At 47.9% G+C, this 69,924-nt stretch overlaps 3 protein-coding genes and 1 long non-coding RNA gene across 5 annotated transcripts in view; 1 reads left to right on the top strand and 3 right to left on the bottom strand.

Moving 5' to 3' along the window:
* Nucleotides 1-3,398: 3,398 nt before the first annotated feature.
* LOC120323392 lies at nt 3,399-14,464 on the bottom strand. 2 transcript variants are annotated; one of them, XR_005563780.1, is made up of 5 exons: nt 13,815-14,464; nt 12,549-12,649; nt 10,952-11,160; nt 5,957-6,077; nt 3,399-3,994 (listed from the first exon to the last, which is right to left on the bottom strand). It is a non-coding gene; the product is annotated as an uncharacterized LOC120323392 (long non-coding RNA). The 2 variants fall into 2 exon arrangements; XR_005563781.1 differs by lacking the exon at nt 10,952-11,160.
* Nucleotides 14,465-16,770: 2,306 nt separating this feature from the next.
* Nucleotides 16,771-38,542, bottom strand: MTMR9 (myotubularin related protein 9). The gene is made up of 10 exons (XM_027742021.2): nt 37,993-38,542; nt 35,465-35,573; nt 34,601-34,726; nt 29,161-29,334; nt 27,266-27,483; nt 26,182-26,343; nt 23,971-24,112; nt 22,557-22,777; nt 20,937-21,088; nt 16,771-20,535 (listed from the first exon to the last, which is right to left on the bottom strand). Exons 1-10 carry the CDS (start codon nt 38,175-38,177, stop codon nt 20,372-20,374), a joined length of 1,653 nt encoding a protein of 550 aa, XP_027597822.1. The 5' UTR covers nt 38,178-38,542; the 3' UTR covers nt 16,771-20,371.
* Nucleotides 38,543-64,731: 26,189 nt separating this feature from the next.
* Nucleotides 64,732-65,368, bottom strand: LOC113998884 (small basic protein 1-like). Its single transcript, XM_027741970.1, has 2 exons — nt 65,311-65,368; nt 64,732-64,862 (listed from the first exon to the last, which is right to left on the bottom strand). Exons 1-2 carry the CDS (start codon nt 65,366-65,368, stop codon nt 64,732-64,734), a joined length of 189 nt encoding a protein of 62 aa, XP_027597771.1.
* Nucleotides 65,369-69,686: 4,318 nt separating this feature from the next.
* LOC113999065 (cygnin-like) overlaps nt 69,687-69,924 on the top strand; it is a 1,544-nt gene continuing 1,306 nt past the window's right edge. Inside the window, exon 1 of the mRNA XM_027742245.2 lies at nt 69,687-69,744. Within this exon, the coding sequence (XP_027598046.1) occupies nt 69,687-69,744 (58 nt within the window). The remainder of the gene's footprint in view (nt 69,745-69,924) is intronic.

Here is a 69,924-nt window from a genome sequence, read left to right on the forward strand (position 1 = left end):
GCACCTGGTGTTTCTTCTTTCCACTTAATTGAGAGATGCACAGGTAGCTGGAGCAAAGAGCTCCCTTGGGTGTAAAATGAGCTCCTGGCACCCCCCTGGGTTACACAAAGGAGGTGAGTTACCCGAGGCACCAGGATCCCTGCTGGTGCAGCTCTGGTAGCCTAACAGGAAAGCTGTGGAGAGAAGCCCGTGGTGAACTCTCCTGGAAAAGCTGCCAAGTCTCCAGGGAGAAGTGACTGCACACGGCAGCTCATGGAGTCATCTGGGACCTCTGCACACCAGTTCTTCCTGAGTTCTCCAATACTGTCCTTCATTCAGTCTCTCTGTAGCTTCCCTGCAGCCCTTTTCTTGCCTTGGAGTCATGAATCTCCTTGTCTTCTGCTTCTCAGCCCATCACGTGCTATTCTTACCTGTGAGGGTGGGGAGGCCCTGGAACAGGTTGCCCAGAGAAGTTGTGGATTTCCCATTCCTGAAAGTGTTCCAGGCCAGGTTGAATGGGGCTTGGAGCAACCTGGGACCGTGGAAGGTGTCTCTGATCATTGCAGGGGGTTGGAATGAGATGAACTTTAAGGTCCCTCCCAATCCCACACTTTATGAAGGCAGCGAGGACCACATCGCATGTTTCTTGTGGGGTCCTGGCCAAGGATCCTTCTAGAGAGGAGCAAAACTGCAGAAACCCAGAAACACGACATGGTTTGGTGCAGTCCAGGCACTGCCTGATTTCTTAGACATCCAGCAAAGCTGTAGAGAGCAGGAAGTTCTTAAGGGAGCTCTTAATGAGCGACCAGGAGGGATTAGAGAGCCTGGAGCAGTTTGTGCAAAGTATTTGGACTTAGATCTTATCCCGTGTCACACTTCCTAAATCTCCAAGCAGCCTCCTGCTGTGATAGGGTGTTGCAGCCTAGGAAGCAGGGCCTGATATGGGAATCCCAATCCTAAATCATGGTTATAATCATAGAATGGTTAGGGTTGGAAGGGACCTTGAAGGCCATTTAGGTTCTTCTGCTGTTTCTGGCTGAGGGAGGTGACTTCTGACAACGTAAGGTGCTACCAGAAGGGGTAGTTTGTGTGTTGTTCCCCTTCTCAGGGGAGCAGAGTTAGGGATCAGTAGGATGTCCTCTGAAGGACAAAGGGGACAAGATGAGGGCAAACAGAACTCTGTGTTTGATGGATCAGTGATTTGATGGACCACAGCAAGTCTTCAGACAGAAGTTGATCAAATCTTCCTTTCCCTGAGTTGATCCTCATTGTCAACAGCATTTGTGCAAAGACCTTCCTTCTGCTGAGCTGTACTTCCAGCAAACAATGTTACTACATGTTTTTTCCCCTTATTCCAAACACATCTATCTTTCACAACCCCAAACATTAACTCCCAAGGAACAAAGGCTTTGAGATAAGATTAGCTTTGCCACAGAGGTGTTTATAAGCTCTTTTTTTTCCGTTCCCTCCTGCTTATGAATTCCACCCCTTGGCAGGGAGGTTGAGATTGTTATGTAACAGCTTAGCTACTGTAATTAGAGGGCACAAAATTACATAGGAAGGAGGGACATTATCCAGTGTGGATGCTACACACTCACCTGAGTTTCAAAAGCACATGGGTTGAGTTTGTGGAGGAGAAAAACCTTAATGAGGAGTGACTGTGAATATACTGAGTGTGCAGGTGTCTGGTTCAGAAAGTCCTTCAGCTGAAGATCACAGAGGTCTGTGAGAGTTTTGTAGGGAAAGAGCTGCTGGTAGAGACAAAGAAACTGGACTGGGATGATCTTTGCTTGGTTTGCTGTGGTTGCTTTTATGCTCTTAGTTGGGTTCCCTGATGATGAGCAAAACCTGCCTCAGCACAGCAAGGAGCAGAGCAGGAGCCCACAGAGCTTTGCAAACAAACCACTCTCTATAAAAATGCTGTTTTTCAAAGCCATTTATTATAAGCATAACACTGAGGCACAAGGAAGCCCAGTGCAGTAATTATATTTGTGAAGTTCAGGTCATGTCCGTTTGCTGGACCCAACTGATTATTATTCACACAATAGAGCCTTTTTTGTGTGGTGCTGAGCTTATCAGTCCCTAATTTAAAAATTATTTGTGCTTGAGTCACGTTTACCCTCCCTCTCTACAGTACTTTGAATCTGAAGGTGCTCCTGGAAGGCAAACCAACCTCCTCTTTTGACGTGGAGTTCCCATTTAACCATATTTTTTGAAACGTTGCCTGTGTTTTCTGAAGTCTGTTGAATTTCACAGTGTTCTGTAGATAATACTCTTTCCATCTCGCTTAGTTCCTGCCCATAAACAGGTCTTAAATTGTTCACAGTGGGGAAGAGAGGAGATAAAACACCTTCCAGCTTTTGCTTTTTCATCTTCCTCCTTGTAGGAAGGCAAATGTCTAATTCTTTATTTATTCCTGAAGTTTTGCCATCATTAATTATCACAGTAGATTCTGGTCTTAGAGGACTTTCTCCTTCTATCATCATGATGGGGCTCTGGATCTTCTGGTTTTTTGAATACTCAAACCCCTTTCTGCCATTATAACTCTCAGAAGTGTGCTCTTGGACCCCTTTAAGAATTCTTTCTTGGAGGTAGAAGAATTTTCCATCTGCCTGGGGACCAACCTGCTCTGAGAAGGACCTGGAGGTCCTGGTGGACAACAAGATGTCCATGAGCCAGCAGTGTCACCGACCATTAGGAAGAGCATTGCCAGCAGGTCAGGGAGGGGATCCTGCCTCTCTGCTCAGCCCTGGTGAGGCACATCTGGAGTTCTGTGTCCAATTCTGGGCTCCTCAGTGCAAGAAAGACATGGAGCTATTGGAGCAGGTCCAGTGAAGGGTGACAAAGATGATGAGGAGACTGGAGCATCTCCCTTACAAAGAAAGGCTGAGGGAGCTGGGGCTGTTCAGCCTCGAGGAGAGACACTGAGAGGGGACCTCATCCATGTCAGTGTCTGCAGGGAGGGGGCAGAGGATGGACCAGGCTCTGCTCAGGGGGGCCCAGCAATGAGGAACAAGAGGCACAGGCAGGAATTGATGCCCAGGAAGTTCCACCTGAACACGAGGAAGAACTTCTTTGCTGTGCAGTGACTGAGCACTGAGCAGATTGTCACTGAGCACTGAGCAGAGAGGGGGTGGAGTCCCCTCACTGGAGATATTCGAGAACTGTGAGGACACAATCCTGTGCCGTGTGCTCTGGGATGGCCCTGTTTGAGCAAGGAGGTGGGACCAGGTGACCCACTGTGGTCCTTTCCAACCTGACCCATTCTGTGAATCCGTGATGAGTTGCAGTCATGACACATTCCCTATCCCAGGTTGCTCCAAGCTCCATCCAACCTGGCCTTGAACACTTCCAGGGATGGGGCAGCCACAGCTTCTCTGGGCAACTTTTGCCAGGGCCTCACCACCCTCACAGGGAAGAATTTCTTTCATATATCCAACCTAAATGTCCCCTCTTTCAGTTTGAACCCATTACTCCTTGTCCTGTCACCACAGTTCCTGACAAAGGCTCCTTCTCCAAATTCCTTGTAGGCCCACTACAAGGGAGGCCCACAAAGGTATACCAGGCTGTATTCCTGTGTTTTCCACAAGCTTTTGCCACTGCCCAGAGACAGATTAATAAGGAAGTGGAGTTTTGCCTGGATTTTATACGCCCTTATGTCCCTCAGCCCTGATGAGCAACATGTCCAAGCTCCTGTTGTGTCCACATGTGCCACAACATCCACAAAGAGTCACCAGGGAGGGAGACTGAACTTGGCCTTGATGTGACAGCTCAGCCACACAGGATGTGAAAAGAAGAAACATCTTCTCCCTGTGGTGCTGAACTGGTTTGATGCTGATGCTCATCATCCCCAGCAGATGTGACACGGGCTGTGCCCAGGCACAGGGAGGTGTCACATCGAGTTGGCAGCACAGGAGAACCTCACACTGATCACAGCCAGGTCTCATCTTCCCTCTGTGAGTGACTGGCGTCGCTTCTGCACCCAAACATGTGTGTCACACTGGGTTGCTGCTTCCTTGGAGAAGAAAAAAGGGGAAGATTTTAGTTAGAAGTAATTATTTTTTTAATTAAAAGAATTAGCTTGATGATCTTTGGTTCAATTAGATTTGTCTTGTCTATTTATTTTTTTTTATTCTAATGAGGGGTGAAGCACTGTGTGAACCACAGATGGTTTGTTTTTAAATACATTCCCCTGGCATCACTCCCCTCTCCGTGAGCTCCAGCAAAGTGAAAACACAGGTGTTGGCCCTCCAGGTAGGCTGTGGAGGAGGAATGCCTCTGCTGGGGGCATCTCCCACCTGGAGATCACACTACGTGTGAGATCCCTGCCTGAAAGGCCTCTCAGAGGAGGCAGAGCCTCTGCAGGAGGTTTAACTCCAGCACTGGGTGCTCACACCTTGGGGACTGCAATCACAGTAAAGAGAAATTCTTGCGCTGCAATGGACCAGATTAAAGCCTCCAGTGCTCCCCAGGTGCTTCTGTGTTGCTGTTTTCTTATAATCAACATCTTTCTGTGATCAGGGAATAACAATCCTGCAAGGGCAGCTCCCCTCAGGACACATGGGAATTCTGCTCATGCACTGATGGCAGATAAACAATCTGCTCTCTTTTATATCCAAAGTTCTAATTTCCACCCTCGTGGTGATTGGTTCTACAATCACAGAATCATTAAGGTTGGAAAAGACCTCCAAGATCATCGAGTCCAACTTTTGACCCATCACCACCTTGTCAACCAGACCAGAGCACTGAGTGCCATGTCCAGGTATTAAAGAGGGATGAGACACAATTAAGGACAGTCCACAGCAACAAGAATTATCAAAAAAATGGGAAAAAGGGAAGGAAACAGCCCTGTGAAGAGCAGAAGTGGCTAGAGGTGAAAAGGGGACAATCTTACAGTGTGAAGCACCACCACCACCACAACAAAAAACCTCAAATATATTGATTTTGAAGGCACGTGCTCAAACAGTGACAAGATTAGTCATTAGCACCAACTTCTGGCTGTAAGGAAGTCCTGGGAAGGTCACCTAGAGAGGGAGCAGAGTTATGTTGCTATGAGATTTAAGAGCAGGTCAGGTCAGATCCATCAGCAGAGATGTGTTGAGTGGATCCTGTCTCACCCACCTGCTCTCTTCAGTTTTAGCACCTGGATCTCTCACCATTCCTTGCTGCTTCTCCAATAAACACGTAAAATAATGAGTGTTTATCCTGAGAATGTACCCAAAAAAGCCACTGATTGGAGTTCTGAAGTACACAGCCCTCTAGAAGTCCCGACCTGCACTGCAACCAGCCAGCAGGGATTCCTGGATCTCCAAGGGATACATTTGTTATTTTGGGGAAGAAAACAGCTTCGTTTGTTCCCTGAACACTCTCCTATACTTCCCCATTTATGCACTGCCTTGCACCTTCACATCTAAGCAAACAAAATGGATGAAGGAAGCATCCCAAACATAACAATGATTTAACTGAGGGGAATGAGGGACTTCTGAGGGAAAAATCAGGCCCTGAGTCACACCCTCCATGGACATCTGCCTGTGCAGAGGCCATAATGTTGCTAAGAAATCCACAGCAAGTTGTCACCTGCCCTCAAGCAGGGATTTCACACCTCAGAGTGGATACAGGGAGCTCACAGGGGGCAGTGCTGTAATTTAAAGTGACTTTCACTTCTTTTGGTGACAAGGCCAGGTTGGACATGGCCCTGGGCAACCTGGTCTAGTGGAAGGTGTCCCTGCCCCTGGCAGGGGGCTGGAACTAAATAAGCTTTAAGGTCCCTTCCGACCCAAACCATTCTATGATGACTTTTCCAGTTTTCCAGCAGTGCTAAAAACACCACATGGAAGACTAAGGACAGAAACAGTAAGTTTCAGCCAAACTCTCTGCCCTTCACACCTTCTATAAAGGCAAAATATTCGTCCTTGTAACAAAAATGAATAACCACAGCTAGAAACAAAGGCAGAAGGGAAAGGTTATAAACCCTCACCAGTCGGTTTTGCAGAACTGGATTCACCAACGTGTCTGGGGTGCACAGAACATCCATTTTCCTTCCTTCCTCACTGGCCTTCACAGAGCAGGTTTCCACACGGGGATTCACTTCAAGTAGGCTATGGAAACAAGATGCATAATTAGTGCAGCTAATGACAAGGATGAGTTTCCAATCTAAGCATGAGCAGATCAAACACTCCCAGGTCAGCAGGAGAGAGTTTGTTCACAGTAAATCATGGCCTGCTTTCCCAAAGGTCTGTGTCCTCTAAACAACACAAAAGCTGGTATGAAAACAAGCTCCCCCAGGTCTCTGAGGTGAGCAGATGTTGCAGGAGAAAAGGGTTTTGATGGGAAGGATTTTTCAACCCCAACAGTGCAGCATCTGCTGCACCACCCTGAGGCAACCCCACAGTTGTTGGGATGCTCGGCCAAGAGCAAAGAGACCACCCTAACAGCCTTTGTGTATGGATGGAGCCCCTGATGCTGGGGAGGAGAAGGTTTGGAAAGCACAGAATGCAGGTCAGGTTTTGAAAAAACATCTTTGTGCCGTGGTTTTTGTAACTTTGCCTCACTGTCAACGCAATGATGCAACTTCCTAAAAAGCCGAGAAACCAAGAAAACGGGAAATGACCATCTGATCCAGAAGGAATGGTCTGCTGTGGGGTTTTTTTTGTGGTGGTTTACACTCGTTGAAGATGGATTAGAGTTTCTGGGCTAAAGCGTCAGCATATGCAATCTTTTCACCTGGTGAGCACACAGCTCTCAGATTAAAAGGGCAATTCTTCCCCTTTTTTATAATTGCATTTATTGTGCAGGAAAGGTTCTGCATTACCCCCGTCCCTTCCTCACAGGCAGGAGTGACAAGGCACCTCAGTGCAAGGTTGACATCACAAGCTCCCTGTAGATGTGGTCTCTCAGGACCATTTCACTAGTTTGTGTTCCTGCTAATTACAGAGGGTGTTTGGCACCGAGTATTGACCCAAACCCCACAGCTCTGCATTTGGAAAGCACAGAATGCAAGTCAGGTTTTGGAAAAACATCTTTGTGCTGTGGTTTTTCTAACTTTGCTTCACTGTCAATGCAATGATGCAGCTTCCTAAAAAGCTGAGAAACAAAGCAGAGAAGGAAAATCCTGTAATGAGTGAAAGGTCACTTTCCCAACTCTATTTACTGAGCACAATTTTGTTAAATAGACTTTGGAGTACAAAGAGTGAGTTTATGAAAAGGACTCAGGTTTCACCCGATAACATAACAAAAAGCTTTCCTGTCAGGGGTCAAACCCTGTAAAATGTGTGACTTGCCAGATCTGGGAGTTGATTCACAACTGCTCAGTGTGGAATCGAAATCACTGAGTGGTTTGGGTTTGAAGGGACCTTAAATATCATCCAGTTCCAACCCCCTGCCATGGGCAGGGACACCTTCCACTACCCCAGGTTGCTCCAAGCCCTGTCCAACCTGGCCTTGGACACTTCCAGGGATCTGGGGGCAGCTACAGCTTCTCTGGGCAACCTGTGCCAGGGCCTCCCCATCCTCACAGAATTTTTTTCTAATATCTAATCTAAACCTACCTTCATTTTGAATCCATTCCCCCTTGTCCTGTAATTCCACACCCTCATGAAAGTCCCTCTCCAGCCTTCTTGGAAGCCCCCTTTAGGTACTGGAAGTCTGTAGCTCAAAATGGTCCAGGGAAACACTGGGTTTCATTGCTCTTGAACAGGGCAACCTCCATGAACCACCCTGAGAAAAGCCTGCTAAAAACACATCCAGGCATTCCATGAAATCTGCCAGGTCTCAGGGACTTAAATCCCTCATCCCTCAAGTGTCCTGATCAATTAACCTCAAAACTCACACTCTAAAATAAAGCTGGTTCTGACGGGAGATTCCAGAGGGGAATGTCAGGACAGAAAAGTCGAAATGCATTTAAAATTAAATCCAAACCGGCCATCTCTGCAAACCAGAGCCCTTTCCACAGCTGCAAAACCATTTTTCAGGAGCTGGGAGTGTGCTGGATGCTCCAGGAACAGGCAGGCAGCCTCTCCAGCCTCTCCCAGCTGTCCAGCCCATGGAGCAGCCAGCAGGAGCTTTTGCAGGGTGCCAGGGAAAAATCTGCCTAAGAATTCCTTGCCTTTGCTGGAGGGTAATAAGGCATCATGTTACGAGCCAGGGAGAGGCAAAAGCATTTAGGAATTCCATTTTCCAGCCAGTGCTAGTGGATAATCACTATAATGTAGCATGATGAGGCTGCAAACTTTGTTCTTGGAATTTAATAGTCCTTTTATTGAAATAAAAGCAGGTTATTCCTTCTTCTTATGTGACATCTCTGAGGCAAGAGGTGCTGCAGGTCAGATTTTCTGGATCTTTTTGCATTTCATAGAATCACTTAGGATGGAAAAGACCTTCTAGATCTTCAAGTCTAACCTGTGACTGATCCCCACCTTGTCACCCAGCCCAGAGCACTGAGTGCCACGTCCAGTCTTTCCTTGGACATTTCCAGGGATGGAGACTCCATCACCTCCCTGGGCAGCCTCTTCCAATGTTTGACAACCCTTTCCATGAAGAAATTCTTCCTGAATTTACAGTATTATCTGTAGGACAGACAATAAAGCTGGAATTATATTTTATTTCATTAGTATAGTTTTGCTGTCATTTTCCTGCAGACTGAACTGTAATTGCCATTTTTCCACCCTCCCACTGGCAAGATGAGGATTGTTGGGATGGGGAAGGGAACTGCCTGCTGCCTTCAGCTCTTGATTTATCCACAGCTTTTTGTTGCAGCAAGATATAAACATACATCAGCATATGCTTTAGCTGAAAACCAGAGCTTGCCAACTCAAGCAGGTTGGGAATTTTCCATCCAGGGAAAGAGCAATCTCAGCAAAAAAAAAAAAAAATTTAAAAAAAATCCTCCTTGGGGACAAAAAGGCGGTTTTGCCTAAATAATTCAATTTTCATTCTCCTTAAATAAAAGTCTGGAGTCTGGGAAATATCCCTAGAATGGTTTGGGTTGGAAGGGACCTTAAAGATCATCTTGTTCCAACCCCCTGCCATGGGCAGGGACACCTTCTACTAGACCAGGTTGCTCTGGTCCCATTGCCTATAATCTCTCCTTAAATATCCATAGATTATGGTTGCTGGAGGTGCTGGTACCTTTGCTCTGACCAGCCTGGTCCTTGTTACACACTTCCTGAAGCCAGCTCAGCTCTGTGTGTCATGGAAGCTCCTGGGCAGGAGCCCAGAGCATGAAAATATGACACATGAACTATCCCAGGCCCCTCTGAAGGTACAGCTCACTGAGCTGGAATCTTCAGCTCAGCAGCCCAAAAAAAGGAATCCTGAAATATTAAAAATGTTTTTGTTAAAGGTACCTCCAGGAAATACTCTGTGGAGCTCGACTAAATCAAGGGAAAAGGGTGTAATACAAAAAAAAAAAAAATATATTTAGGTCTTAATTTTCATTCAGGACAAAGATGAACATTAAAGTATCAGGGGAAAACCTTTCAGAGAGCTCTGCTAAGCAAAATAAAACCCTCCAGTGCACACACAGAGATCTCCCCAGCCCGGAGATCAGAGGTAGAGCCAACTGCGTCTGACAGGGATTAATCACATCCCTTCCCGCCTGGCTGGGCAGGACCCGGGCACAGCTCCGGGGCAGGAGGAGACCCTACACAAACACTGGGCCCTGATATGCACTGAGACAAAAGGATAAAGCACTCAGGCTTCACTGTTTAAACGCAGGGATGGTTTGTTGTCAAGCCCGCCAACAAAAAAATCCCTGGAATTTGCTGTGAATATAAGACATGAATCAGTTCAGGGTTGGGGCAGAGCCTGCTTATTTTATAATTTTATTTTTTAATTTTATTTTTAATTCTAGTTTTTAATTTTATTATTTTATTTTTAATTTTACTTTTTTTCACCTCTTACAAAATGCTGAATGAAATCGTTCAAAGTTCAGAGAGCAAACAAAGCAGGGCTGGCCACTATTTCCAAAGCTTCCAGACACGAACAAATGGCCAGTAACTAAAAACTCAGCTCACAGAGTGTAGAAATCTTGGAAAATCGTGCTATAACAGAGGGGAAAATCCTTTGCTGGCTATGGAAGCCGAGTGCTCACAACTCCTGGCTCTCAAGTGCCTAACTGAGTTTGAAAGGACTGTTAAGCACCATTCACCAAAACAGCTGTCCCTCTTGAAAAGAGGGAAAGCTTCAGGAGGAAAATAAACACAAAGCAGTCTCTTGTTCCACTGCAGAGCCTTGAAAAAGTGCAGTTAATGCCCTTGGAGAGGCAAAGCCGCGGAGTGTCAGCAGTGTCGCTCTGTCTGCTACAGATTGAACAGAATCTGCCAAAAAAAGTCAAATTAAAGGGTCATCTGACACTCTGTGCCGTCTCACAGGCCACCAGCAGCCGGGTTGGACTCCACAGAGTCATGCATTCCATGGGTTGGAAGGGACTTTAAAGATCATCTCATTCCACCCCCCTGCCATGGGCAGGGACACCTTCCAATAGACCAGGTTGCTCCAAGTCCCATCCTACCTGACCTTGGACACTTGCTGTTAAGGGAGTAAAATGTAGCCAGACTGAAATGTTATTTTAAAAATTAAATTAAACTCAAATGTTTTTAGCAATCCTCGAAGTTACTTTAATCAAACAGGGAACTTCCAGCTGAAGCTTCCAGTACTATCAGAAAATCCATGAACACACCTTTTCTCATTCATGCTTAAAACAAACCTTGTGAGTAAACGTTCCCTTTATTATCATAGAATGGTTTGGGTTGGAAGGGACTTAAAAACCCCACCTTGTTCCATCCCCCTGTCATGAGCAGGGACACCTTCCACTAGCCCAGGTTGCTCCAAGTCCCATCCAACCTGGCCTTGGACACTTCCAGGGATGGGGCAGCCACAGCTTCTCTGGGCAACCTGTGCCAGGCCCAAACCACCCTCACAGGGAAGAATTGCTTCCAGTGAAATGACTTCCAGTGGTCCTTTTCAACCTTACCTATCCTGTCATTCCATGATTTTCCAGGCTAATAGATCTCAGACTTCCATCATATCATCACCTCAGCAATCCCTTTTCCAGGCTGAGTCGTCTGCCACCAAACGGAAGGGAAGTAAGAACCTCTACCATGACCCCGTGGCTGCTCCAAGGAAGGGCACTGTGCATCCAGCCCAGCCCTGCAGTCAGGGCAGACACAGTCACCTGGGATACTGCAGAGGGAAAAAAGAAAAGATTCTGTTGTCCCCATGACCCTGAGAGTGCAGAGAGTGGAAGAAAAGGGTGTTTTCAGCTCAGGAAGGATGTGCTTGGAGCACCCAGGGCTTTGCTGTATCTGCTCAGCTGAGTCAATGTAAATCCAAGAATGATTTAGGTTGGAAGAGACCTCCAAGATCAAGTCCAACTTGTGACTGATCCCCACCTTGTCACCCAGCCCAGAGCACTGAGTGCCACGTCCAGTCATTCCTTGGACACCTCCAGGGATGAGGACTCCACCACCTCCCTGGGCAGCCCCTTCCAATGTTTAAAAGTCCTTTCCATGAAGAAATTCCTTCCAATATCCAATCTGAACCTCCCCTGGTGCAACTTGGGGCCGTTTCCCCTTGTCCTGTCCCTTGTTCCCTGGGAGCAGAGCCCGATCCCCCCCGGTTCCCCCCTCCTGCCAGGTTGTTGCAGAGAGCCAGAAGGTCCCCTCTGAGCATCCTTTTCTCCAGGCTGAGCCCCCCCCAGCTCCTTCAGCCACTCCTGGTGCTCCAGACCCTTCCCCAGCTCTGTTCCCTTCCCCAGACACACAGTAAAGTTCTCTTCCAGACCAGGATCACACCAGGATGGCAGATCCCCCAAGGGATCAGAAGTGGTCCCATAAACCATTCCCTTCCTCCAGCACCGAGCCAGCACTTGGAGCATTACACTGGCATAGAATCAGCAGGATGGAGTGAGCAGAAAGCTGGCCCTGAACCACCCCATCCTCTGGGTCCAGCTGGAATCCAAGGCCTCCCTGATACAGCCCAGCTGGAAAACTCTCCTCCCAGAGCTCAGGAGGTTGCCTGCTCGTGGGAAAGAGCACAAAGCCCTGCAAGATAAGAAAGGTAAAACCAAGGACAGAGGTAGGAACGTCAATGTGATGGCAGCAGCTCCAAGGGGCAAGAGTAAAACCATCAATATGGGAAGGCAGAAAATCCTAAAGGGAAGAAAACTCAAGCCCAGATGGGTGGATGGCATCTCAGCAGCGTGGATGTTCCATTCCAACAACCAGCTGAGGGTGATCCTCCCACCCAGTGAGCACCAATGTGGGCAGCAAAGACACCTTGGGTGTCTTCCTCTGGTCAGCACAGCCTTGGAGCTCACTAAGCCAGGTTGGACAGGGCTTGGAGCAACCTAGGATAGTGGAAGGTCTCCTTGCCCACGGCATGAGGTTGGAACAAGATGATCTTTAAGGTCCCTTCCAACACAAACCATTCTGTGATTCTATGACAGTCCTCACCTGTGTGTATCCTAGAATTAGGTTGGAAAAGACCTCCAAGATCACTGAGTGCAACTGTTCTCCCAGCACTGACAAGGCCCTGACTAAACCATGTCTCCAAGTACCACATCCACATACCTTTTGAACACTTCCAGGGCAATTCCAGTGCTTCCCTGGGCAGCTTGTTCCAGTCCTGCTCAGAGAATCTCTGTGCATGTCAAGATATGTCCCCAAAAATGCTCCATGGAGAGAGAGAGAGAGAGAGTTACAGGCAACTGAGAAGTTTGTATGGTTTGTATTTTTCATGTTATCTGGATTTTAAGGTTTTGTGGGTTTGTCTGTTGTCTGGATTTTTTTTTTTTTTTTTTTTAAATAATATAAATCCATGTCCGAAAGACTTCAAACATAAAAAACCAACCTGAAGTTCATTAACAGACTAACAAGGGAATATTGGGAATGCAAATCAAAGGGAAGAGAGCAGGACATGTTCCAACAAGCTGCTCTGCCTCTCAAGGCCATAATGAGAGGGATCTGGGCTGGGTGTTGAGGTTTCTCAGCAGAAAGAAATCCAGGGAGCTGAAAACAGGGAGAGAGGGCAGCAAAAGGCTGATTTTGACTCAGAAGAGGAACAGCTTGATCCTCACAGCACATTATCCACCTCCCTCACTCAGACCCCCTGGAACAGCAGCTGGGTTACAGATTTAGGGATGCTCCTGATTTGGAGAGCAACATATGCAGCCAGTCCCTGAGGGATCTGATTCCTCAGCAGTTGATCCCATTTCTTCCTGCCTCAAACAGTTCCAAAACTGCAACAAATTTAACATGGTGTCACCCAGGACCAAGAAAAGCCCCAGACCATTCCCACCCTCCAGGAGGGGCAGTTTATTAACACACAGTAAACTGGAAATTCCTAAGCATCCTTTGCATAGCCTGTGGTGAGGGACTTCTCCATGCTGGGACTCTGAGCACTGCCAGGATGGTGACCAGGGTTGTTGGGAATGACTTCTGCTGCTGGGAATCTCCATCAGCAGACAAGCACTGTCCATCCTCTCCTAGGCAGCCATGGTGGCTCTAAGACTGTTCCTGTCACTCTCCCCACTCTACACCACTGCCTTTTTCCTCCCCTTTCCCATGAAGCATCCAGAAGTGCTGCTTGTTCAAAGCTTTCAGAAACAGCCTCTCCCAGAACCTCAGGCTTGATCTCCCTCCCATCCCCTCCTACACATTCTGTGGGGTTTTGTGGTCTCATCCTGCTCCCCTCTGCCCTTGCTGAACTTGCACCCACTGTGCTTGGATAGCTGAAGGAAAGAAGCTCTTCCCAGCCTTTCAGGACACCTGGAGACACAGCAAAGCTCCTGCCATAGGGATGTGCCATCCCTGTGGTTCCTTGGTGAAGAGACTCACTTGAGATGACACCAGCAATCCTGTGGCAGCGGCAGGACCAGGACTTCACTCTCCCAAATCCCAGTCTGGTGCCTAAAACAATAAAAATAAAAAAAGGAATTGTTCTTCCAGTCTACATGAGGATCCAGCTGCAGTGACAGTCTATGATGACAGCTCATTAAGCCATAAAATCATGGAATGGTTTGGGATGGAAGGGACCTTAAAGCTATTTCATTCCAATTCCCTGCCATAGGTAGGGACATCTTCCACTATCCCAGGTTGCTCCAAGCCTCCAAGGAGTTCTCTGTTTAAAACAAAAAGCCCAAACTCTAAAACAACCCTTATTCCTGCCAGGAAGTTTTTATTCCATACCATCAAGGATCTACAAGCCAAAAGGAAATGTTGCACTTACTTTGCTGGCACATCAGTGTTTTTCATGCCAGGAAAGAGACCATCCTGGATGGTACCACCACCGACTGGGATGTGCAGTCCTGGAAACTGGGCGTGTACCTCCCTAAGCTGTAACAAACCTGAGTTTAGTAGCTAAACCAGTGTTTTTAAGACTGGTGTAACACACATCTTACCACAGTGAGTCTGTGTGTCACGGAATCACAGAATGGGATGGGTTGGAAGGGACCTTAAGCTCATCCAGTTCCAACCCCCTGCCATGGGCAGGGACATCTTCCACTAGCCCAGGTTGCTCCAAGTCCCATCCAACCTGGCCTTGGACACTTCCATGGATCCAGGGGCAGCCACAGCTTCTCTGAGCAACCTGTGCCAGGGCCTCACCACCCTCACAGCCAACAATTCCTCCCCAGTGTCCCATCTATTCCTGCCCTCTGGCAGTGGGAAGCTGTTCCCTGCGTCCTGTCCCTCCAGGCCCTTGTCCCAAGTCCCTCTCCAGATCTCCTGGAGCCCCTTTAGGCACTGGAAGGGGCTCCAAGGTCTCCCTGGAGCCTTCTCTGCTCCAGGTGAACACCCCCAGCTCTCCCAGCCTGGCTCCAGAGCAGAGGGGTTCCAGCCCTTGGAGCATCTCCGTGGCCTCCTCTGGACTCGCTCCAGCAGCTCCACGTCCTTGTGCTGTTGTTCCCCAGGGCTGGAGGCAGCTCTGCAGGTGGGGTCTCACCTGAGGGGGCAGAGGGGCAGAATCCTCCCCTCCCCTGCTGCCCACGCTGTGGGATGAGCCCAGGACATGGGGGGTTTCTGGGCTGGGAGTGCCCATGGCCGGGGCATGTCCAGCCTCTCACCCACCAGCACCCAAAGTTCTCCCCAGGGCTGCTCCATCTGTTCATCCTCAGCCTGGACTGATTCCAGGAGTTGCCCCAACTTAGTGCAGTGGTTGGGTTGTTTGCCAGCACTTTCACATACTGAGGGAGCAGATTTGGAGCTTTCAGAGCAAACCCTCCATTAGCTGAGCTGCAGCATCAGATAAAGTATCTGAATCCATCAGCAACACCCTCACAGCAGAACATCAAAGGATCATCAGCTGAGCTCTGAAAGACAAATGCCAGGGGCTTGTCATGACATTCCCACAGCAGGGGAAGCTGTGAGCAGCCAACACAGCCCAGCATCACCGAGTTTCAGCCCATGTGCAATGGTAAATCCTCCTCATTGTCTTCTCTCACTGCTTGGAGGAAAAATAGGCAGCATGGAAGAGAGTCCTGCAGTGGCACTAAATAATAACACTTGGGTTTTCAAAACAGAAATGCCAACAGTCTCAAAAAAAAAAAAAAAAAAAGAGAAGTTGAATAAAACCAAATTTCAACACTTGGTCAGATGGACTCCTGATACATGAAGTGTCCAAGGCCAGGTTAGGTGGGGCTTGGAGTAACCTGGGATAGAGGAAGGTGTTCCTGCCCATGGAGCTGGATGGTCTTTAAGGTCCCTTCCAATCCAAACCATTCTATGATTCTCTAGTTATTTTCTCCCTCCCCTCCTAAAATCAAGCTTAACCCAGATCAGGCTGCCTGATCACAGCTGAAAGTATTTTAAATAGACCTACTCTGTTTCACCTGGGACTTTTGGAAACGTTTTGCAAATAGAGGGACTGAAAATCAACCTTTTCACATCAAAACCTTCAGCAACTTTCCCTGTGTTATCACACAGGGCTGCACACCCCACCCCAGTCTCCATCTGCTCCAACACCAAAAGCCACAAAAACTCACCACCTTCCCAACGAGTTGCAGAGACCACAGATGACACTGCAGGGAAACAGAAAGCCCAGTGGTTCCCAGACTCCTGACTCACTAGCAGGGAGAGATCCAGGAGCTTCCACAGTTCCCAGCCTCCATTTCCCAAGAGCTGTTTAGTCTTTTTTTGTTCCTTCCCCTGGCACGTGCACCGGGGTACCCCCACCTCCCTCAAAAACAACAGGTAACTGTGACCCCAGGTCTATGGATGGACTTCATAGTCACAGAACAGTTTGGGTTGCAAGGAACCTTAAAAACCATCTCATTTCAACCCCCTGCCTTGGGTAGGGACACCTCCCACTACCCCAGGTTGCTCCAAGCCCCGTCCAACCTGGCCTTGGACACTGCCAGGGATGGGGCAGCCACAGCTTCTCTGGGCAACCTGTGCCAGGGCCTCACCACTCTCACCCTCTTTTAGTTTAAAACCATTCCCCCTTCTGTCACCATCTCCCTTCTGCAGGGCTTTGCTTCAGCCCAAACCCCTTTCCCTCTGAATACCCCTGCCTCTCTGCCTTTGGAGAGTTCAATACCAGCAAAAAACCTTGGCCAAGCTAATTATTTATCCATCATGTGCAGAGCTGGTGTCCAAGGACCAAAACCTTGATATCAGAGCTCTGCCAGCCACTCACAGCCTCAGGGTCTCAACCTTTTCCTTCCATCCCTCTTCTACAATCACAGAACCTGTTCAGCTGTAAAATAAACACACATGAGCTGAAAAGAGCTAAAATTTCAGGCAAGAACTCACACCCAGGCCACACACACACAGTGGGAAGCAGACGCCACACCAATAAAGATTCAGCACTATAATTAAAGAACTTTTTAGTCTTCAAGATTTTAATTCAAACAGACACATCTACTATATTCTCACATATCTACAGCAAAGTTTACAGCCACTTTGTATCTGTTTTTCTCCCCCCAAATGGCTGAACATTGAGCCATGATCTTTTTTCCTCAGATTTGTTACCTTTTTTTTGCAATATATTCCATACCACAGCAGTTGGGGTTCTGTACACACACAGCATACACCTAAAACAGCACAACTCCCAGCCCTGCTATTGCAATTTGTACAAGAAAAATCAAGACTGATGCAGCAGCCAAGTCCAAATAGCAATTCCAGATGTTGGGACAGCAGTGCACTCATCACTTGAATTGGCAGCAGTGAACAGATACACACCACACAGTGCTGCTATCACAAAATACAGGGAGTGCTGGGATACACCTTCCCTCCTCCCACAGGAGCCTGGACACACAAGAGCACTTCCCAAGGCTGGAGCAAAGCACACATGAGACACCAAAATGCTGTACAGTGCAATTTGAAGTTCTATCCTATGCAACAGGAGTGCACTTCAACCAGTGCCACATTCAAGAGTTAGATCAATACAATCAAAATATTGAAGGTAAATAATTCCCTTATGAAAACTGTGCAAGTTAGTTCCTTTTCCCTTCTTCTTTTTTTCTTTTGGTAAGTGGCAGTGTCCTCATTGACTGACCCCAAAATTTGGAGGTGGGGCCCTCAGTGTCCAGCTTGTTCCACAATTAGTGTGTGCAAAAGAGCAGAAGCAGGGGGTCAGCAGGGGTGTAAGGCAGTGGCACAGGGAAGAGCCAGAGCTGGGCACTGCCACAGCACCTGGAGCTTGGGAAGACACTGGGAATCTGCAATGGGGGTGTCAGGGACTTCAGGGGGCAGGTGTCCCCCTCTGAGAGGGGGCAAATCCAACATCGATATTAAATATGTGATTAAATATGGGAGACAAGCAGGAAAGCAAAGAATCGGAGTGTTCCGCTGTGTTTCACACCAGTAGCCACCAGACTGGTGCCTGGGAAGCACTGGGAATGAATGGAAAGGTTAAAGGAGAACATGGAAGCAGCCTGACACAAGAGCTCTGTGAACTGTCCTCTCCCAGGAGGAGTTAAAACACCACATCGTGTCCCAACTCCATCACCTGCAACACCTCACAGGGCTGCTGCAGGTAACCTGTTTGCAGGGACAGGAATTATGGAATGAACTGCTGGAGCTGCTCAGGGTGACCCCAGCACTTCCACACAAAGGCTGGGATCCACCAAGCCAAGGCACACACAGCACTTGGGTGTGGATTCAGACACAAGGGGAGGATGGATTAAATGCCAGCTCAGGGGGAATGCGCTGCCTTTTGTTGGCTGTCACAGCTGGTTTCCCAATTTCCTGGGATGCCTGCAGTTTGCAGGAGAGGCTGGAGGAGCCAGGCAATTAGATCCCAAAAAACCCCATCTCTGCTTCTCTATTATTTAGCTCAATCTATAATTACTGTGTTAGGAAATTGCATAACCTTCAAGGGTGTTTTATGTATAGCCTATTACAAGGAAAACAGTGTCTTCTGAATCCTTCCCATCTGGCTGGGGATAATGGATTTCAGATGTACAAATCCTGAACTGGGCAGGGAAACACCACCCAGGGAGGTGCAGATCCCACAGAAATGATTTTAAAGGGTGAACAGTCATTTTAGAGGGCTTATATTAACAACATAGCCAGAGGTATCTCCAGCAGCCAGATTTGGAGGTGGGAAGAGGGAACAGCCAAATTGTGCCTCCCCTGTGATGCAGGACAGATCACCCTGAGCAGCATTCCCTGTGTCAGACTTGATTTAGTGAACAAAACCATCACTCTCCAAACCTAAAAAGAAATCAGTGTTACAAGCAGGGAGAATTACTTTTCTGCCTTCAGTGGCTTAAAAGGGATCTTGGTATTTTTTCATGACTTTAGGGCTAAGTTTAGGTTAGTCAAGAAGAAAAGAATTAAGGAAATAAAGAGTGAACAAGAGGCATTAAGGTAGCACTTAATCACTATAACATAATTTTATATTGCTTCCTTGGTTATAGGATTTCCTTAGAATATATTTAGTGGCCACATGATTTTTGCAGATCACTCTCCAGCTGCTTCTACAACAACTAAAGATCCTGCAGTTTTACATTTATCTGTGTGAAAGTGGCTTTTAAATAAAGGCAGTTTCATTCCACAAACTGGAAGCTCAACAGTTTCCAAAGAGAACACCACTGACCTCTTGCAGCTCCATTTCAGTAACAGCAAGATTTCTGGATAATCCCAGCCACATGTGCTGCTGTTAATTCAACTCTTCTCAGTCCTGTCCATCCATGGAATTGAGCTGAGAAAATGAGTATTTCAGACCTACTCTTACCTGTCTTTTGAAAGGAGAAAAAAAATCGCTAAAGAAAACTCTGATTTCATAAAAGCAGATTGAAGTCGCAGAAACAGGAAGAGCAGCTACAAAATACAAAGTTAAATGGAAAAAAAAAGCTTATCCCTAAAGTCTTTAAGTAATTTTAGCAGCTACCAATCATCTAAACTCTGAGCATTTCTGTAGTGTGATGGCCTCTTAATCTGCAGCAGATCTGTGAGGTCACCTGAACTTCCAGCTCCTGCTTTTTTGAGGTTTCACAACATGGATATAAGAGCACAAGAGGGAAAAGCACATCAGCTGGAGCAAAAGTGCTTTGCTGAGCTGTAGATGCAATGCTGTGAACCTGGCCAGGTGTCCAAACCCAGCCAGGGGACTTGGAAATTCCAAGAAGGCAGCTTGGATCTGGGTAAAAGGACAGCTCTGAGCCCCTGTTCTGCAAGTGAACGCCTCCAGCAGCTACCAAACCTTTTTTGTTTTCCAGGCAGAATAAAATTTGTTATTTCTTAGGAGATATTTATCCATGAGGGACAATTCCACCTGGAAGTCATGGCTTAAACATTAGCAGCAGAATCCCTACTTCAGTTCTGTATTGCACTGAAAAGTCTTGCTCTGGTTTGGTATTTAAATTTCTGCTCCCAAGCCAATGCTGAACACAAAAACCCAAGTGTCAGATGTGAAGGCTACTGAGAGAATTGTGTAGACTGGCAGAAACTGTAGTTAGATTTTAACAATTTCTAGTTTTTCTAGGAAACTAAAGAACTAAGCTGCCTTACCTACTCTTGGGGAGAAAAGGTGCTTTCAGACAAAATGCCTTTACCTATCTATGTAGAAGTCTGTATTTTAATCCTGTGAGTGTTTAGACAGTTCAACAAACCCAGAAAAAATCCAAAATAAATTGGAGACATCCTGTCTCTTGGCCCATCCTGGTCATCCACACAGTTGGAGGTAAAGAGTTCCAGCTCCTGCTGACACTGTACACAATGTTGAGACAGAGAAGCGGCCAAGAGAGGACACTGTGCCCAGCTGTGTCTTCTGTAAACAAAACAAAAATCCCTCCCAGGAGAGCAGGGAGGTTCATAGTGTGAAGGTTTCAGCAGTGGGAGGGCTGAGGGCAGCTGGGCCCAAGGGCTCAGCAACACATGCACTTTTCCATGTTCAGTCTTTAGTGTAGAGGGGGCTGGAAAGGAAGGACCTGAGGCAAAGCCCGGGCAGCTCACGGGTTGTGCTGCACCCTTGCAGCCGCCTCCAGCTCTGCCAGCTGCCTCCTCAACACCTTCACCTTGTCCTGGAGTTCCTTGTTGTATTTTATAATCTTCACCATTTCTTCTTGGGCTTCCTCCAGGTACTGGGAAGGCCTGTTCCACCGGAGGAAGACACCTGAAAGCCCAGGGCAGACAGGTTACAAGGGTTTCTTGTTACAAGGAGTTCATATTCCATCAGTTTACAAATTCCTCCCTTGCCCTCCCCCCTAAACAGCCATTAAAAATACTGACCCTCCTCTCCAAGTTCGCCATTCTATTAAACAGGGTTAATAAAAAGGAAAAATGAGGGGGTTCCATTCTTTTCCTCATATCCTGATCAGACACATCCATGTCTCCCCGCTTCCACGACAGCCCACTTTGCTTCACTGTTACCAACTCTTCAGCACCCATGGGATGGAGAAAGTTCCTGCAGCAGGGAACCCACTGCACATGGATTATCCAAAAAGGTCAGGAGAAGCTTTACAAGCAGTCCCAAAGTAGATATTGTCTGTAACAGGAAGAGCAAGCCTGGCTTACCTGCCCAGAGCTGTAGGCTCTGTGGGGCCACGGCAGGCCAGATGACCAAGCTGTTGGCCTCGTAAATGGGATTCTGGAATTTGCTCAGCTCTTCATTCCTGTTCACCCAGGACCACAGGGACATGGTCTTTTGAGGCAGCTTCAGTTTAGCCCTAAGAAACCCACAGGAGCAAGTTAGTTGTGTACACTTTGATCCGTAAAGACTGTTTTAGTCAGAACCACACAGACTAGAAGGCCACAAGTTTCTCAAAATGCCACTAGCCCAGATAATTCAGGACAATCCCTTCAGTACCTCTCACCATCGTGGCACAGGATGCAAACCTAAAGCAATTTACTCAACCTGGCTGATTACCACTACTTTTGAATAAAAGATGGGGAAATAAAATTTATAAGTTGTGTGGAAGTTGGCTGCCTCCTGTCCAGGTGAAGGATCAGTCACCTCCCCACAGTGGTTCGAGTGCCAGGTTTTGAAAGGGATTGAATTCCTGTGTTAAGGCAGAGCTGGGAAGTGGGATGGGTCTGCACCAGGGAAGGATGGAAATGGAATTCTTGAGTACATAAAAGCAGTGTTACTGCTGGAATTGTGCAATGGGCACACCTGACAGGTCCCTCTGGTGGCAGGAAGGATCTAAGCACACAGGGCAAGCAGTGCTGTTTTCCTGGGGCAACCCCACCACAAGGAGTTACACAGGGATCTGTATTCCTTAGATTGCAGCAAACATCCTGCCTGCACTAGCAAATTGAACTGCCAGCCAGGAGGAGATTCACCATCCCTGTGAATGCTTCAGACAGCACAAGCTTCACATCAGACTTCAAACCCTGTCTGTGCTCTCAGGCTGACGGGCTCGAATGTGACAGGCAGGTTATTACATGTAACATCCAATACTCTTCCAAATTCCATCTTATTGGTTTCAAGTCTAACTTGGTTTTGCAGATGACTAGTTCAGCAGCCCTGCAGAAGGCAGCAGAGTCTCTTCTAAGCCAAGATGAAGGGCAGAGAGGTTTATAGGAAGCTTTAAATTGCCTTCCTTATCTGTAATATCAGTTCGGTTTTTCCCTTCATGTTAAGTTAAGCAGGAGACCATCAGACATGGTCTTACTGGAGTCAGGAGTCCTGAGGGCTGAACTGTTAACCTCAAAACAGGAATCCAACCTCAAAACAGGAATCCAAACCTCTCTGACAGCTGTGGGAGGCTCCAGCCCTGCCCCCGTTTGCTACTCCCAGCAGCCCTACTCAGGGCTGGACCTGGGGGCGTCAGGACCACCAGGCTACAGAGTCATGTTCCTCCCTGACAGGTAAGGACCAGACTTGCCAGCTTTGGCTTCTGATGCCTTGACCTTCTCCTCCAGGCCTGCACGGACAAGTTTGCTTCCCACAGCCATGACTCACGTCAAACTCCAGCTGTTTATTCTTTTATGGAAGAGTTTTTGTGTAAGAGACTATATAAACTGGGAATGGGTGGGGATTTTTGGCCAGGTTGGAGCAACCTGGTCTAGTAGAAGGTCCCTGCCCAGGGCAGGGAGTTGGAACGAGATGATCTTCAATGTCCCTTCCAACCCAAACCATTCCATGATTTTTTGTTAGATACACAAGGGTTCAAATCAAGCATCCTTACCAACCTTTCACTTTCATTGTTTCCCAGGAAAGTCCCAAACTGGGAAGCATAAGCATGTTCAAAGAGCATGATGAGGAACTGTTCATTGAACTCGAAGGAGCAAGGGAACTGCCGAAGGATCTGCCACACACAGTCCAGGAAAAGCAGGAACACCGGGGCCTCCCACTTCTGTTTGCTGTTGGAATAGGCTGACTGGGCACAGCGCTGCTGGAAAGGGTGACCAGCCTGTGGGAATCAGAGGAAGCATCACACACAAAGCAGTGGGATGTGGGTACATGTAGCAAAAAAGACCTTAGAGACAGTTCTGTCCATGTGACCGTGCTGTTATTGCTCAGGCATCCAGTAACAAGCTGCTGGTAACCATTATACCCCTGTGCTGGCACTGCTGAGGCCTCACCTCAAAACCCTGGGGTCAGTTTTGGGTCCCTCATGACAAGAAAGACATTGAGGGGCTGGAGCGTGTCCAGGGAAGGAAACGAATTTGGGGAAGGGGCTGGAGCACCAGGAGCAGCTGAGGAAGCTGGGGGGGCTCAGCCTGAAAAAAGGAGGCTCAGGGGGGACCTTCTGGCTCTTTGCAACTCCCTGACAGGAGGGGGGAACCAGGGCGGGGTTGGGCTCTGCTCCCAGGGAACAAGGGACAGGATAAGAGGAAATGGCCTCAAACTGTGCCAGGGGAGGGTTAGATTGGGTATTAGGCAAAATTTCTTCATGAAGATGGTTGGCCAGCCCTGGCATAGCTGCCCAGGGTAGCGGTGGAGTCCCCATCTCTGGAGGGATTTAAAAGCCATATGGATGTGGCACTTGGGGACAGGGGTTAGTGGTGGCCTTGGCAGTGCTGGGGAATGGTTGGACTCAATGATCTTAGAGGGCTTTTCCACCCCTAACAATTCTGTGATTCTGTGACTAATTTGCCTGCCTTTCCCAGGCTGTGTGATCAGTCCTGTATTTGATCAGGGAATGTGACCAAGAACAAACTGATGTGGGTGCACTGAGGGGCCAGACTGCAAAGGTACAAAGAGCAGAACTAAGGTTTTGTGGTTTAGTCTGAACAAGGCTCTGAAGAGATGGAAGAGATGGAACCTGGTCTGGGGGAAGGTGTCCCTGCCCATGGCAGGGGGGGTGGAACAAGATGATCTTTAAGGTCTGTTCCACCCCAAACCATTCTGTGGTAAGAGATGTCCATCCTGAGCACACAAAACAGGCAGTTTCCCAAACCCAAAAAACTGCCAGGAGAGGCAGAGGCCCCACAAAGTGCCAGAGGTACAAATGACTCAGGGAATGATGCTGCTCTGAGGACAAAGGCTGTTCACACCAAGCAGGGCTGCAACAAGGCCCAACCTGTTTGCTGCCTCTCAGGCTATTTCCCAATCCAACTGTCACTGGAACAGATTGCCCTTTTGTCCAGAGGTGTTTCTTACCTGCAGCCACTCCCTCACAACAAGAGACTCAAAGCCACGGATGGTCCTGCACCTTGGATCCAGGATAATCTGTGCCAGAGAAGTGACCTGGAGCGTGGAATCAGTTCCTTCAGTCCCATGGACTAACACTGATGCACCTTCCCTGGGAAAGAAAGAGGTGGGAAGGGACAAGAGTATGAATGAGCAGAATACATACCAAGGGCATACACATCCCAGTGGATGCCATTATATCCCATGGACACCAGTGCTGACAATGCTGAGGTTTTGCTGTCTCTTTACCACCACATCCCCTAAGGAAGCATCCCACCTTCTCACCTGAGTCCTCACCAACACTAACCAGAGCTCTGCATCATGAAAGGCTCAGTTTCTTGCTAAGCAGTCTGGAAATCCAGGCTCTTTGTCTTGATCTCACAGGCAGATCTCCTTTGTGGTTCTCACTCTTTTGGATTGGTACCCCTGTGAGTTATAGCTGGGAAATGCAGCTCAAAATGAGCTTGTGTCATTCACCGTTTTGCTCATTACTCTCAAATCTTCCCATAAGCACTGAAATGAAGATGTATCACCACCCAGATGCTCTGCAAATCAGTATTACGAGGTTCTTGCTCAAACCTGGGTTTAATTTGGGCCTCAACTGAGGTTCTCTACTACTTCCTGAAAAGAGGTCAGAGCCAGGTGGGGGTCGGTCTTTTCTCCCAGGTAACAAGTGACGGGATAAGAGGAAACAGCCTTAAGTTGCAACAGTGGAGGTTTAGATTGGCTATTAGGGAAAGTATCTTCACTGAAAGAGTGGTAAGGCTTTGGATCAGGCTGTTCCAACCCCCATCTAAGCTGGCCTTGAACACTTCCAGGGATGGGGCAGCCACAGCTTCTCTGGGCAACCTGTGCCAGGGCCTCACCACTGCAATTGCACAGAAATTCTCCCTAATATCTAATCTAAACCTTCCTTTCCTACCTAATCTTAACCTTTATCTCTTCCTCTCACAGCAGTGACAGATAAAGCACAATTCCAAAGGCTGCCAACCTATGCCCTCCTCAAAGTGGGGCACAGCAGGATAACAGTATTTTCCCCTTTCACCTTTCAGGCCCCAGACCTTCAAGATGCTGCAGGATCTGTCCCAGCCATTCCTGCCCATGGTAAATAATGGAATCATCCCTGTCAGCTCACCTCTGACCTCCAGGCCCTGAGTGAGGCAGGTCAGGCACCTGACACAGCTCCAGGTAAACAGAAAAAGCAAAGCTGAACTTAAAAATGATGAAATCAGCCACTGTCCCAACAAGCCAGAATGGTTTCATCACTGATCTTTCTCATCATACGCATGTAGGAAAGAATTCCAGACAAAAGTATTGATCCAGAGCAATCCTTTTCTGGCACAGTCAGTAATGAAACCAGCACTGTCAGTGCTTTCAAAAAGCACAGAGCTCACGTTTTAAATGCTCTGATGCTGTTTTACCACTAAGACAGCATTCCAGCCTGCCTGTGTGCCTGCAGAACACATTCTCCAGCTGGTATGAAAAGCCAGGTTTTCTCTGAATTTTTGGATAGGCTTTTCCTGCTCAGAGCCACAAATAAAACACATATTTAACTCCTTCATCTGGCCTTACAAACCCTGGCACCTGACAGGGAGGTTTGGCTCTCCAGGCTGAGGTCTGAACACAAGTCAGCTGAGTCAGCAGGATTTGTGACAGAAATGTCAGGTTAAGAGAGGTCATGAGCACTTAGAAGGGATGAGCAGGATTACTTAGGGATGAAAATGTAAGAGGGGAAAAGCACTGGGCCAATTCCTGGGGAAAACAAGGAAATGCCATTGGTTTAACCTCTGTAAGTGAGGTGGGGTATTGGAAACTTGCAGCTGAAAAGAAAAAAATAAAAAGGACTTTTTGAAAAAAAAAAAATCAACCCTGTGTCCTCTCTTTACTCTCAAACAGCATTTCAGATGGGCACATTTTAACCTAAACCTTCAATAAAGCAATCTAAATCAGACTGGTTTCATCAGACATAGGAATACACCTCAATTACATAATTTAAACCCTATTCTTAGTCGAGGTTGCCTCCCTCAGCATGATTTACTGGAGGAACATTCCTTCACCAGGATGATGAAACAGCATCTTGCATGAGGATGAGCCAGATCGTGGAGGGCAGTGATTAATACTTCCAGAGGTATCTAATGACAAAATGAATGAGAAACTCAAGCCTTTCTGCAAGAGATTTACCTGTCAATGCACTGAGCAGCCAGACAAGCCGTGGTCAGGATCTCCTTGACATGAGTCAGCCAGTTGGAAGCTTCCAGTTTACTGAGCCAGCGGTCCATGTTGTGGGACTGGTCATTACAAGCTTCCACCAGTTTGATGAGGCTTTCCTGCAGGATATTAAACCTTTGGGAAAAGGAAAATGTTATTGAACATTACATAAGAAGTAACACAGGAACCAGGATATGGATTATTTAGTGTTCATATACTGTGGTTTATTCATTCTTCTGTTTGATGCTTGCAGAGCTGTAAAATAATAACAAAAATTCAAGTTTGAGTAAAAACTTTTGAAGCAAAACCAAATACTTCAAAGTAACAGCCAGGAAATTCCTAAATTAACTCCTCAGGAGCTGGTCTACACAGCGAGGAGGGGAGTGACTGCTTTCCAATATCTCCAGTTAACATTACTGCACATCTGTGTAGGAGGATTTTCCAAAATTAGGCTTAAGAGAAATTGAACAAGGCCAAGCTAAAAGTCTATTTAATTTAGTAACTTGTCCCTAAATGATCAAACAATATTAGACGTCCAGTGAAAAGTACTGGCTCATAGAATCACAGACTGGTTTGGGATGGAAGGGATCTTAAAGCTCATCTCATTCCCACGGGCAGGGACTCCTTCCACTATCCCAGGTTGCTCCAAGCCCTGTCCAACCTGGCATTGAATGCTTCCAGGGATGGGGCAGCCACAGCTTCTCTGAGAAAATCCTCTGGATAAAACTGTGACTGTCACTGCCACAGAACAAATCCTCACCTGCAGAAGTTTTCTGGCTCCTTCCAGTGTGAAGGGAACACAGGAAGGCTGGAGTGTGGCTATGGCTGGCACAGGGAGATGCCTGATGCCTGAAACCTGCAGCAGGTTGTTCAGAACAAGGAACCGAAACCCAAATAACCTTTATCATCCACACATCCTGATTTGGCCATAAAAAGAACATGACCCTGCTGACAGGAACCAGCATACACAACTCTTCTTACAGAGCAAATACTTCATGGAGCAACCACAGCCCTGACAAAGCCAAGCCCAGGGCAGGGCCTGTGTGATTCCACTCACCTCTCAATACCCTTGTGAATCCTCCTCCACTGGGGATAGTGGACTTCTTGCTCAAAGCCCCCTCCTTTGGCCCTGGCCTGCTGGGCCACATTCAAGGACCTGGTGTCAATGATGTAGCCACGTTTGCCAGGCCGGAGCGAGGCGTTGATCAGCTTCTCGTCCTCCTTGCAGCGTCTCCCGTTCGTACCTGTAAGGGGTTGGCTGCTTCTCATCATGATCTGGGGAGACACAAAACCAGGAATTAGGCACTGGAAATGGAGGGAGTTCAGACTGAAAGGCACCAATCACTTGAGCTCCAAGCCTTGCCCTGAATCCTTCAGGTTTTTTTAAGTCCAATCTTTTGCAGGAACTGAACGTATTTAAAAACCAAACTACATATCCTCGAATTGAGGATATCTGGCAGGTAAAGTTCTAAATTACAGATATCATCTTAGGGGCTTTATCCCTTTAATTATGCCTGAAATACCATCTTTGTGAAACTCTGAACTGGATTCCTGCTGATGGCTCCTTTATAAGCCTTGGAAGTGTTATAAATCCCTGGAGGTGTTCAAGGCCAGATTGAATGGGGCTTGGAGCAACCTGGTCTAGTGGAAGGTGTCCCTGACCATGGCAGGGGGTTGGAACTGGATGGTCTTTGAGGTCCCTTCCAACTCAAACCATTCTGTAATCCTATGAAGCAAACATTTTTGGGATTGTCATTTTTAAGGTCTCTTCCCAACTCTGTTCTTAAAACACTCAAATCATTCCCATGTTAAAAGATGCCTCTTAGGGACAGTTTTCCCTCGTGGATTAACTAATAAACCTTGAGTCCACAGACTGATGAGCTGAGATTTCTCTTTAGTAAATGCTTTTCAATTCAGGAGCTCCCCAGCAGCTCAAATGATCACTAAAATGTGAGGGCAGCCAGTCAGCAATCCCAAGGACATTTGGGAACTCAGAGGCAAGAGGAGAACATGAGGGACAAAGTTACTGTCACAAGTTCAAGTGCTCTGAGCCACACACCATTATATCCCTCACACCTGAAACATGCACAATTTGGAGAGATAACTGAGCAAATCTTCCTCTGATGGTTTTCAGCTGAGCTGAGAAAAAGCAGAAAACACAACTGATATGGAGCTGGTGGGTGGCTGATTTTAAAGCAAGGCAAAAAAGCCCCAAGTTATTACTGAGTCAGACTAGACATCCTCAAATTCAAGGCTTACAGATCTTGGCACCAGGAGGTGAGAAGGCATTAGAGCATTTGAAGAGCCTGTATCAAGTTTAAAAGTTGCAGGTTGGACATCCCAACATCCTCAGAACTGGTTACATCAGCAAGAGACACAAATACTCAACAGTTTGATAGAGTGCATTTCTTAATTACAGTGTATCAGTCACTCCATTAGACTCTGGCTTGTCCAAAAGCCTGTGCAACACCAAGAATTTGCTGCTCCTGAATCATGTTGCACTGCCAGGCTCAGAGAACAGCTTGTTCTGATCCTCCTACCACAGGCACAGAGCAGAAGCAGTGCTGGCTCTGCTGTCACCATGATGTGATGAGGGCCCACCACTCAGGCGGGACAATGTGGCTCCTGCCATCCTTCCCTTGAAGCCTCTTGGCAGACAAAGCAAGTCAGGGTGCCAGCAGTGCTTTTACAAACCTCATCTTGTTCTTAACTGCTGTAAGCAAGCTCATGCCATGCACATTCCCAAACAAGCACATTAATGGCTATTTCTAGGACGGAGATGACTCATTCCATCCCCCAGAACCACTTTCACTGCAGCCACTGAGAAAGTCGGAAAATAAACCAGGCGAACATCACAAACTGTGTTAATTCCAGAGCACAAGTTGCTTTTCCATGAAACAAACATATCCACACACTTCCTTCAGGAACAACCAACACCCAAACCCAGCTCACCATCCCATTCTTCCTGTGGTAGTAGCTGAGCACTGGGAAGCGACTGCCGTGGCGGAACATGGCGACCTTCCGGAGCTCGTCGTCGGTGATGCATTTGGGGACAATGACAACTGGAGGGTAGGAGGGACACACAGAGAATTCCTTATTGATGCAGCTGAGCCGCCACTCATCTGTCTGAAAAACACCAGAACACACAGGCTTTGGGTCAGAAAACACATTATTAGTGGTAGAGCATTAAAACCTGGGAAGAAGAACTTCCATGTGCAGGATAAGGCACACGCAGAGGAATATTGGTGATCTGCTCCATCTGCACCACAGGAGAAAGCTCAGTTGTCCTTTTACCAACCATTTATAGGTCTGTTGACCCATTAATTTTCCCCCAAATCCTTGATGCTCCCTGAAAACATCTCGTGGCAGCAGCTCCCAGACACTCATTACCCAACATGCAGATAAAGAAGTGGAGGAAATGATCAGGTGATTCTGGTTCTTGAGGTGCAGGACTTGAACAACAGTTCCCTCTCTGGTTTATCCACATCCTCAAACAGCACCAAATAAGCCCAAGTGGTCAGAAATGGGTGATTGTGGCTTTCAATTATTTCACAGGCACAGACAATGTGAGACATCCCAGAGCAGGAATGTGTTCCTACATCAGCAAATTTAGGGGGCAGAAAGGTTCATTTAGATCCAGTAACATGGGCTCAACCCTCCATCTGTGCTGAAAGAAGAGTTCACAAGACAAAGGGGGCTGAGAAAGGCAGGAATTTCCACCAACTCCAGATGTTGGAGCTGCCTTGAGGTTAAAACTGCAATTTAATACCTCCAGCTCGGTTCTTTTCCACGTGCTTAACGACAGCTCTTGCTCCCAAAGCATCTTCTGGAAGCAGCAGAGCATCCAAGGCCCAAGGTCTCATCCTCAGCTCCTGTTATGTAACTTCTGAGCTTCCAAGAGCCAAATCCTTGGGAAAGAAGTGCTGAGTGTTGGCACCTTGCACCTCACAGGCACCTGGCATGAGAACTCAGGCACCTGATACCCAGGGTCAGACACAGGGCTGGGCTCCAGCTCAAGGAAGAAGGTCAACAAGGAGCTCTGCAGGAGGCAGAGACCTCACAGAAATGCCATAAAACCTCTGCTCATGTGTTCACAGGAAGTTTCAGCCAGACTAAAAGGCAGAAGGGTAAAGCAGGCAGCACAGAAAGGAAGGGAAGAGCATAAATGAACCTGTAACAGGATACACAAAACCCCCCCTCGATTCAGGTCTGCTAGTTTAACATGTATTAATTGCACATTTCTGATCAGAATTAGGTCTTTCTCCCTCTTTCCTTTCTTCCAGAGGCTTGCTACCTCTTGCCATGCCCCTCCTGGCTGCTACCTGCTCATATAAATCATCCTGACCAGCTCACTGCAAAAATGGAAAACTGGGATCAATTCACAAAGGTTTTCTGGCAATGAAGTCTTTCCATCAGATCAACAAGCTGATCTGACTCACAACACTTTCAGCAGCAGGAGCTCTGAGGCCTGGGATATGTGGCACTGGAGACAGTAAAATTGTGCTTTTTAGTGGCAATCTAAGAAAAAGATGCTGAAAAAACACACACTATGTGCATCAGGATCAGCAGCAGCAGCAAGAGCAGAAATTGCTGCCTGTGTGCAGTGGCCCAGCTGGACAGTATTGCACCACAACCTTATTTCATTATTAATTAGCCTCAAAACAGCTTCTCTGAACAGCTCCAGTTTACAGAAAGCAGAGCTTCTCCCAGATGCAAAGTCAAACTGCCTCTGGCCATCAGGTTATAAGCAGAGATGAAAAGTTCTGGATCACAAAAGGGATGTGGCTGGTCACAGCTCCAGCTTTTAATGCATCAACAATGACAATTTTTATAAAATAATGCTATTTTTATAGCTTTTTTGGGGTGTCTGTGTTAATTTACACATAAAGGTGTACAATCTGATCACAATGAAAAAAATCTGTGTGGATCTGGAATATAAAACTGATAAATACATTACAGGAATATAAAACTGATAAACCCCCCTTCCCAGGATGTGGGGAAGGTGAAGCCAGAGCTCTGTGGTGTGTTTGAGCCTGGCTGTCACTGGTATCACCAGCATGAAAAGGAGTGGAAGAGCATCCCCTGATTTATCTCCCACTCTGGTATTTTAACCCTGCCCAGAACCTCCTCCCCTCCCCACTTATAACACAAGACAGATGATCCTGTTATGTCATCCAGTTGTAATTTACTGTTCCATGGGAAGGAGGAGGGGCCTGGCAGCAGTTGGCACCATTTGTCTTCCCTGGCACAGCTCCTCGTGCAGAGATCCCGTGAACCTGTGCAGTGCCAGCTTCACATTGCTGGAGTAAACTCCATTCTTAGCTTTTTTTTTGGGTAGAGCTGTAATTTGGGAGAAAAAATGGCCATTAGAACTGGAAGAGGGAGGCAGCAGCAATTTAGGTATGTGCAGCAGAGGGCCTGCAGTGGAAGGGAGGACGGACCTCACCTTCAGCATCACCAGGTAACTGTGTTGTGTAAAACTCAGAGAAAGCACAAAATTAACATTTAATTCTCCCAATGCGAGATCTGTTCTTTTAGGAATCAAAAAAAGTTAAGGACAGAAGCAGCAAAGGACACTGAGCACAATGGAAAGGACTCCAAAGAAAGAAAAATGAGTATTTTCTCCTTGCAAGACTATCTCTGGGATTTCTACTTTTCTTGTCCTAGCACTTGTTTAGAGATACTGATTTCCAGAAGTCCAAGATATCCTTCATCCTAAAACTCAGAATTGCCAGGAGAGGTTGTTTTCCACAAAACAGTGGGAAATAATTCAAGTTCTACTAATAAGCCTTAAAAAAAAAGTTGGGAAACCATCAAGGACCTTGAGGGATCCTGCAAAGCAGCAATGGCAGAGGCCATTCCCAAGGAAAAAGTCCTGTTAGGGACAGGTTGTGCATGAAAAAGGAGCATAGCAGATGCAAAGACTGATGATTGTCTGATAAGAGTAAAATGGGGGTGACCCAAACCATTGTAAACTGAGCCCAAAGTCAGAAAATTGGGATTTTTTAAGAGAAGCTCCAATAAGATAAAGCACAATTGAACCATTCAGATTCCTGAGCTCTTTCCAGCCACGAAGGGGAAAGGGAAGAGCAAAAAAGTTGGGGGAAGAAAAGAGAGAAAAAGGGGGAAGAAAAAAAGAGGAAAGCAGAGGAAAGAAAAAAGAGGAAAGGGAAAGAAAATAGAGGGAAAGGGGGGAAAGAAAAAAGAGGAAAGGAGGAGAAGAAAAAGAGGAAAGGGACAGAAAAAGAGGAAAGAGGGGAAGAAAAAGAGGAAAGGGGGGAAAGAAAAAAGAGGTAAGGGGGAAAAGAAAAAAGGGGTAAGGGGAGGAAGAAAAAGAGGAAAGGGGGAAGAAAAAGCAGGAAGGGAGAGAAGAAAAAGGAGGAAAGCGGAGGAGAAAATGGATGAAAAGGGAGGAAGAAAAAGGAGGAAAGGGAGGGAAAGAAAAAAGAGGAAAAAGGGAAATAAAAAGAGAAATAAGTGAATTTTCTGGCAATAAAATACCTTTATGTTAATTATACTGTCAGTGTACAAACTTCTCATGGCCTCTTCACATAATTTTAGGCAACAATTTCCAGTTAGTTTGCAGTGTCCTGAAGTTGTGGAATTTGGCAGAAGAGAAACCTCTCAGCTCTTCTCTGACTGCTCAATAAAAATAAGAAACCCTTACACAAACTCTGAATTCCATTCAGCCCCTCACTGGTTATGCAGTAGAAGAATACAAAGAACATCACAGACAATCTAAATTTTTAATGTATTATCTAATTTTTTAAAAAATTATAACTTTTACAGCTTTACTTTGCCATTAGAGAATGTGTCCATGTTTTAAAACAACTCTCCTGTGGCAGAGAAATGTGGAATTAATACATTTCTTTACATGGATTTGACATGTGGGGGAAGGTCAGGGATAAAAGATCCAGGTGGATGATTTAATGGACGGGGGGGAACCTCTGGAATTCTACTCATTTAACTTATGGCAGAAAGAATTTAATCAGCCTTTTACTTTTACTTCACATAAGGCAGTTTCATCACAGAACAAGGAGTATTTGGTCAACAACATATTTATCTGTTGTTCAGGGAATGTAAATCATTTGAAGCAAATCATTGACAGCATTTTCTTAAAAAAATTGAGGTTTTAAGGGTTAAAAGCCAAGAATTAATCAACAGCTGCCAGACAGGGATATTTTAAAGAAATGAAATATTGCTATATAATAATATGATTTTTAAATGTAAGTCTTACAAGGAGCAGATGTTCAGAAAAACAAGAGATTCACAAATGCATTTTAAAATCTCTGAAAAAATAAGGAAAAAAAAGCATATTAAGGGATCCATGTGTTGCTAGTTATGATAATAAGTCAGATTGTCTGTCTCTGGACATCAGATGAAGATAAGATACATGAGAGTTCTCTAATTATGAGACAAAAATAGCCAGATCTCTGAACTCCTTTAATTTTCTGGTGATTTCATCACCTGAATCTGGCCAAGCTGATGATATTATTCAGTTATCAGTCCCAGGCAGGAAGTGATAGATGCTGCAGACAGGCTGGGCTGCAGATAAAAGAAAAAAAATCAATGTTCTGTGCTGCTGCACTAATGGATGTGGGCTCAGCAACCTGAGATGGTGGAGCAAGTGCTCATATTGGATGGGAAACAAAGACTTGGAACACAGAGATGCAAATCCAAGGAAGTTCCTCAAACCAAGATAGTTCAGCATCCTAAAATTAGGTTCAATTCAAATTCGGCATCCTAAAATAAGGTTTGAATAACAGGCAATGCCACAAGAACAATTCCTACCCATAATAATATCAACATGTACCATAATACCAAAAATATCAACATGTACCATATCAACATGGCACCAAAATAATAACATGTGCTCAACAGCATCTGGAAAAAAGAGGACTGGAAGTTTCCTGCTCTCTAAACCTCCCTGAATATTTCCCCAGCATGAACTAGAGCTAAAAGTGTTTCAAACTGGGCATCTTTACTGTCATCTTCCTGGAGAGATAAGGAATCCTGAGCAATTTTATTAAAATATTAATTTCAATTAAGGGATTGACAGAGATTTATTTCACTCCACTCCAGATTCAAAGTTAAGTGAAGCAAACCCTGGCCAAAGGGCTTCAATTTGTTGTTTTTATAAAGAGAGTCATTCACAAAGGACAAAACATTTCCTACCTTTGTGTCCTCCCAGATAAATTTTAAAAACTCCTCAAACCTCCTCCTGTACAACACAAAAACGCCTGATGTTCACAGAGTGTTTGAACAACACTCACTTCTCACCCAGGCAACAGATGAATTTTTTACCATCCAGGATTTTCAGTTCAGCCACTGCTGGGTGAAATCCTCCAGGGAATATCCAAGTGCCTGTGGAAATCCTTCCAGTGCCACTCACCACTGAGCTGAGGAGCTCAAACTCCTGGTCAGGCAGGAAGGAGCGCCAGCCGTCCTCCAGCACCTCGAACATGGGCCGGTAGAAGAAGGGATACAGGAGGGTGACAGAATCCAGGGTGGAAAGGACCTGGGAGGATCAGAGAAAGCATGGAATCATGGAATGGGTTGGGTTGGAAGGGAACTTAAACCTCATCTCATTCCAACCTCCTGCCATGGGCAGGGACACCCCCACTATCTCAGGTTGCTCCAAGGCCCGTCCACCCTGGCCTTGGACACTTCCAGGGATGGGGCAGCCACAGCTTCTCTGGGCAACCTGTGCCAGGGCCTCCCCACCCTCACAGCCAACAATTCCTTCCCAATATCCCATCTAACCCTGTCCTCTGGCAATTTCAAGCCATTCCCCCTTGTCCTGTCACTAGATGATTGCATGGTTTCTGATGCTTCAGCATAATGAGCTTCCCATTCCCAAATGCTGTGGCAAGATATGGGGTTTTAATTAAAAAAAAAACAACAAAAACAGACCCAGAGGCAAATCCCATGATTTTAACAGTTATCAGAAATCATTGACTGGTTTAGGTTGGAAGGGACTGTAAAGCTCATTCAGTTCCAACCCCCTGCCATGGGCAGGGACAGCTTCCACCAGACCAGATTGCTCAGAGCTTCATCCAACCTGGCCTTGAACACTTCCAGGGATGAGGAATCCACAACCTATGGGAAATATCCCACAACCTGGTGGGAAATACTCCAGAATTTTCCTTTCCCTTACATAACACCAATGAAAACCTCCCTAACTGGAGACAAAAAGCTGTCGAGGTTGAGGTGAGACGGAGACCCGCCGGTTCTGTTGATGCTGATGAATCCTCACCTCGATGGAGCTGGCGATGTTCAGACATTCCTCCATCCCAGGGATGTCCAGCTGGATGATCCTCAGGTCTTTGCACTTTATGACAATGGTGCCCAACGATCCCACGAACCTACAGCAGGACATGGAACAGGAGCCTCATCAGAACAGCATCTGGGAGCTGTGAGGGGATGTTACAGCTCTTCCCACCACAAATTCCTACAAGGCAAAACTCCATTAGCAGTAATTTTTCCCCAATATCATCCTGCAAGAAAAAAAACATACAAAACCAACTTGTTATTTGGTATAAGCTTGTTTTTATTTTAATTTATTCTGTCCTTGTGCTATGGAGTGGAAGTATAGATATTACACCACTGTGAGTGTGACAGGACAAGGGGGAATGGCTTTAAACTGCCAGAAGGCAGGGTTAGATGGGATTTTGGGAAGGAATTGTTGGCTGTGAGGGTGGTGAGACCCAGGCACAGTTTTCCCAGAGAATCTGTGGCTGCCCCATTCCTGGAAGTGTTCAAGGCCAGGTTGGAGCAGCCTGTGATAGTGGGAGAGGAAATAAGTGGCAGGGGGTGAAACAAGATGATCTTTATGTTCCCTTCCATCCCAAACCAGTCTGGGATTTCTGATTTAACAAGGAATTTTGGTGTTTGATCCCTGCAGTGCCAGGATTTGCCCTGCAGATCTCAGGGAATGAAGGTCTTACCCCCCACACTGGTTACAAATCCAGGGAGCCCAGAAGAACGTCTGGTTCCAAATCAAACCCAGCTCCCAGACGCCCTCCTCAGTCCTATTCCAGCTGTTTAAAGAGCTACAAAAGCTCAAGGAGCAGTTTGATCATCTGATAAATCTGAAAAAACACTGTTTTGTACAAAAAAACCCTCTTATAATTCAGTGGGAGAAGAGATTTTCTGAGCCTGGCACAACGTTGTGCACTAAGAACCTGCAGCAGGGTCAGGCTGGGCCTTTCTAAACCTTTTACAGATCTGAGAGTCTCGTTATTCCATCCCCTCCAGCACTGGGAAAATACACTTATCCCTTCAAATGGTAAAGTTTCACTCCCACAAAGCTACTCAGGGGCTGCTCTGGAGACCTCCTGGAAAATAAGGGCTGTGAGTATCTGCAGAGTAATTCGGTAGTAAATCAGGTGCTGAGCCAGCAATCCCTCCTCATAACTCCATGTTCCTTTCTTATTTGGGATTAACTTCCACTGCAACTGCAGCTGAGCTCATAAAAAATTTAAAAACTGAAGGAAAAGCTTGTAAATATTAATCTTCAAAATGGAGCTTTAGTACAAGGAGTAACAGGGATGAGGCCAAACCCCCCCCAAGGACTCAGCAATGCTCCATGGGAACACATTCCCTGAGTTTCCCACTCTTCTGCTCCTTTCCCACTTCAGAAAAGTCAGGAATAAACTTAAGCAGCAACAGATTTAATCAGCATTCAGCAATTCCCCCCATTCCAGACTCTTTGCCAACTTGGTGGGTTTTAATTGCTCCTGCTTGATTTTTCCAGAAAAATCTGTTCTACCAGATTTCTTTAAAAGGCAAGAAAAATGAGAAAGACTTTGTAATTAATTAAAAAATTATGATGAGGAAGCTGAAACAGAAGCAAGTGAGGGAGCAGAAGACCAGGTGAGATGGGGCAGACACTGAGGGAGCGAAGGGTGACAGGGCAGGTAAAGCAGGAATGAAGGTAAAAAACCCCAAATCTTTGGAGCTTCTGTAATCAAAACAGGGTGGGGAAGAAAAATAACGGGAGTGCTGCAGCTACAACTCAGCTGAACCACAAAAATACATTGTTAAAGGGTTACTGATTCCCATGAGGAGTTGGAGGAGTGAGGGATGATGGTGTGGAGCAGCAGGAGGTAGATTTGGGGATGAGAAATTCCAGAGTCCATCAGTTTTGGTGGCTGACACAAAGCAAATCCCTCCACCAGCACTCCGACCTCCATCCCCTTTGCAAAGGACAGGGTAAAGGAGGTGGTAAAAATGCAAAGGAGGTGGTGAAGTTGCATTATTTAGAAATTATATATAGTGTTTCAACTGTTATTGAAGTATTCAAGTGTTTCAAGGGTTATTGATGGATCCACTGAATAATTAACACAGAGCAGAAGTGTTTAAACACACAAGTTTTGACTCTCCATATGACCAAAAAATTAACCTTTCAGATGCAACAGTCAAAATGAACATCCAAGCAAAAGGAAAACCCTGCCCTGTGCTCTCGTAGGAACATTTAGGTTGGAAAAGAGCTCTGAGATCATTGAGTCCAACCTGTGACTTGGCACCACCTTGCCACCCAGACCATGCACTGATGCCACATCCAGCCGCTCCTTAAACATTCCGAGGGATAGGGACTCCACCACCTCCCTGGGCAGCCCCTTCCAGTGTTTAACGACCCTTCCCGTGAGGAAATTTCTCCTGATGTCCAACCTCAACCTCCCCTGGCGCAGCATAACCCCATTGCCATCTCCATCCTTCCTCCTCTCCACACCTGGATCCGGGACAACCAGCCTTGCCAACCACTCTCCCGAGAGGCCCCACCTTTTCTCGCAGGAGTCGATGTTGGAGTGGAGCAGCCACAGCTCCTCGGCGTTGTCGTGGCGGCGGGACGAGAAGATGAGGTGGTGGCCAGTCAGGCACAGCGTCCCCTCCACGGCCGCGTGGAACGGCCGGTGCAGCACCACATTGTCGGCGCGGGGCGTCTTGATCAGCTCGGCGAACTCCATGGCGGGGGCGGGAGGGAATCACCGGGAAAGCTCACCGGGAAAAAACTCGCCGGGAAAACAGGGAGGGGGTGGAGGCGCCGGGGAGGGTCTGTGCGGTCCCACCCGCGCGGGAAGGGGCATAACCCGCCGTGGTCGCGGTTCTCGGGTGGGGATGATGAGCGGAGCGGGGGGGGGGCGAGGCCCTCACAGGGACCCCCCTTTGCCCTCAGGGCCCGGGGGGAGAGTGAGGAAACACAGAGCGGGGCGCTGAGACCCCCGGGGGGTCAGAGCAGCGAGGGAGCCCTTGAGGGGACAGGAGGTAGCCCCGGGATCCCCCGGATTCCCAGGACCCCCCGGATTCCCGGGAGCCGCCGGCGGAGCGGCACGGGCCGGAAGCACCTCCCCGGGAGCCTCCTCGGTCACGTGATGCCGCCCGGACCAATCCGCCTTGGAGGTGATGGAACTGCGGGAAAAGGGCCCGGCGCATCCCGAGACCCCCGCGAAAAAGGTTCCGGGAGAATCACGCGGGGATTGAAGAAGGGGCGGGGCGAGAGGAGGGGCTTAGGGGAAGGGGCGGGGCGTTGAGGGTAAGAGAGCCTATGGGAAAGGAGACCGTGGGGGCGGGGTTTAAGGAAGGGGAGGGCAAAGAGGGCAGGGCATGACTGGGAGTGGGGCGTGGATGGGGCGGGGCTTCGTTAGGGCAGGGGGCGGGGCTCGGGGAAGGAGGGGCGGGAATGGAGCGAAGATGGAAACAGGAATGGGAGAGGGAATGGAGCAGGAAAGGGAGACGGAATGGGAGCGGGCAGGGAGAGGGAACTGAGTGGGAACGGAAACAGGCAAGGGAGAGGGAATGGAGTGGGAGTGGGAATGGGCAGTGAGCGGGAGTGGAGTAGGAATGGAGCCGTCAAGGGAGAGGGAATGGAGCGGGCAGGGAGAGGGAATGGATCGGGCAGGGAGCAGGCATGGAGCGGGAATGGGAACGGGCAAGGGAGCAGGAATTTGCTGGGAATGGAGCGGGCAGAGGGCGGGAATGGAATGGGAATGGCAACGGACAGGGAGCGGAAATGGAGCGGGCTGGGAGTCAGGAACGGAGCAGGAATGGAGGGGGCAGAGAAGAGGGAATGTAGGGGAAGTGGGAATGGCAGGGAGAGGGAATGGGAACGGGCAGGGGAGCGGAAATGGAGCGGGCAAGGAGCAGGAATGGAGCAGGAATGGACTGGGAATGGAGCGGGGAAGGCAGTGGGGATGAAGCGGGAAGGGATGGAGCAGGATCCCAGCGCCCCAGCCCGGGGCAGTGCGGCAGGGCTGGGGTCGGTGCCCGCCGGGACAACCGCGGTTTGGGTCCAAAACCCGCGGGAATGGAGCAAACACATCCCCAGGGCCCGGCTGAGACCGGCCCGGCCAAAAAAAATGGAGAAACGGCAAAAAATTCAGCCAGGCCACCTCACACGTGTTCTGAAATCCCCCTCGGGCTTTTCCCCAAGGACACCCGGCCCTGGCAGAGGGACGGTCCCCTCCAGTTGTCCCTCTGTGCAGGGACCCCCAGAGCACCCTCCAAGCTGGGTCAGCACACGGCAGTTCTGTTTCCATCACGGAATTATGGAATGGTTTGGGTTGGAAGGGAGCTTAGAGCTCATCCCATTCCACCCCCTGCCATGGGCAGGGACACCTTCTGCTATCCCAGGTTGCTCCAAGCCCCATCCAACCTTGGACACTTCCAGGGGTGGGGCAGCCACAGCTTCTCTGGGCAACCTGTGCCAGGGCCTTACCACTCGCCCAGCCAACAATTCCTTCCCAATATCCCATTTAACCCTGCCTTCTGGCAGTGGGAAGCCATTCCTCTTTGTCCTATCCCTCCAGGCCCTTGTCCCAAGTCCCTCTCCAGCTCTCTTGGAGCCCCTTTAGGCACTGGAAGTTCTGACATAACATCCTACAGCCAGTGGCGAGGATGCAGGGCCAGATGTGCATAAAATCAAATGCTTTTCTCTCAATTATTATGGTAAAAGACCTCTGTTAAGAAGGCCTGAAAGGTCAGGCACAGCTCAAAACTAGATGTCCCCACTGAATTTATTGACAGAATTGTGGGAGGGATGCCCATCCCTGGAAGTGTTCGAGGCCAGGTTGGACAGGACTTGGAGCAACCTGGTCTTTTGGGGTTGGAATGAGATGATCTTCAAGGTCCCCTCGCACCCACACCATTCCATGGTTTTATGATTAAAAACCAAAATCAAGACTGGAAACACTGAAATCCAGCATATACCCTGAGAGTATTTGTGAGGGTGAGAAGGGCTGTTTACAAACTCCCTGTGCTTCCAAGCTAAAGTGAACTTCTAAGGAATAGGAAGAAGATGAAAGACTCTCCAGGGTGACAGCAAATTCCAGAATCCTCCTGAAGAGGTGTCTGCTGTTCGTAGGTACCGTGGCTGCTCCCCGAAAGGGACTGCTGGACTTGTGGGTGGAACCAGGCTCTGATGCAGAACCACAGGTCTCTCCCACCTGGAGAAACTCCAATTCCTAAGCCTCCACCTGCTTTGATTCTGAGGAAGAACAAAGAAATCAGGTCACCAGCCATTTCTGGGGCTCTCTTTGGAGGGGGTGAGGAGCTGCCTGGTGCCGTCCTGCCCGTGATCAGCTCAGTGATGCAAGTTCAAGGTTGTTCAGTCCCTGCCCGATGGAAGCAGCCTGGAACTCTCCGTGCAGATGCCAACAGGCAGATTTGGATGACAGCCTGTCCTGGGCAATTGCCCCTGAGAAGGATTGCAGAGGTGTTTAGATACAGTGACCCAAATTTTTAAACTCACCCCTGGTGCCGAGTTCAGCCTGAGTTTATCCAGGCTGTGCCTTATTAATGCTGGCAGTTCAGGTGATTTCAATATCTGAGGATGATTTGGAAGTCTAATTAATGACATTTTAATCTCACAGATTTATGCAAAGATTCATAATAAGGACGATTAATTCTCCTCTCACAGCGGTTTGCACTGATCCACACCATCAACCCTTCCAGAAGAGGAGAGGGGTCTCTCCCAGGACTGAAGCTTCCAGAGCTTGGGAGTCCTGGGTGTAACTTAAAACACAGACATGTCTCCATTGCTGCTTTCACTTCAGTGCTGAGATGGCCTGGGAGCACAGGATTAATCCTCCCTGCATTTTGCTGCATGGACTGGGAATTCTTTCACATGAATCCACAGCTAAACACACACTCCCATCTCCAGGACATGAGCAGGACTGTTAAAATGCTGCTCACCTGGGCAGCTTATCCTGGCTGAGGAGGAAAAGTTGTTTCCTTGTGCTTTTTCAGCACAGCAGTGGGATAGGGAACTGCACAGGGAGGGCTGGTGCTTTGGGGAGCTCCTCAGCTGCAGGAGAGTGGCCTGGGTTCTCCTGGGGTCTCTGGGACAGGTTACCCGGAGAAGCCGTGGCTGCCCCATCCCTGGAAGTGTTCAAGGCCAGGTTGGACAGGGCTTGGAGCAACCTGGGCTAGTGGAAGGTGTCCCTGGCCATGGCAGGGGGTTGTAAGCTTTAAGGTCCCTTCCCACCCAAGACATTCCAGTAATCTGTGATTCCATAGAGATCCCTTGCAGTTATGGGTATTAACCCCCCTGAGCCTCCTAGGAGACACTTCCTGGGCTCTCCTGTGTTCAGCCCTTCCATCCACATGGCCCCCACAGCTCCATCCTTAGGAAGCACTACCAGACCCCGCAGGTGAGGGGCAGCTGCTTCCAATGTGGGGTGTCCTCCATCCTACTGAAGGTGCTGTGGGGAATGACATTTATTAACAGCATTTGCAACACAGTCATGGAAGCGTGGAATAGAATCACAGGATCATTTAGGCTGAAAAAGCCGTCTGAGATCATTGAGTCCAACTGTTCCCCCAGCACTGCCAAGGCCAGCACTAACCCGAGTCCCCACGTGCCACATCCACACGGCTTTTAAACACCTCCAGGGATGGGGACTCCATCACTGCCCTGGGCAGCTGTGCCAGTGCCTGACTACACTTTCAGGGAAGAAATTTTCCCTCATAACCTGCCCTGGTGCCTCTTGATACTTCAGGTTGGAAGGGACCATAAAGCTCATCTTTTTCCACCCCCTGCCATGGGCAGGGACACCCTCCACTATTCCATCTTGCTCCAAGCCCCATCCAACCTGGCCTTGAACATTTCCAGGGATGAAGCAGCCACAGGTGAAGGGTGGCTGTGAGGAAAAGCAAAGGCTTCAGCCCCATGGACAGTGGGGACACAGAACTGCTGCCTCCGTGAAGGAGGGAAGAGTGAAAATTTCGGCTGTGGCTGCACGTGGTGGACTGATTGTAAGGCCACTGTTAGTCCTGACAACTCTGCAGGCCCTGGGTGATGTGGATCATCTCTCTCCCAGCTCAGAGGAAAAAAACAATCACAAACAGCCCTCAAATCAAGGACACATCAGCTATTACACTGAGGAAAAGGAGTAAGAGGTGCTTTAGAAACTTACCCGAGTAGAGGAGTGGTTGGCACTGGGATGGGTTTCACTGCCTGCCTTTTTCAGTCTTCTCTCCACTTGCATAAGGGAGAATGGACTGCTGAGGCTTGTACCCAAAATAATTTGGTTTGAATCTCATCTCTTCCAGAGGAATCTCTGAACATGGCACTGAGGGCCATCCTGCTCTTTTGGACTTGTTTTTTCTCCTGTAAAATAAGGATGAGTAACTTTTGGAGCAGGGCTCTTCCCTCCCTGTGTTTTGACACTGCCTGGCACAGCAGAGCCCTGATATCGGTCAGCAAACATTGCTCCAATCCTCTGGAGAATGGGAGATGTTCAGGACATTGTGAGGGGAACAACATGCCTCTTGTGCAACAAAACACAGCCCTGATGAACTTTATCTCTTGGTCCTGCGCAAATTATCCTGTCCTGTGTTCCCAATCCCGCAACTGCTGCTCCCCAGTCGAGCAGAAAGATCCCAACCCTCAGACCGGGCTGTGCACACCAACAATTTTAGGATAATCTTGTGGCAGGGTCTACAGACCCCTCCCTGCATGAAGGAGAGAAGTCTGGAGCACAGGAGCAGCTCGGGGGGCTCAATCTGGAAAAAAGGAGCCTCAGGGGGAGCCTTCTCACTCTACAATTCCCTGACAGGAGGATAGAGCCGGGTGGGGGTCTGGCTCTTCTTCCACATAACAAGTGACAGGACAAGAGGAAACGGCCTCACGTTGCACCAGGGGAGGTTTAGATTGGAAATTAGGAAAAATTTCTTCATGGCAAGGGGTGGTCAGGCCCTGGCACAGCTGCCCAGAGCAGTGGTGGAGTCCCCATCCCTGGAGGGATTTAAAAGCCTTGTAGATGTGGCACTTGGGGACATGGGTTATTGGTGGGTTTGGCGGTGCTGGAGGAAGGGTTGGCCTCGATTCTCTTAGAAGGCTTTTCCAACCTAAATATTCTGTGATCCCATGGGCTGTACAGGTATTTGTGAGGATGCATTTGGGTTATAACAACCCATGATGGGTTAAGGAGGGCTCTCCAGCTTCTGGAAGCAGGTATCTCCTTGCAGCATCTGCTTTTCCTTGCTCTCATAAAGCCTCCTAAGAAACCCCAGGCCTGTTGAGCAGGAGAAGCACAAATAGAAAGTGTCCAGGCAGAAGGAAATGCAGCTCAATCAGTGCCCTTTGCCAAATGCCCAGAGATTCCTCCTGCCAGACCCCTAAACACCCGGCCATCTGCTTCCCTCTGCCCTGTAATCTGTCCTGAAGAGGTTTGCCAAGAAGCTTGTTTGTCCTCAGCAGGAGACAGGGCTCTTCCCATGTCTTCCTTTCCTACCTGGAGAGCAGGATCATGAACTGTCTGGCTCTCTGGCCACTCTTCCTGCACCTCCCCAAAAGACCCCAGGGCAGACCCTGGGGAGCAGATGTTCCTCTCCCTGATCTGGAGTCACTGGTGAGCCCACATGTCCCAAATCAGAAGAGATTTCCATGATTTTAGGCTTTTCAGGGGGTGAGCTCTCCTCCACTCTGTGCACTCGCACCAGCAGGGTTTTCCATGTGAAATCCAAGAACTAATTGGCTGCAGAAGAGCAGAGAATCACCCTCCATATGCTGCAGTCCCATGACCATTTGCCTCTTGGATGAGCACTTGGTGTTTTTTAAGGCTCCCTCTGTGCTTGTTTTCATTCCTGAAATAGATTGTGATCCCGTTATCCAAACACCCAGCTGCTTCGCCCTCTGATGTTTTCCCAGGAAGGGGAGTGCAAGAGCAGAAAGCACAAGGTAAAGGATGTTTGTGGCTGAAAATCAGCTGTGATTGCAGTGTCCACATCCACAGGGATAAATCCAAGGCAGCCCAGAGGCCAGCTGGCATGGACAAGCCATATATAGGATATTAAGATCTCCTGGTTTTCCCAAAAAAGGGATCCACAATGGGCAGCTTGCTGGAAATTGTTGTCTGTGCTAACTCCTGAGCCAGTTTGCCCAGACCAAGAGAGTGCCAGGGACTGGGAGAAATTTTGTGTCTTAGCCTGGTCCTGGCATTGCTTTATTTACTGTGTGGATGTAGCCAGGAATCTGGAAAAGAAAGAGGTGGAGAGAAAAACCCTTCCATAAAGAAGCAGAAAAATTATTCTATTTAAACTAAATTTGCTAAAATAGCAGGCAAGTCAGCTGAAGGTGATTTATTTGTTGTTTTCTACTTGATATCGTTGGCATATCTGAGCACACAGTGTGTCCTGAGAGCTGCCATCCCCATTTCTTCCCTAAACCCCACAAACTGGGTTTATCCTCTTGACAGCTGGGATGAGGGAGCCTGAAGGCGTGGGAGAGCTTCCCAGTGAGTGCTCCTGATACCAGAGCAAGTCCAAATTGGGGATCTGGCAACCAGAGAGTGAGTGGGCAAGTCTGAAGTGAGACCAGAGGAGGAAGGAGGCTGGCAGGAGACAGACACACATATGTACCTGACACTGCACACATAAAATGTTCCTTGGGTCTAAATTTCCATAACACATTATTTTTAGCAGAGTTGGGTTTGGTTTTGGTTTTTGTTTTTCTTTTTGTTTTCCCAGGGAATAGCTAGTTACTCATGAAGTTTTTCCATTTTACCATAAAAAACCGTGGGACATGGCATAATGTTCCTGGGGAGAAGGACTTTGGGTGCTGGTGGGTGAGAGGCTGGACATGCCCTGTCCATGTGCACCCCCTGTGTCCTGGGCTCGTCCCACAGCGTGGGCAGCAGGGGAGGGAGGGAGTCTGCCCCTCTGCTCCCTCAGGTGAGACCCCACCTGCAGAGCTGCCTCCAGCCCTGGGGAACAACAGCACAAGGATGTGGAGGTGCTGGAGAGAATACAGAGGAGGCCATGGAGATGCTTCAAAGGCTGAAAACCCTCTGCTCTTGAGCCAGGCTGGGAGAGGTGGGAGTGTTCACCTGGAGAAGAGAAGGCTCCAGGGAGACCTTGCAGCCCCTTCCAGTACCTAAAGGGGCTCCAGGAGAGCTGGAGAGGGACTTGGGACAAGGGATGGAGGACAGGACAAGGGGGAATGGCTTCTCACTGCCAGAGGACAGGGAGAGATGGGATATTGGGAAGGAATTGTTGCCTGTGAGGGTGGTGAGGCCCTGGCACAGGTTGCCCAGAGAAGCTGTGGCTGCCCCATCCCTGGAAGTATTCCAGGCCAGGTTGGACGGGGCTTGGATCAGCCGGGGCTAGTGGAAAGTGTCCCTGCCCATGGCAGTGGGTTGGAACTGGATGGTCTTTAAGGTCCCTTCCAACCCAACCCATTCTGTGATTCTAAATTTAACATTTTTGTCCAAACATTTTCTTTTCCATCTCAAGGTTTGTTTTTTTAGTTTTCATTTGCCAAGCTGGGAAATGTCTGCACAACAAAGAAGGAACTCTGTGTTTATTTTCTCCTCGCTTCAGTAAAATCCTTTCTTGTCCTGGAATTATCCAGGCACTCACCAGGAACAACCCTCCAGGTCTCTGCGCTCTTGGAATATCTTTAGGGCCAACCATGCAAAACAGAGACAGGGTGATGCCAAAGTTGTGTGTAATTATTCTGAGTAAGTGAGAACAATTCCTCAGTACAAATAGTCCCTGAAACTTTCCCCAGCACTGATTAGTATCCGTGGATATCTGATATCATCTGCAATTGGCTTTTCTAGAATTTGTTAGGAGGAAAATCTCAACCTTCTTCATAGATTCAAATAATATTAAATTCTGAAGAAACATTAACTTAGGCCACTGCAGAGGGGTCTAAATAAAATAAAATAAAAAAAAATAAAAAATAAAATAAAATAAAATAATAAAATAAATAAAATAAATTTTTCATGTGTTGATGGGCCATGATCTGATTTTTTAGGTGGATGGTTTTGAGGTTTCGCTCTGGACATGATTTAACATTCGGAGGCTATTTCTGAAAAGTCAAATGAAAATAATGTGAGGTGATAAATTTTTTATGAACTGATTTGTTATTATCACTATTTAAAAGCTCTGGTGCTTTAAAAACGTATTTCTGGGTGCTTTTCCATAGGATATGGGCCAAGTTCTCTGTATCCTGGGAACTGCCTATGCTGTGGTATTTCTTTTACAACTCCAAAACTGGGTTCTTGGAGTCTGACCAAAGTTAGGGAATCACCAGATCATTCCTGAGAAAGCTGAATCCTGAATTGTCTCTTGAAGAGAATTATTGCATCTTCAAACCCTCCTGGACTTGATGGAGACTTGGTAAAAGTGTCTGCTTAAAAAAACACCCAAAGGGTTTCATGCAGGAAGATCATAGAACACCCTGAGTGGGAAGGGACCCACAAAGATCATCAAAGTCCAACTCCTGGCCCTGCACAGACACCCCAACAATCCCATCCTGTCCCTAAGAGCGTTGTCCAAACACTCCTTGAGCTCTGGCAGCCTTGGGGCCGTGCCCACTGCCCTGGGGAGCCTGTTCAGTACCCAACCACCCTCTGGGGGAAGAACCTCTTTCTAGAACCTCTTTCAGAACTGGTGAAACCTGGCAAGTCACCCCATAAGAAATTCCAGCTTGTTTAATTATTAGTTCACCCCTATAAAGTGAGCAGGCTTCTCACGGTTATGTGAAGGGACTTAGGAATACATTTCTTCCCTTTTACATCCTCTGTGTATCCAAACATTGTGGTTCTGCCACAAACACACCTGGCATAGCTTCACCCCAGCCCTGTTGGACAGGGAGGAAAGTCTCCAGCTGAGGTGTTTTTTGGAGATCACATTTCACAATGGTTTGAACAAGCAACACCAATTGTATCCAAGGAACCATTTAACCAACTCCAGGATGCCCTTTGGATTCTCAAATCCACCAGCATGGAAGTCCGACACAAAAACTTTGGAAGTTTTGCTTGAGTAGGCAGTGAGACTCGAATTTCATGGAATCACAGAATCACAGAGTAGTTTGAGTTGGGAGGGACGTTAAAGATCATCCAGTTCCAACCCAATGCCATGGGCAGGGACACCTTCCACTAGCCCAGGTTGCTCCAAGCCCCATCCAACCTGGCCTTCAGAACCAGGGAAGGTGGTTTCCCATGTCAGGAGCTGGAACCACACACTGGTGTTGTCAGTTCAGCAGTGACTGCTGAGGCTGTGCTGAGTATTTAAGATCAAATATGAATAGCCTGAATTAGGTTTGTTAAACTGAGCGTCCAGAGTAGCTTGAGGTATGAATCACTGTTGTTGGGGAAAAAAGGTGCGCTCAGTGTGGGAGAAAATGTTCTCTCTGTTGGATGTTCAGAAGTGAAAATCTCTTCCTTCAGAATCCAATTAATGATCCCAGTTAATAAAGAACAAGTGGCCGGAGTACCTGTGCTTATGTGTGAAAAAGAGATTAGAGACAGGGCAGCCCAGCAGAGTCAGACAACCTCCTACAAGCTGAAATGCCTTTTGTTCCACTCCCTGTTGCAGTGATTGGCATAAATTTAGAGCAGTGACTTGTTATTTCGGAAATCAAAAAGGACATGGAGAAAGTGAGAGCTGGAAAAAAATCCAGCTGTGCTGTAACTCCCCAGCAGTGCTGGAGCAGAGGGAAAGTCTCTTTAACTGTAAGATCAGAGACAAAGCAGAGCTGCTGTTGTAGCACTGTGGCTTTTTTTCTTATAGATTCACAGAATCATTAAGGTTGGAAAAGCCCTTTAAGATCATTGAGTCTAAACCAACATCCACATCCTTTTTGAACCCTTCCAGAGATGGTGATTCCACAACTTCCCTGGGCAGCACATTCCAATGCCTGGCCACCCTTTCAGTGTGACTTTGCAGAGGGCATCAGCAGAGGCAACAGATGGATATTTTGCTGTGGTTTTCAGGAAAAAGCGGAGTCAGAAAAGTGAAAATATCTGGGAATGGCCTCAGCAGGAGCCAGTCCCACAGATGGGGAGAGCCTTGTTCAGTGCCATTGTGTCATGTCTGGCTGAGGTGGAGTCAGTTTTTCCCACAGCCCTCACAGCGCTGGGCTTTGCATTTGGAGCTGGAAAGGGGTTGGAAACAACCCAGTGTTTTGGCTACTGCTGGGTGCTGCTCCCGTATCACCAGTGCTGTCTCTCCAACATTCTGCCCCACCAGAAGCTGGGGAGGGGAAGGATCCTGGGAGGGGATGTAGTGGATGAGGGTGACCTGCTGTTGGATGAAGGAAAGGCTGTGGGTGTTGTCCCCACAGGCTTTAGTAAAGCCTTGACACTGTTTCCCAGAGCCCTGCCCTGGAGAAACCAGCTGTTCATGGCTGAGGGGGTGCACTCTTTGCTCAATTAAAACCTGGCTGGATGCTGGGCCCAGAGAGTGGGGGGGAATGGAGTTAAAACCAGTTGGGGGCCGGGTACCAGTGATGTCCCCAGGGCTTGGTGTGGGGCCCAGTCCTGTTTAATACTTTTATCAATAATCTGGACGAGGGGATCGAGGGTACCCTCAGTAAAATTGCAGATGACACCAAGCTGGGTGGGAGTGTTGATCTGCTGGAGGGCAGGAAGGATCTGCAGAGGGTTCTGGACAGGCTGGATCTGTGGGCTGAGGTCAGTGGTGTGAGGATCAACAAGGCCAAGTGCCGGGTCCTGTACTTGGGGCACAACAACCCCCTGCAGCTCCAGGCTGGGGACAGAGTGTCTGGAAAGCTGGGAAAGGCTCTGGAGGTGCTGGTTGACAGATATTTTGCTGTGGTTTTCAGGAAAAAGCAGGGTCAGAAAATTGGAAAGGTCTGGGAATGGCTGAACATGAGCCAGGTGTGCCAAGGTAGGCAAGAAGGCCAAGGGCAGCCCTGCTGACTCACATCAAACTGAATGTGGTTGGTGATGTTACTGGAAAGAACATGTTTTGGAAAAAAAATATGTGGATTTGTGTAGTGAAATGGAGGAAATGTCACCTGGAGGGAAGATGAGGAGCCAAGGCAGAGTGAGCATGTGGAAGGTTTATCCTGGGGAGTGATTCAGCTTGGGGGTGTCCAGAACTGTGGCCCCAGCACAGGAAGGACATGGAGATGTTGGAGCGAGTCCAGAGGAGACCACCAAGGTGATCAGAGGGATGGAGAAACTCTGCTGTGAGGAAAGGCTGAGAGAATTGGGATTGTTCAGCCTGGAGAAGAGAAGGCTTTGGGGTGACCTAATTGCAGCCTTCCAGTACCTGAAGGGAACCAACAGGAAAGATGGAGAGAGATTATTTACAAGGGCCTGAAGGGACAGGACAAGGGGGAATGGCTTCAAACTGACAGAGAGTAGGTTTAGATTGGATATCAGGAATAAATTCTTCCCTGTGAGAGTGGTGAGGCTCTGGCACAGGTTACCCAGAGAAACTGTGCCTGCCCCATCCCTGGAAGTGTTCAAGGCCAGGTTGGACAGGGCTTGGAGCAACCTGGGCTAGTGGAAGGTGTCCCTGCCCATGGCAGGGGGTTGGACTAGATGATCTTAAAGGTCCCTTCCAACCCAAACCTATTCTATTATTTTACTCTATGATTCTATAATGAAAGTTTAGTTACTAAGAGTGAGAGTAAATAAGAATAGAAGCGGTGATGTTTTCATTTCCTGGAGATCTTCTACTCATCACTGGATACACTTCGCCAGGGAAAATTTCCACCATGGCTTGTGAAGCTCAGAAGTTTTGATTGTGTTTATTCCTCTTTCTTTCTTTAATCCTTGGAGCTGCTGTGATCCTGAGCTACCCTAGGGTGCGCCCATACTCCAGTTTAAACAGTGCTCAGTGGTTGGCACAGCCTGGGAGCTGCTGTGTCCCAGGACAACCAGCCAGAGTTTCACCAAATCCCAACTGCAAATTCAGGACTCACCATAGATCAAGGACCACACCCAAGAGCCATTTTGGGTAGAACTACACTGTGCTGGAAGATGGAAGCAGTTTAATGTCATGGTGACAGCCAAACCAGGCCATCCTTTTGCCATCTCCTTCCTGCACACTAGAAGGCTCAGCTGACTCAGACATGCCAAGGATTTGGCTTCAAGTTTTCAAGTGCAAAGAGGCAGAGGAGAGGAGTCAGGAGATCCCAGATCCCTTTGCCATCTCACTGTCTGAGCCTTCACCCCTTTGTTTTTCCTCTCTGGGTTCAATGAACCAAGAGCAGTGGGAAAAGGAGTTCCTAAGGCACCACCAGCCACAGAAACAAATTACACGTTCTTGGAATAGAATAATTGAGTCATTACTGTTGGAAAAGACCTGTAAGATCATCAAGCCCAACTGTTTACCCACCACCACTGTGTTCACCACAAATCCCCACACTCAAGTTCTACATCACATGTGTTTTGAACATTTCCAGGGATGGAGACTCCACCACTGCCCTGCGCAGCGTGTTCCAATGCCTGAGCATCTTTTTGTTGAAGAATATTTCTCCTGAGATCCAATCTAAATCTCCCCTGGCTCAAATTGAGACCATTCCCTCTCATCCTGTCCCTTGTTCCCCGGGAGCAGAGCCTGACATTCCCTGGCTCTACCCTCCTCCCTCCTCCCTCCTCCCTCAGGGAGTTGTAGAGAACCAGAAGGTCCCCCCTGAGCCTCCTTTTCTCCAGGCTGAGCCCCTCCAGCTCCCTGAGCTGCTCCTGGTGCTGCAGCTCCTTTCCCAGCTCTGTTCCCTTCCCTGGACACGCTCCAGCCCCTCAGTGTCTCTCTTGTCTGAGGGGTCCAGACCTGCCCCCAGCACTGGAGGTGGCCCAGCAGTGCCAGCACAGGGATGGGCACTGCCCTGGGGCTGTGACACATCAGGGCTGGTCCAAGCCAGGTGCCATTGGCCTCCTTGGCCAGCTGGAAGAGCTGGGTGAGGACTTTTATCTGATTGTACGAAAATTCTCAGTGTAAGGGTTTCACAGGCAGCTCGTAGGTATCTGGTACCCTTGGAAGGTGAAATGATATGATGGGATTGGGATGGGATGGGATAGGACAGGACAGTTCTTACTGCCTTTGTTTTCCTGTGAAGAAAACAAACCTAACCTAACTTAATACAAGTGTAAGGCAAGGGGTCCAGCTTAAAGCCAGCAAAGACCACCATTATTTAAGTTGCTGGATAATTTATCTGTAGTTTTAAAAGGCTGTCATGGTACCCACTTTGTACAACTGCATCCATTGCATCTGCCTTTCCTGGAGCACCTCAGTAGGAGCATCTCATAAATCCAATTAATCCCTTAATCCATTACCAGTGCTGCACAGTAGAAATCCTCCACACCTAAAAGTCTGACCTAGGCTAGACCAAGTCTGTGTTCACTGCTAAGCATTTTGTGAAAGATTTGCAAAAACTGGTAATTTCAAGGTGAAAAACAAGGGGAAATAAGCACAGATTTATATCATGATAATGTACTTTACATTCCTTACTTTAATTTCAAAAATTGAAAATATTTAATTTACTGGTTCAGAGGCAGCTTGTGTAAATGGTACAGGGAGCACAGAGGTCACTACATGTGCCAGGAAAAAGCTGGAAAGAAATAAGAATGATGGAAACATCTGCCTGGGGATAAATGGTTCTAGAATTTCTGGGATTAAAAAGATAACATTTACATCAAAGCTAGATCATTTCTGATTCTAAAATACAATGAAAACATATTTTGTGAAGAAACATTAAAGGATCCTTCCCCTCTTCTGGATTTTGTCCAGCTGTTCTCTTTCTCTTGTGAGGCTTCAGCCTCTTCCAGCAGTGGTTCCTTTTGTGTGTCTTTAGGCTCATCCAGATTCATCCTTTCTGCTCCTTGAGTCTTAACCCAGAGGAGGAAATTTTAGCTGTTGGTTTTGCATCCAGAAAAGATGAATCTTCATGCTGAGACAACACCAGCAAGAAGTGGTGGTGTTTGTTTGAATTCAGCTGCAATGAGGGATTCCCTGTTGAACACCTGTAGGAACAATCACATTCAATACCTATAAAATAAACTCTGCATCTTAAAAAAACACCCAGTTGCTTGCCAAAAACAAAACCAAAAACAAACAAAGAGAAAAACCACTGCTAGAAGAGTAATGATTTATTTTCTTTCAAAACTCCAGTAAATGGAATTATTCCTTTTAAAAGGTTATGAATGGTCAATTGCAGGAATGAGAAGAGTTATTTCCTTGTAGTGGTCATGGGAAACACAAAAAAGAGAGAGTGAGAGGGAAAAAAAACAAAGACTGAGGAAGGGGGCTCCCAGGGCATCAACTTGTAGTAGCGAAGAGTTGGGGAGAGACACAAAAAAAGAGAGAGGGAACAGAGAAATCTGGAAAAGGGGTAAACAAGTGACAGGTGAGAGACTGGGAAGAGCCCTTCTCCAGTTTACTCTTCAACAGTCTGACCATGCAAAGTTTATGGCCACTGGAGATGGTATTCAAAGTTGTCCCACTGCACGGTGTTCCCACAAGAAGCCTCTGAAGGTGGCAATTCCTAACTTTGTCCTTCCAGGTCTCTCCATCCTCCCTGGCTTCCCAGCTGCTGTGTTACCTGGGTGGGCATGGAGGGAAACAAGAGAAAAGCAAAACAGCGCAGAAAATAGAACCCTGGAATCATTAAGGCCAGAAAAGCCCTCTAAGGTCAAGTCCAGCAATGCCAAGGCCACCACTAAACCACGTCCACAAGCACCACATCTACTTGTTTTTTGAACACTTCCAGGGGCGATGATTCCCTCACTTCCATGGGCAGCCTCTTCCAGTGCTTGACACCACTCTTCCAGTGAAGATATTTTTCCTGATATCCAATCTAATGCTTATGCTTGGAGGCCAGCAGAGGTCTTGCTGGGCTGGGAGCAAAGAAAAATACTCACAAAAAAAAGGGAGACATTTGTGCTTGGAGACGGACAGAGAAACCTGAGCAAACCCATCTCCAGAGAGGTGTTGTTTGCTTATCAACACGTGCAGTGTCACCCTGACCCGCTGGTCCCACTCACAAAGGCAGCTGGCAGCCTGATCCATGCTCCAGTGGGCACGTGGGGACCATTCCTGTTCTCCAGATCCGGCTGTTGGGCACAGCCAGTGCCAGCCAGGGCTGCCGACAGCAGAGCTGCTCCCCTGGGGTGCAGGAATTCCATCTGGGAGCCCTTCTGATAAACTCTGGAACTATCTGCAAGGCAGACAACGAACAATGGGGACAATAGACAATATCAGGGCATCAGATTCATGATGGGGAATAGTTTTAGGGTGTATCCATCCCTGACCAGTGCTCTGGCACTGAGGTCCCTCAAGGGTCTCTCTCACACGTCGTGCTCTACAACATTTGCATCATATTTGTTAGACTGGGTGTTTTTGTCTCGATTTTGAGTTGTTTTTTGTTTTCCCAGTATTGATCATGGGCTAAAGGAAATGAAGGAAAAATGGTTTATGAACAGCAGTTAATAAATTTCCAGTTACCATGGTGACGATGGGAGAAGGACGTCTCAGAAGGCTGTTCTGAGTCCTGAGCTATCCAGGGTCTTCATTAAAAAATTGCATAATGGGATGAAGGTTGTCTTTACTGAATTTGCAAATAGCAGGATGAAAGGGACTGCAGCATTTTGTAAGACACTGGAGATTGGCTTTTCCTTTTTGCAAAAGATAGGACCAGTTGGTGGAGAAGCTGGAATAACCAATATTTGGTAATGCAAGGATTCTGCAGGAGAGGTTTGGGGCTGCAATGGGCAACAATTTGCCTGTAATGGTACAATGTCACCTTGTTCTGGGAAAGGCAGAAATCATTCCTTCTGGAAAAATAACCAACAGCTTTCTCACGTGTCAGGTACTTCAACTGATGTATTTATTATTCTGAATCAGACTTTCTGTTTACTGCTGAGGGCACTCATCTTTCCAGTTGAAGTGGAATAGATGGAGAGAGCCCAGAGCTGAGATATGGAAGAATTGGGATCATAATCACAGAATCATGGAATGGTTTTGGTTGGAAAGGACCTTAAAGATCATCTAGTTTTAAACTCCTGCCATGGGTGGGGACACCTTCCAGTATCCCAGGTTGCTCCATGCCCCATCCAAACTGGCCTGGAACACTTCCAGGGATCCAGGGGCAGCCACAGCTTCTCTGGACAACCTGGGCCAGGGCCTCACCACCCTCACAGCCAACAATTCCTTCCCAATATCCCATCTAACCCTGCCCTCTGGCAGTGGGAAGCCATTCCCTGTGTCCTGTTCCTCCATCCCTTGTCCAAAGTCCTTCTCCAGCTCTCCTGGAGCTCCTTCAGGCACTGGAAGGGGTTCTAAGGTCTCCCCAGGTTCTTCTCCAGGTGAACACCCCCAGCTCTCCCAGCCTGACTCCAGAGCAGAGGGGCTCCAGCCTTTGGAGCACTTTTGTGGCCTCCTCTAGACCTCTGTGGTTTAATGCATTTTTGGTAACACACAATATATCATCACAGTTGCAGCTTTGTGGGTCACCTGAACAGCTCCCCAACCCACTTTATGGTCCTGAGGCCACTGGACATACCCTGCTAACATCCACAGCAGTAAACTCTGTTCCACTCAAAGCAGGATGACCAGATCCTGACCAGAAATAATACCTGGACTCTGGAGACATGTGAAGTGAGGTGAGAAATGTCTTTGCAGAAGTGTCAAGTGGCCTCAGAAAAAAGCATGGCCAGGATTGTGCTAAAAATGTACCCATGAGGACACTGAGCTGACTGCACCAGGACAGTTAATTTATGAAGTCAGCCAAAAAAGAGTAAACCATGCCATGGAATCATGGATCTTAGAATCATCCAGGTTTGGAAAGGACCTCTAAGATCATCAAGTCCAATCATTTCCCCAGCATTGCCAAGGCCACCACTAACCCATGTCCCCAAGTGCCGCATCCACATGGCTTTTAAATCCCTCCAGGGATGGGGATGGGGACTCCACTACTTCCCTGGGCAGCCTATTCCAATGCCTGACCACCCTTTCAGTGAAAAATTTTCCCAAATATCCAATCTAAACCTTCCTTGGTGCATCTTGAGGCTGTTTCCTTTCATCCTGTCCATGGCACAGTGAGTTGCACCGTTATGGGCAATGGGACAGAGGAATTCCTTGTTCAGTTCATCATTCTCTCATGTGTCATCTGCTTCTCTGTTATGAAAATGGAAAACCAAAGTTCTCTATTTTTTAGGACACCTATAGTTGTGACACTGCTGTCACATATTCCCACTTCTACAGTGGAAATTCCCAGTATAATTCCTATCTTTCTGCCTGAAAATAACCCTCCAGCTTTCACCATCTTTTGTACATCTTCTTGTCCTGCTCTACCTGTGCAGGGACAGGGACACCACCAGCATGCACAGTTTGCAGCATGAAATACCCTCAAAATTGCTACAGGGACACCCCAATTTTCATCAGTGCCCACTCCAGGAAATCCAAACACTCTGTTTTCCTTTCTGAATAACCTTCTGTCAGCTTCAGAACACCCCTGGCAGCAGGGATCGGGGTATTTCCACCCCAGAAAATAAGCACACTCCAGACCCCGGAGATGTCTGGAGGCTTTGGCAGGGAGAAGTGATGATCCAAGTGTCTGCAGGTGGTCAGCTCATCCAGGTTCCTGGGAAAAGGCTCTTGGCTCCAGGGCTCCTGCCCATCAAGGGAGTGAGAGGGCACAACAGAACAGGCTACTTTGAATGTGGTGTTTGCTAAATTAACTTTTCAGTCTTGGTTCCCAAGAAGGAATGGACATGGGGTCCTTCCCAAGTCATGGATGTTCACACCAGGGCCCCTTTCAGCGTGTCCAGCTCTCGTGGGGACAGGTCCAGACAACACAAGCAGAGCTGTGAGTGCATCCTGGCCATGTCTCAGCCCTATTTCATGCAGCTGCATCCCTGCCAAAGGTTGAGAAAGGCCTGCAGCCCTTTGATATTTATCTTGTTTCCTGCGAGGTCCCTCTGCCCCAGCACATCTGTTCTATCTACTCCCCGTTCCCTCCTGTCACACCCCGTGGTTTTCCTTTGAATTGGGGATTGATCCCAGGCCTGGGGAGAGCAGAGCTCTGCCAACATGCCCAGGTGCACCCTCCAGGTGCAGGGTGGAGGGGCCAGTGGCTGTGCTGTGCAGTGACCCATGAGAGGCCCCGTGAGCAGCAGGACCTCCCCCAGACCATCCTCTCTGCACTATAAATATGAGGATCCCCAGCCTTGCCACTCACAGCATCCAGCTCAGGCTCTCTCCAGCTCCTTCTCCAGCCTTGCTGAGATCCCAGCTCAACTCCAGCCATGAGGTTCCTCTACCTTGTCTTCACTGTCTTCCTCCTGGTCTCCTTGGCTGCCCCAGGTAAGAGGGTGGATTGCATCGGAAGGGGAGCTGGACAAGGGTGGGAAAACCAGGGTGAGGAAGGTCAGACTGGGCCATGGGCATCTTGAGCAAACATGGTCTCCATTGGTTTGAAAAGCTGTGATTTTGATGCCCACATAAATGCGTCCTTTGGGTGTGCAGATGGGTGATGGTCTCCTGCAAATCTGGATCTGCGGTGCCTCCCCACCCAAACCACTCTATGACTCTGTGATATGACTTGGTTACCCCAAGGCTGTCTCATACGGGGCTCTACGTTCATACAAATGAGTCTTTAAAACAAAAATCACTTTTAAGTACTGTGAGAGGCACATTTAGGATGTTTCAGACATTTTTGACACCTGGGGAAGCTGAGCTGGGCCCTGGTGTAATTATTTTAATCATGGACTGCCAAGTGAGTGCTGGATGCCTTTCTCAGAGGCACCAGCCTTCTAGAGACTTCCTCTGCTTGTATGATGCCACTTTTTGTGCCAAACTAGTTCTGACAACATCTCCAGGGTCCAGTTCCCTCACATTTTTGATGTGCAGTGCTGACAGAGATCCCTTCAGTTCTGGTTCTCACCTCCCTCTCCAATGAATGAAAGGGAGATTTGGGGCTCAAAAGGGTTCCCATTCCAATGTCCATTCACTCTGGACATAATTTCCCGGGTATTTTGGGCCAACAGCTTCTCACCCTGGTGCCTGGCACTTGCTGAAGTCTTGCACAGAGGAGCATCTCTATCACCTTTGCTCTTGGGGTGTCCCTCATGAAGGAGATGGATCTGCTCTCCTTGGGAGCATCTTTCCCAAACTGCACCTCTGTCATCCACTGGCTCTGTATCCACCAGCTGGGGGGAGAAGGTGCACAAAGAGCTGCTCAGGCTTGTTCCCTTCAAGATCCCTTCCTGCTTTAGGGCTGAGATTGGGCAGGAGCTGTGGAAACGTGTGGGAACGGAGCAGGACCTCCCTACGAGCAGGGTCTCATCCTGCTGATGTCACCCAGCTTGGAGGGGATGGGAGGGCATGGAAATGGGGCACAGAGGCATCTCTCCTGACCCAACCACTCTCCCTCTGTCCTCTTGCAGGCTATGGGAAGATAAGGAAGACCTGTGCTGACGTGGGCTACTGCTCCAAGCAGTGTGCTGCCATGGACACCTGGTCCTTCTCTGCCGACTGCAGAAACTACTGCTGTGTCCCACCTGTCTGGAAGGGGAAATAGGAGCTGAACAGGAAGCACCTGAGGAAGAGGAGGCACCATGGTGGCTTTGGGGGCAGATTCCCAACTGTGTAACCCCATTGTCACCCCCTCCTCTCAATAATTAAAAAGAGAAAAAAGATGTTATTCCTTGTGTCCTCGTGATCCCCTTTAAAGCATTAGGGCAGGTTCTCCAAGCCCAGCCCAAAAGGTCTATTAGAATCACATCTCACTGCTCTTTTTCCACAAATTTCTTAATGGAAGTGTTAAACAGATGGAGTTTGCCTCTCTGTTTCTCACAGTGAATTCAGGCAGTGCTGAATGAAAAAAGGGTCTGGTTGGAATAACACCCTCCTGGGTGTCCCTTTCCCCACTGAGTCTCACAGCAAAACTTGAGGGGGCCTGGTTCACTCCTGGGGCTCAAAAAATCAGGACTGATCAGAGATCCTGATGGATCAATGGCAGACTATTTTTCCCATGGCTTGGTAATGAGTAGGAATGGATGGGTGCAGTACTTCACACTCTCTTCAGTATTTCACACTTGCTTCAGCATCTTCCAGAGACCTTCTTTAGAAGGATCTTTGGGAGAGAATCATTCTTGCCCTCTAATTCCCCAAGGCTTCTCATTTCAGAGCACCTACAAGAGGGTCTGTTGGAGTCATTCACAGGTGTGTGCTATGGGAATAGAGCAGCCCCAGCAGGGTCTGTAAAGGGAATTTTTGCCTTTCCTGCTACAATGATTATGTCCATCCTCACCATTCTCAGCCTGTGGAGTCAGCAGAGGCACCTTCCTTGTAGAAAAGTGGGTCATTGTTTCTCTTTAATGATGCCCTGCTCCCTTTTCCTGTGTCCTCACAGTGGTTTCTGAGGGCTGGTAATGATCAGTTCTACTGAAATCTTGTGGCTTCTGAAGGTGCCCTTGGAAAAAAAGAGCCACAGGATTGGAGAAAAAACCCAAAGATTGTAAGAAAACACAAAGAAATAAAAGGTGAAAGTGAAAAATGTAGATAGAGGGATCTAAAAGGGAGCATGGAGAGACCACCCAGTGATGACCAGCAGGTGCTGCAGGAGTTCAAGGAGCTCCTGGAAACGTGATAAACCCCCACTGGCCAAGGGGCAGATTCCACCTCCTTGCCCTCCAGTAAATACAGTGGAAAAAACTGGTACCATTTCTGGTGACCTCTGTGGACTTTGGATGGGGAATGGATACAGGGAAAGGTGAAGAGAAACACGTAACCAAAAGTTCTGCAGCAGATAAAAAAGGGGGCTGAAAACTGACAGTTTTGGTTTCCCACTTTTTCGGTTGTTCCTTAAAAAGAAACGATTTGGGGAATGTAGAACATCTCTGACAGCAGCAGCTCTGACCTCCCAGTGATTTTGGTCTTGTCAAAACACCTCCTCACCAACTCTGGAGGAATTTTTGTCCTCCATGCTGTGGAATTAGGCCACTGTTAAAAATCTCTTTTAGGATGTTCTCTATTCTCCTGATCCAGGACTCGATTTGGGGTGTGTGAGCCCATGTATTTAGAAGTCTGGAATCATCCATGTGTCTTGGTAGCCTGAAGTCATTGCAGAAATTTCAGCAGAGGGACCTTCCTCAGTCATCACCTGTATTTGCCTTCTAATACATTTTATTTGACCGCTGAATTTAGTAAGAAAGTAAAAAAAAAAGTTAAAAACAAAAAGTAAAAAAAAAAGGCCAAAAGACTTTGAGGTTCATGAGGGTGCAGACAAATCTGGAAAAGAAACCATATTTTTGAGTGAGAAAGCAGAGATATTCTCATATTTATAGACTAAATAGGCTCACAGAATCATTAAGGTTGGAAAAGCCCTCTGAGACCATCGAGTCCAACCATCCCCCAGCACTGCCAAGGCCACCCCTAACCCATGTCCCCAAGGGCCACATCCACACAGCTTTTAAATCCCTCCAGGGATGGGGTTTCCACCCCTGCCCCGAGCAGCTGTGCCAGGGCTGGACAACCTTCCAGTGAAGAAATTTTCCCTAATATCCAACCCAAACCTCCCTTGGCACAACTTGAGGCTGTTTCCTCCTGTCCTGTCACTTGTTCCCTGGAAGAAGAGACTGACCCCACCGGGCTCCACCCTCCTGTCAGGGAGTTGGAGAGAGCAATAGAACAGGAGTGGAATCATGATCTGATCCTCAATTGCTGTGGTTTTTCAGCTAAAACCACATCACTTTAATGCTGTCTTTAATTCACACCTCTCATGCCAAGCTTTCATCCACGTCTTGAAAGAAAAGGTATTTGGGAAAAAAAAACACCCCTCTTTGTCTTTCTTATCTGACACCTAGAAATGATCACAGAATCACAGAATAGCCTCAGCTGGAAGGGACCCACAAGGACCATCGAGTCCAACTCCTGGCCCTGCATAGGACAACCCTAAAAATCAAGACCATTTGCCTGAGATCATTGTCTATTTATGGGGAGTGTCAATTAAAACAGCATCATAAACTGCAGCTCCAAAACAAAGGGTATTTTACTGAGCCCTGCTTCTGGAAGCTGCAATGGGATACAGGTTGCCCAGAGAAGTTGTGGACTTTCCCTCCCTGGAAGTGTCCAAGGCCAGGTTGGACGGGGCTTGAAGCAACCTGGTCCAGTGGAGGGTGTCCCTGCCCGCTGCAGGGGGTTGGAACTGAGCTTTAAGGTCCCTTCCAACCCAACCCATTCTATGATTCCATGATAACATTTTGGATCTTGGCTGTAAGTTTGTTTTTTTTCCTACTGTTTTCCTCTGTACCTTATTTTCAGTGAAATAAGACTTTGACAGAAACATTTTAAAAGAATCAAGCCACACAGAGCAGTAAAAACCCCACTTTGCCCAAAAATATGGAGTTACCAGATTGCCTGGTGCTATACATTTTAAAGATCTGTCTTTCCTTGTAGTGACAGTCAGTGCATCTGCCCTGGAAGAGGGAGGAATGCCAGGCAGGATGAGAATGTCTGGCCCAATGATTCCTGTTAATTTGCCCATCTGCTTCCCTGTCACTTGTACCCACGTGTCACCACAGACAGGGATCAGGGAAGAGCCTGCACTGCCTCTTTTTTTGCATAGAAGCCTTTCTGGTTGAGTGAAATTCGTATAAATAACAAAGAAATGACCCATCAGGGCTTTTTGTGGTTGATGCTTCCCTGATAAGGGGGTGGCTGAGGCTCACTGGGGCTCAGGTTTCACTCTCTGAGTGGCACTACAAGTCTCCAGTTCTTCCCTCTTCTTTTACAGAGATATTCACTGTCATTAAAAGGAGGTAAACACATGGGAAAACACCAAAAATAAAAAAAGACCAAAATATCTGGCTGAAATTCCCAAGATTTATCAAGCAACACAGTGCAATGATGCTTCTCCCTGTTCTCTCTTCCTCTTGCATTCCCAGTCTCTACCTGGCAATCAAGTAACCAACATAGAACCATTCGTTTGACATACAAAATCAGGATTTTTTTTCCCTGTGTGTCTGATCTGCACTGAATTCCATCAGCTACATTAGGACTCAGACCCTCAAACTAGCAAGGTCCTTCCACAGCCCTCACCTTTATTACCCTCAACAAGTCAGTCCAGTAAGAAATTTTGCAACCTTTCCATTCAACCCCTTTTCTGGATCTTTTATGACCAAATTTACTTCTGTATCCCCAACAGTGACCCCCACAGTGCTTCCCATGACCTCCCTCTCCTGCATCTCGGCCTAATAATGCTGCTCCCTGCCTTTTGAATTCCAGTCTCCCTAGTCTACTGCCTCCTTCTGGGAAATCTAGTAGGTTTTAGGACAGGATTTTCCTGTTTTTTTCCCCATGTGACTATATTTAAACTGGTATAATCCTGGCTTGTAATCCCACAGGACCCTTTAAGATGTTTTTTTCCCCACAAAACCAGCATCTCCCATCTTTGCACAGTAAAATTTTCTTAAGCAATAGATCATAAAATCATGGAATGGTTTGGGTGGGAAGGACCTTAATGATCATTAATTCCAACCCCCTGTCATGGGCAGGGACACCTTCCACTAGACCAGTTACTCCAACCTGACCTTGGACACTTCCAGGGATCCAGGGGCAGCCACGGCTTCTCTGGGCAACCTGTGCCAGGGCCTCACCACCCTCACAGCCAACAATTCCTTCCCAATATCCCATCTAAGCCTGCCCTCTGGCAGTGGGAAGCCATTCCCCCTTGTCCTGTCCCTCCAGCCCTTGTCCCAAGTCCCTCTCCAGCTCTTTAGGAGCCCCTTTAGGCTCTGGAAGGGGCTCTCAGGTCTCCCTGGAGCCTTCTCTTCTCCAGGCTGAAGAAATCTATAAGCTGCATTTACAAGGGCAGTATTTCAGCCTTGAACTCCCTTCAGACTATTTTTGAGGAAAAAAATCTGGATACTGGTGATTTTTTGTTGCTTATTTCTTCTCTTCCACCCCCTTTACATCTAAAACAAGTCCCTCAATGAGTCCCTACAAAGGAGAGTTCAGCACCAAGACCTCCCTCCTCTCTTGCAAGGTGAACACAGCTGCAAATATTTCATTCAGCTTCTGTGGAGTGGCCTGAGCTTTTATTAGTTTTGTTGCTCTGACCACACTCTTTGTCAGTCTTCATGTTCCTGATGTGTTTGGAATAAGAAAAAAGATTTATTATAAGAAAGTTTGCCTGCCTTTTGCAAGCTCTTCCTGCAATTCTCTGCTGAGCTGCCTTATTGTGTTTCACACTTTGTCAGGTCCAGTTTATTATCTTTTCTATTTTCCACGTTTGGACACAATTTCAGCTTTTCCTTTCTAACAACCTCCCCCATCCCACTGTTCTGCTGTGACCTTTTCCTTTTGCTCTTTCTCAGGGCATTTTTAACAGCTGTCATACATTTTCCCTAAGTCTCCATCACAGTGGCCTTAAACAACTCCCTCAGTGCTTGCAAAGAATCTATTTGCAAGCGTTCAACTTTTAGCTGTACATTTTGTCCCCTTTTTAACAATTTCCCTGTTTTTACATAAATTCCTTACTGAGATTAAGTGCAAAAGTAGTGGCCTTTCCATCCCCTGTTGCTCCTGCAAAGATGTGGAGTGTAAGTACAGTGGGATCAGTGATGCACAGTGGCTTTCCCAAGGGACAACTTTGATCCAAGCCCAGTAGCTGCTCTTTTCTCCTTGTAAACACATGAAACCCCCGTAATCCAGTAATTTATCAGTACTGGCTCTGTAAGGTATAAATATTCAGCTATTTCTCCTATAAAAGGTGCTTTCCAGGATACAAATCTTCTTCTTGGCATAGCCAGAATTTATAATATGACGGAATCATGGAATGGTTTGAGTTGAAATGGAGCTTTAAAGCTCATCTCATTCCAGCCCCGCCGCCATGGGCAGGGATACCTTCCACTAGACCAGGTTGCTCCAGCTGCTGGTTTTGGACACTTTTTTAGCTGCAGACACATTTTGAAGGCTGGAGAGGCAGCAGAGCGAGAGGCTTCACTTCAAAACCCCATTTTGCAGTTCATTCCCTTCCATGTGCCTTTTCACTCCTACAATTCTGATTTTTTCTTGATGAAAAATGGTAAAGAAACAGCAAAGGAGGTTTTTATTTTTGCTCAGCGTTTCCTTCTGCAATTTTTAACCAATCTTTCAACCTTGTGTGTCTGTGAAGTGTCACCAACACATGGTTTGTTTTAGGGAATTTTCCTTCTTTCCTATCCTGTTGTCTGGGATCAGGTGAATCTTGACCACAGCCTGTGACTCTTGATGGGCTATCCTGTATCAAATGTGATATTCTTCCTGCTGCCCAGCCCTGAAAAGTGGATGTTAACTCCCTCACACTCCTTATCCCACAGTATGCACCGAGTTTACTCTTCTCTTGCAGTTCCTTCCATCCTACTGATATCAGTACAAAGCTTTTCCTGGGTTTTCATGGCCCCATGGATGGAAGCTCACTCTATTTCCTGGAGGGTTTCAGACAAACGGGGCTGTTTTCTGTCCCATGACCCTTTTTCACACAAACATCTCACCCTCCAGTGTTGCTCCAGAGGTTTGTCTGGCTGCCCTTCGTGGGGTTCTCTGAGCCACCCCACTCCAGATCACTCCATATCCCCTGCAGAACACCTGGAGTGAAAGGTGTATCCCACAGTGGAGTGGGTGGGGAAGGGGCCACTGCAGAAATCCTCATCTGTTCTTCCATTATTGGTGACTGTCAATGGAATAATCTGGTCACAGGCTATGCTGAGAAGTCATTTGATCAGTACAAGGCTGTCCAGGACAACCACAGGACACCAAAACCTGAGTGTCTGCACTGGGATGAGGATGGGCATCCCAGGAGTGGGATTTTGGGGTGCAATGGAAAGGTGGTGGCTGTTTATCTCCAATTTCTATCCCCCATGGGACTGAGAACCCTAGTGCAGAGGCTGAATGGGACCGAAGGGGCCTTGGGGGGGCTAAAAATTAACTGGGATTCAACTCGTGGAGGAGGGAGGCACAATATCAGGCAGTCAGCCTCTGCCAGCCTTTGCCACCACCGTGCTTTGAAGCAATGGGAAAATCCCAAAGCCTTTGCTTTTCCCGTGTGTCACTTTGGTGTCAGGGCTTAGAAACGCCTGGGGCTGTCAGGGCTGTGTTGTAATTATGGTCCAGGGAGTTTTGGCTGCCAACCTCTCCAGGCTTTCCCCTCCCAGGAGGCAAATGACCCACACAGCACACAGAAATCTTATCTGCCCGTCTTTACTTCAAAGCAGTCTCGGTCACACCATGAGCACAGCGCCCGGGAGCTCCACCCCGAGTGCTGCTCTTCCTCCTTCCCAATCATTTTGCCTTTTTGGGTGAGGGGATGCAGCAGTACATCTTCCCACAGGAGGGGCTGAAGGTCCACTCGTCGGTTTTGCCACACAAGTAGGAGCAGTACCCGTCACAAGAGCTCTTGGGCTGCCCCTGCCCTGCAGGGAGGACAGAGACAGAAATGGGTTATGAGGGGAAATGATGGGGGTGTAGGAGGGCAGAGACCCTAAATTTATCTCCTTGTTGGCTCCCAGGTGGCACTGAGGCACCAAGTACCTTTGGTTTTAGACTCACATATAATAGGACACACGTTTCCTGTCCCCACTGAGCTGGGAGACCACTGGGCACTTAAAAACCATTCCTCTATACACCAGTGGGAGAGATGGGATTTGCAGTGCGGCATTCATCTCATCCCAAACCCAAAGATATGTGGGATAAGTCATCAGCCAGAGCTTCCTGCAGGTATCTGATCCCCACTGCCAAAGCTGAGTGAGATGAACCACCTCCCTCACCCCCCGGCACAGAGGCTGGAGAGGAGACAGCCACCTGTACCCACAGCCTCCAGGGTCACCCCACTTTCTGCACCTCCACGAGTCCCTGTCTTACCTGGGGTGGCCAAGGAAAAAAGCAGGAACACAGCAAAGAGCAGGCAGAGCACCCTCATGGCTGGAGGCCAGGGGAGATCCCGGGAGTGTGTCTGAGGTGGCTGGGGTGGGGGACCTGGAAGGCCCTGGGTTTTATAGTGGCACTCCTGCCACAAGTGGTGTGGTGAGAGGAGAAACTGGAGCAAACCCCTCTCCAAAGAGGTGTTGTTTGTTTGCTGGTGTGTTCAGTGTCACCCCGACCTGCTGGTCCCACTCACAAAGGCACCTGGCAGCAGGTCCATGCTCCAGGGGGCATGTGGGGACCATTCCCTGCTCCAGATCCGGCTACTGGGATGTGGCTGCCAGAACACATGGAGCCACCAAAAAGCAGAGCTTCTGCCCAGGGGTGCAGGAATTCAGTCTGGGAGTCTTTCTGATAAGCTCTGGACACTGTCTGATAATCTCTGCAAGTCATAGACACAATGGACAATACCAAGGTATCAGATCCATCAGGGTGCATCCAGCCCTGACCGGTGCACTGGCAGTGAGGCTCAGAGAATCATGGAATAGAATCCCAGCATGGTTTGGGATGGAAAGGACCTTAAACTCCATCTTGTTTCAGGGACACCTTCCACTAGACCAGGTTGGTCAAAGCTCCATTCAACCTGGCCTTGGACACTTCCAGGGATCCAGGGGCAGCCACATCTTCTCTGGGCAATCTGTTCCAGGGCCTCACCACCCTCACAGCCAACAATTCCTTCCCAATATCCCATCTAACCCTGCCCTCTGGCAGTGGGAAGCCATTCCCTGTGTCCTGTCCCTCCAGGCCCTTGTCCCAAGTCCTTCTCCAGCTCTCCTGGAGCCCCTTTAGGTACTGGAAGGGGCTCTAAGTCTCCCTGGATCCTTCTCTTCTCCAGGTGAACATCCCCAGCTCTCCCAGCCTGGCTCCAGAGCAGAGGGGCTCCAGCCCTTGGAGCATCTCCGGGGCCTCCTCCGGACTCTCTCCAGCAGCTCCACGTCCTTGTGCTGTTGTTCCCCAGGGCTGGAGGCAGCTCTGCAGGTGGGGTCTCACCTGAGGGAGCAGAGGGGCAGAATCCCTCCCTCCTGAGCCCAGGACACGGGGGGTTTCTGGGCTGGGAGTGCCCATGGCCAGGGCATGTCCAGCCTCTCACCCACCAGCACCCAAAGTCCTTCCCCCCAGGGCTGCTCCATCTGTTCATCCCCAGCCTGTGCTGGTACCTGGAGTGCCCCAACCCAGAGGCAGGATCAGCACTTGGCCTGATTTTCATCCCATTGATTTGCCCCAAGACCAATTTGAGTATTTTGCCTGAAATCTTTCAAAAAAGGACTGTGAAGCTGATTAAAAGGGATGTGGGCAAATATGTAAATGAAGCCAAGGTAATGAATTGCCACACCACATCTGATCAGAAATCTGTCGTGATTCCAGTGCAATCCTTCATAATAATTTTCATGGCTGTCTAATAAGAAAGCTTAAAAAATTCAAAAATAAGAAGCTGAAAAGGACTGCAAAGCATTAGAGGACAGGATTAGCATTCCAGTGGATCTTCTCATGCTAAAAAGATAATGAAAAAAATATAATTAAGTAATAGGGAAAGCTACTTTGTCTGTACAGACAAGGATAATGAGCTGGAGAATACAGAACACAGAGTTTCTGCAGGGAAACTTTATGTTGCAGTAGATCACAGGTAGGCACCAAAGAGCAATGTCAAGGTGTGGGGAAACCAGCACCAATTGTCCTAAAAGTACAAACAAAAGCTAAGTTTGGAAAACACAGGACGTACCCATACAGGGCACGGCCCTTGGAAAGCACATCCAACCATTCATGTGCTTCAGGAAAGCAGGGAAGGGGCTCAAAGGAGCTCAGAAAATGGCAAGAGGTCAAGAAGTGTGACCATCCCCCTGTGCTGGCACTGCTGGGGCACCTCCAGTGCTGGGGGCAGCTCTGGGCCCCTCAGACAAGAGAGACATTGAGGGGCTGGAGCGTGTCCAGGGAAGGGAACAGAGCTGGGAAAGGGGCTGGAGCAGCAGGAGTGGCTGAGGGAGATGGGGGGACTCAGCCTGGAGAAAAGGAGGCTCAGGGGGGACCTTCTTGCTCTCTGCAACTCCCTGACAGGAGGGGGGAGCCGGGGGGGGTCTGCTCTGCTCCCAGGGAACAAGGGACAAGAGGAAATGGCCTCAAGTGGCACCAGGGGATATTTATTCACCCAGTTGGAGTTCAGGCATTGGAACAGGCTGCCCAGGGCAGTGGTGGAGTCCCCATCCCTGGAGGGATTTAAAAGCCATATGGATGTGGCACTTGGGGACAGGGGTTAGTGGTGGCCTTGGCAGTGTTGGGTTAATTGCTGGACTTGATCTTAGAGATGTTTTCCAACCTAAATGATTCTGTGATTCTATGATTAAGATGTGACCTGCCAGAAAAGACTGAATCAAGTGGAATAATGATGACCAGAAAAGAGAACACATAGAAAGCACGGCAGTCCTTAAATCTTAATGATGTGATACACTGGATAGGTATGGTCTGCTCTTGGTGGCCAGGATGAGGAGTCAGTGACCAGGCACAGCAGAAGGTCCTCACCTGAGCTATAGGAAAGCCTTTGTAGTGACAGGATTGTAGAGCAGAAAGGACTGAACAGGGGGAGTGTGGAAACACCACTGCTGAAGAAAAAATGACAAACACCCAAGAGCAACAGTTAGAAATCGCGGTGGTGAAGTAGAGGAGGTGCACAGCCCCCTCACCTTCACTTTTCCTCAATTTCTGCACACAGTCAGATCACAGAGAGGAACATAAAGCTGAGCCAAGCCCCAGTGAAGAGCCTGGTGCAGGCAGAAGTGGGTGCCTGGGAAGGAGTCCAAGATCGTGTGTTCTCACTCCGTAAAACTCCCCACCCTCCAGCAACATGAAATTTGTTGACTTCCTCAAGAAGTTTTTATACCTTATTTGCACCTGCTGCATTAATTTACAAATTGCTTTCTCAATACATTTGTCCTTTCCATACATTTTAACTGCTTGAATTTCTTGTTCAAGTTCCACGTTTCAGCTGTGCTCAGTGTGAAAGAGGATAGTTTGGTTACCTTTTTGATAAATGCATGATTTGCCTTGGTATCCCACCTATTTCTTGGGTTATAAAAATTGAAGAACTGTCGCTCTATCCTCCTTAGGCCTCTGAAATTTTTACAGCTTGTAATACACCTCCTTTAAGTGTTCCCCCCCTGAGCTGACAAGTGCCAATATACTTAATTTTATGAACACAAGTCCCCAGATCTGCCACCTTTCTTTTAACCTCTTCTTTCCCTACCAGGGGCCACCAGGGATGGGGAGATGAGCAGAGCACACACCACTGTGACACCCCACAGACTGATGTAGGACTCCCAAACCCCCTTCCTAACTGGCTTTAGGTAATTGAGACCCACCATTTGCACAGAGATTATCTATTTTTCCAAATTCTCAGCCTTAAACTGACACTGATTGAGGGTTTGATGTTTTGCTGTCATGTTACTCAGTGTTTTAAGATTCACCTGCTGCCTTTTGCAGATTTAAGTTTGAGGATATTGAGGAATTCTGCACCAGCAGCAACTTCTTGTCCCTTCACCGGTTGCCTCTGTTTTCCTGGCTGTTCCTCAAGCCATTAAACAGCCCAGTGAACTGGGGTTGGAAAAGCTCTTGTTTGAAACCTCAGGACTGTCTGGAGGGTTTGTGAGGAAAAGATGATGATCAAAGTGTCTCCAAGGCTCATCCAGGCTCCTGGGAGCTGTCAGCCCCAGTGCTCCAGCCCATCCATCAGAGGGGTGAGAGAAGAAGAGCAAAGAGACTTCACTGAATGTGGTGTTTGATGAATTTATCAGGGAGATTTGTCAGAGATGGCTCAGAGATGGGAACATGGGTCCTTTCCAATCAGTCCCACATGGTGATCAGCCTGGACAATGGAGGGAGAGTTATCAGTGCATCGTGTCCCTGTTGCATCCCACTGCATCCCTGCCAGAGGTTGGGAAAGGCCTGGAACCCCGTGATACTGATCTTGTTCTCCCTCCATGGCTGCACCCACAGATCTCCATCAGGTCCCTCTGACCCATCCTAAGGTCTCTGCTATTGACAGCCCCTATTCCTTTGTGTTCCAAGGAGTGCTGAAATCCTATCTGATATTGGGCAACCACCTCTGGGGGGAGGAGGTGGCTGCCAGCACACAGGGAATTCTCTCGTGCCATCACTGCACATCCAGCCCCAAACAGCACTTGGATGAATTCCCGTCTCCCCAGCATCCCCAGGGAAAGGCTCTATAAAAACCAGGGGCTGCAGCCTCCCTGTACATCACCTCCTCCCTCTGAGGTCTCCAACGCTCCTCTCTCCAGCCTTGCTGAGATCCCAGCTCAACTGCAGCCATGAAATTCCTGTACCTTGTCTTCGCTGTTTTCCTCCTGGTCTCCCTGGCCACTCCAGGTAAGAAGGGCTGAGATGAGCTTTATATGTTCTTTGGGATTCTTCTAAAATAACTATAGCTCTTGCAAATACCGTTCTTACCCTCCGAGGTGGCTGCTGTAACCTGGCCAGGTACTTTAATGACTTCTTTCAAGGGACAATAAAATGAGAACTCCTCTCAGAGGGATTTGTACAGAAATA

The sequence above is a fragment of the Pipra filicauda genome, unplaced genomic scaffold, assembly GCF_003945595.2.
Source record: "Pipra filicauda isolate LSUMZ 115617 unplaced genomic scaffold, ASM394559v2 scaffold24_size8852520_pilon, whole genome shotgun sequence".
In the NCBI taxonomy this organism is placed as follows: domain Eukaryota; kingdom Metazoa; phylum Chordata; class Aves; order Passeriformes; family Pipridae; genus Pipra; species Pipra filicauda.

What these genes read in the sequence shown, in the direction of transcription:
- LOC113998884 (XM_027741970.1), bottom strand. Translation starts at nt 65,368, where the DNA reads ATGAGGGTGCTCTGCCTGCTCTTTGCTGTGTTCCTGCTTTTTTCCTTG. An exon ending in TTTTTCCTTGGCCACCCCAG is followed by an intron (nt 64,863 to 65,310) that starts GTAAGACAGGGA and finishes TCCTCCCTGCAG; the next exon opens with GGCAGGGGCAGCCCAAGAGC.
- MTMR9 (XM_027742021.2), bottom strand. Translation starts at nt 38,177, where the DNA reads ATGGAGTTCGCCGAGCTGATCAAGACGCCCCGCGCCGACAATGTGGTG. An exon ending in ACATCGCCAGCTCCATCGAG is followed by an intron (nt 34,727 to 35,464) that starts GTGAGGATTCAT and finishes TGATCCTCCCAG; the next exon opens with GTCCTTTCCACCCTGGATTC. An exon ending in GAGCCTACAGCTCTGGGCAG is followed by an intron (nt 20,536 to 20,936) that starts GTAAGCCAGGCT and finishes CTGGGCTTTCAG; the next exon opens with GTGTCTTCCTCCGGTGGAAC.